The following is a 72089-nucleotide window of genomic DNA, read 5'->3' on the forward strand; positions in this document are numbered from 1 at the left end:
CTCAGTCCTAAGCTCGCTAAGCTCACTCTCCAATTTCATTTTCTCCATCTTCATTTCCTTATGCTGCTTCTCCAACTGAACAGCATCGAGGGTGCTTGCGTGCTCCATCAAGTATTGCAAGCGAAATATTTCCATCCTCAAGTATTCTCCCTCCTTATTCCTGGCAGTTTCTCCACGTTTGAGCTTGTTAAGCATCGCTTTACTATGCTGGGAATACTCTTCATCATACCAATGGAAATAGGAACATTGGTTGCCCTACAATTAAATACAGCCAGAGCCACCAATTAGTACCAATCCAGGAAACGTAAATCAAATCAAAAAAATTTGAAATTAAAACAAAAATTTACCCAATTGCATACATAAACGAAAAACCCAGAAATCGTTCAAACCCTAATAGCTGGAGTCAAGAAAAGTCCATAAATCGTTCAAAACCTAACCCTAACATCGTTCAAACTCTAACCCAGAAATCGTTCAAACCCTAACCCAGAAATCGTTCAAACCCTAACCCTAAAATCGTTCAAACTCCATAACACAGTTAATGAGAAACCCTAAAATTCGAGTAAGAAGGACAACTAACCTCACAGCGAAAAAATCTTCGTCCTGGGTTCTTCTCTGACCATGAGAGTAACACCCTTGCCTTCTTGCCGCACTTACAGTTGCGGATTTCTCCAGCAGGAATGACACCATCGTAGTCAGTTTCATCTTCCATTGTTGAGACAAACAAAATACAGAGCGGCACTGGCTATTTGAGAAGAAGAGTGAAAGTAAAAAAAGGTAAGAAATGAAATGAGAAATATGTTCTATTTTATACCTAATATTTGTAACCCTAATTCCAAGTCACACCAACCTCTTTATTCCATGTCAGCTGCATAGTGACAGCGTGGAATTCATTTTTCCCTGTTTAATTACGTGTAAAACCATCTCCGTCAGTTAACAGCGTTTGAAACGAACGCGCAGGCTTCCGTCCATGTAAGGGCACAAAAACGACAAAATAGAAGTTCAAGGGACCCAAATACGTCAAATGGAAGTAAGAGGACCAAATGAAAAAAAGATGAAGAGTAGAGGGACCTGAGGATGGGTTTGGCCTAAAATAAAATATAAATCCTGATTTGAAAGTCCGCGAGATATTTTGTAGTATCTATGGTAGAAGTTTCGAGTCGATCGAAGACCTTTCAAAATTTGGACGCGGATGCGTTTTTGACTAAATTGCAACTTTTGAAAAGTTGCAAGGATCAAAGTGTAAATTAGCCAATTAAGCCTCGAGAATAGTAATTTGAAGATTATTGACGAAAAATACTAGTTTTGGGCTAGTATTATTTATTTGGATATAATAATACGTATGCAATCGAGTTAAAGCAGTAATTAACCATTTGGTTAAAATATAAAGTTTGAAAGAGAAACAGTTCAAATAAAAGAAATGAGGGATCAAAAGCATCAATTAGCCTTCATATATATATAAGAAATATATGAATCATGATTCAAGAATAAGAAAGAAGCCTCCAGAGAATAAAAACGAACAAGATGGCGATCGACTTCGGTTCGACGCGGTTTCGCCGTTTCTCGTCCAAATCGTGTGTTCTTTATATCGATTTTCTCGGAATTAAATTCTATATCATCCTATGGCTTGTGACCAAGGTAAGGGTTTGATTTTTATATTAAAAATTGGAGGTTAAGGGCTGTTTTAAATTTATGTTTATAACATTCGAATCAAAGTATCGAAACCTAGTTGTTTCTAGCGTTTTTAAGGTGATTTTTGATGGAGTATGAGTTAAAATTAATTGGGTACATGTCGGAATGAGTTATACGTATGTATTAATGTCGGAATAGGTCTCCGACCTGCTTAAATTGCGCCCAGCGAAGAGGGCGCGACGTGCTGAAGGCCAAAAATGGCATGTGCATGACGTGCAGCCCTTGTGCACGACGTGCCCCCTTTATTTTTAGGGGGGGGCACGACGTGCATAGAGGGGAGCACGACGTGCCCCTCCCAAAACAGCTTGGGCATGACGTGCCCTGCCCCAACGGCGACTTCCAGGAGTTTCGGTGAATGAAAATTGGTTCCCCTGAAATGAATATGATGCGTTGATGGAACGTATTTGAATTCAATAAAAAGGTATGGATGTGGTCATGAGTGGTCAGATAAGTAAACAACAAAGTAATCAGGCTAACGTTTTAGAGATTGAATAAAGGAGTCACGTTTTGAAGTTAAGTATAAAAGTAAGAAGTCAATCGAAGAAAGAAACTTGGAATTTTATTTAGCGATTTAAGCCAAACGTTTAGAAACGTTACGAAACAAAACCAAACGTTTATAGTTTTAGCAATTTATGCCAAATGTTTACAAACGTTATGAAACAAAACCAAACCTTTCACCTTTTTAACGATTTAAGCCAAACGTTTACAAACGTTACGAAACAAATCCAAGTGTTTCACCTTTTTAGTGATTTAAGCCAAACGTTTACAAATGTTACGAAACAAATCCATAATGTTTCACCTTTTTAGCAATTTAAACCAAACGTTTACAAACGCTACGAAACAAATCCAAACGTTTCACCTTTTTCGCGATTTTAGCCAAACGTTTATAAACGTTATAAAACAAATCCAAACGTTTCCCCTTTTTAGCGATTTAAGCCAAACGTTTGCAAACGTTATGAAACAAATCCAAAAATTTCACTTTTTTAGCGATTGAAGCCAATCGTATACAAACGTTACGAAACAAATCCAAACATTTCTCCTTTTTAGAAATTTAAGCCAAATGTTTACAAACGGTACAGAACAAAACCAAACGTTTCACATTTTTAGCGACTTAAGCCAAACCTATACAAACACTACGAAAAAAACCAAACATTTCACCATTTTAGCGATTTAAGCAAAACATTTACAAACGTTACGAAACAAATCCAAACATTTCACATTTTTAGCGATTTAAGCCAAACGTTTAAAAATGTTACGAAACAAAACGAAACGTTTATAGTTTTAGCAATTTATGCCAAACGTTTACAAACGTTACGAAACAAAACCAAACCTTTCACCTTTTTAACGATTTAAGCCAAATGTTTACAAACGTTACGAAACAAATCCAAACGTTTCACCGTTTTAGCGAATTAAGCCAAAAGTTTACAAACGCTATGGAACAAAACCAAACGTTTCACATTTTTAGCAATTTAAGCCAAACGTTTAAAATCAGTTTAATAACCTTATTAAATATAGTAAAGAATCGGAGAGCAGCTGACTCGCTCATATCATAACCCTGGAAAATTTGGGAAAACAACAGGGTCAGATATACTGAGATGACTTCATACCACTATTTACATTTATCAAGTGGAAAACCTTTAAAACCCTTTTAAAACATTTAATATGAACATTACGTATAATAGTTGGAACCCTAATCCACAATACTAATATAATCGTAATCCATTAGGCCTGGTCCCGAGAGATGAGCTACACCGAGTTACCACCGACCACTCTTAATTCATAGCCAGAGTCCCCAGAGCTCAGCTACACCGAGTTACTCTACTGGGTCCCAAGAGCTAGGCTACCACCGAGTTACCCCCACATATCACATACCTTATCTAGATTAATACCGGTGCGCACGCAGTCCTAATGATGCCCATTAGGTAGCATGTTCCAACTAAAAGCCATAATGGAAAAACAGTTCAAAATATATATACAGTATATATTTATATATTAAAATAACAATTTACTTAATAAAGCGGTAAATAGTAAGTACAAACTCACTGCATGCAAATCCACGTGAAAACCTGACAAGCAACTAAACGTGATCCGACTCCGAAGCATGAGCAGTCGACGGGTCTAAGAAAATATAAATAATAATTAGTATCATTCCCTAACTCTAGAGAGTACTGGACACCACATACGACTAGCACCGATATCAATCAAGCCAAAGTACAAACTATCATAACGCCATTATACATATATAGTCAAAATGCCAAAGCACAAGCCATCGTGGAGTAATCATACTTACTCGGACTGTCACCAAAGTCACATAACCAATTAAGTCAAATTGAGTTCCCACTTTGAAAACATGATCCGAAAATCCATCTCAGATAACTTAGTTAAATCCATAAACCAAGTTTAAACCAACATGGTGAGCCAGCCAAGTTACAACAATTACAAGGCATCTTCTCACAAATCGGGCGACCCAAGTCTAACCCGAACCAAAATCCAACCAGAGTACAACTAGAGATTAATATTTAGAATATCTTTTGATAAACTATGAAATCCATTTTAAAAACAAGGAACTCAATAAGAACTCAATAACCAAAATATCATAATGCTCATAAGGTTCTCGACAAAAGTCCTCAATGGACAAACATGCTCAAACGGCCAACATAAAATATACAATCACCTTAGCATGCCCTCTAACATTAAACATGCCCAAGCAAGATTAACAATAATTTATACATCATACTAACATGCTAACAACAATCCAACATTAACCAATACTATTAAACAACCAAACTAACTTGTTTAAACAATCAAAACATTACATGGCAACAAATTCAACATTTAGCCAAAATCGGCAAAACAAGCCAACCTCAAAACAACCATGCCATGACACTTTAATGAATCCAATTCATCTCAAAAGCTTAAACCAATTACATTTTCAGTTTTAAAACCGCTAACCAAAACATACCAATTGATCATGATTATCAAGCCAAATAACAAACAATTTGATACGCTCAAACCAAACTAATCCAACTCTGTAAATTGGATTTTTAATCACCAAACACATGTTAATTCAATTATTTACAGCCCTATAACAAAATCAAACTAAAACAATTTATAGCAATCTAATTCTTTAAACAACAACATCATGGCAATGAAATTATGGGAAGCCCTAGCATTCCACTTTTTTGAAATACATACAACGCATGAACGAATCGAATTCAATAGAGCATAAACGACTACAACAACTGTCCAACAAGTATTGACATTGAATTTGATACACTAATAAGAAAACCAAATCAAAACAGCCCATATAATTACATGCCATAACAACTAACATTCAAAATTGAAATCTAACAACAACCATCACACCAACGATTCGAATTAAAAGGGTAAAGGAAGGATTAATTACCTTAGCAATCCAGAAGAGCAAGGAAAACTCTGAAAAATAGTGGAATAATGGCTACAACAATAAAAAACCAAAGGACCAATGAATACCCAAACAATTTGATTACATAAACTATGAATTGAATGATGGAATGGATGTTAGAACACTTACCAAGTGTCTTAAGGCACCAAAATGTGATTGGGAATCGTCTATAAATATTTAGAAATCAGTTTAGGGTTTGTGGGAACGAGTGGGGGCTGATTTGGTCGACAAACGAAGTTTTTATAAGCAAACCCGTAATGAACCGGTTCTACGGCCGGTTATACCCAGCAGAACCGGTTATAGAACCGGTTGACTCACTGCCAATGCAGAAATTAGAGTGGACCGGACCTACGGCCGGTTCTACCCATCAGGTCCGGTTGACCCGAAAAGGTTTCAAACAACGATCCGAACGGTCGAATGAAAGATAATCCTCTTAGGTACTACATATCCAAAGGGCAGCCCGATCCGACGGTTAAATTGGGTGATATGGACGTTTTACTAGAGCATGGCAGATTTGAAAAACATGCAAACATTGTTTCGATAACAATCTTGAAATAAATCAATTCAACATCAAATATTTAAAAGTTCAAGGGGTACACATAAGTCATTCAACATGACACAACCAAGGTACCACATATGCTAATTCGCACATAAATCAATCCGAAAACAAGTCGAAAGCATAACGAGAACATGTCGAAGTGAAAACAAAACCAAAGTCTATCACAAACCAAACTTTAAACAGACAACCAACCACCAAAACAAGTTATAAAAATACGGGTTATTACATTCTCCCCAACTTAAAAACAAAATTGTCCTCGATTTTAACACAAAAACAACCGACGTAAAGCATAGCATAAAACTACATAGCAAGCCATACGAAACGTACATGACCAACGTAAGAACACATAATCATGATACCCAAAGGAATTAAGGAAAGTAAAATAACAAATTTGCATAACAAACTCTGTCTCTCAAGAACATTCCTCAACCAAGTAACCAACTGAAACTGTAATCATAGGAATTCTGTTATTCAGCAACCTACGCACTTGCGTAACCCCAAACGTAACAAGTTGCTCCTCGAATGATAATTCAAAACTACAACTCATACAAATCAATAAACTCAAATGGTCACAACACACATATGCACAAATTTCTATTCTATCAACTTAGTGCTCTAACAATCACTCGATCAACACAATGTGAAAAATCAACAATTATTCAACTGACAGTCACAATTACTCTATATCGAAGTGGCTTCCAGAACCAGCTCGAAATTCATCTATTATAAAATCCTCAATGTCAAATACAAGATTAAGTGCTAAGCTCAACTATAATTCTATAATTCCAAAATCTTTTGCCTCAGACAAAACAATAACACTGTAATCATAGCTGATAAAATCTATCGTTCTAAAACACTTACTTACTTCAACTTATAGCATGTTTACATCAAAATTATCGATAACAAAACCCAATAAACTTCTCATAATATTTCGGTTCCAAAATCAACATTATAATAATCATTTAATCCTAACGATTTAGTACCAACTCGATAATACAATTAACTTGTGAATCATAAAACACAAAAACTCATATCACAATTCAAAGAAAAGCGGACCTCTCTTATGATAAGAAAAATTTCTATATCAGTGATAAACAATATCCATCAAAATGATTCTCTCAATCACTCAGAAACATAATGCCACGACTACACTGAACATTGACTGCATCAGACAACTTAAAAAATTTGTCTCTTACAACAAGTGTTCAACCATGCTCAAAACGATATACAAACATTACAATAATACCGTAAATTAATAAAATCGATTAACCAATCATGGTTGTGGAAACCTATTAACCGCGATTCCCGATTTTGAATCAACTGTCTTATATAACCAAATCGAACTCAAATTCTCAAAATTATTCAATCAATTGACTATAACCTCGTATACAACGAAAGATCAATACGACCAGTTTACTACGACCACATTGTCAGCTATGGTCAAAACCAACCCCTGTGGGTATAAAATCTGAATGTTTCACCTATTTAGCAATTTAAGCCAAACGTTTACAAAACAAATCTGAATGTTTCACCTATTTAGCAATTTAAGCCAAACGTTAACAAAGGTTACGAAACAAATCCAAAGGTTTCACCTTTTTAGGAATTTAAGCCAAACGTTTACAAACATTATGAAACAAAACCAAACGTTTCACCTTTTTATCGATTTAAGCCAAACGTTTAGAAACGTTACAAAACAAATCCAAACGTTTCCCCATTTTAGCAATTTAAGCCAAACATTTACAAACGTTACGAAACAAATCCAAACATTTTGCATTTTTAGAAATTAAAGCCAAAATTTACAAACGTTAAAAAACAAAACAAAACGTTTACAAACGTTACGAAACAAAACCAAAAAATTTCACCATTTTAGCGATTTAAGCCAAAAAAATTCACCTTTTTAGCGATTTACAAAGGTAACGATACAAATCCAAAGGTTTCACCTTTTTAGGTATTTAAGCCAAACGTTTACAAACGTTATGAAATAAATTAGCGATTTAAGCCAAACGTTTATAAACGTTACGAAACAAATCCAAACATTTCACCTTTTTAGCAATTTAAGCCAAACTTTTACAAACGTTCTGAAACAAATCAAAACGTTTAAAACGTTACAAAAAAATCCAAACGTTTCATCTTTTTAGCGATTTAAGCCAAACGTTTACAAACGTTAAGAAACAAATCCAAACGTTTCCCCTTTTTAGGGGCTTAAACGTTACGAAAGAAATATAAATATTTCACATTTTTAGCGATTTAATCCAAACGTTTACAAATGTGAAGAAACAAATCCAAACTTTTACAAACGTTACGAAATAAATCCAAACGTTTCACCTTTTTAGCGATTTAAGCCAAACGTTTAGAAACGTTACGAAACAAATCCAAATATTTCACCTTTTTAGCGATTTAAGCCAAACGTTTACAAACGATACGAAACAAATCCAAATGTTTCCCCATTTTAGCGATATAAGCCAAACGTTTACAAACATTACGAACCAAATTCAAAGGTTTCCCCCTTTTAGTGATTTAAGTCAAACGTTTACAAACGTTACGAAAAAAATCCAAATGTTTCACATTCTTAGCGATTTAATCCAAACATTTACAAATGTTACGAAACAAATCCAAACGGTTCACCCTTTTAGCGATTTAAGCCAAACGTTTACAAACGTTACGAAACAAATCCAAACGTTTCACCTTTTAAGCGATTTCAGCCAAACATTTAGAAACGTTACGAAACAAATCCAAGTATTTTACCTTTATAACAATTTAAGCCGAACGTTTAGAAACGTTTCAAAACAAATCCACTTGTTTAAAACGTTACGAAACAAAACGAAAATTTTCACTTTTTTAGCGATTTAAGCCAATCGTTTATAAGCGTTACGAAACAAATCCAAACGTTTCACTTCTTTTAGCGATTTAAGCCAAACATTTACAAACGTTACGAAACAAATCCAAACATTTCATCTTTTTAGCGATTTAAGCCAAACGTTTAGAAACGTTACGAGAGAAATCCAAGCGTTTCACCTTTTTAGCAATTTAAGATGAACGTTTACAAACGTTACCAAAACAAATCCAAACGTTTCATATTTTTAGCGATTTAAGCCAAACATTTACAAACATTATGAAATAAATCCAATTGTTTCCCCATTTTAGCGATTTAAGCCAAATTTTACAAACGTTACAATCAAATCCAAACGTTTCACCTTTTTTGCGATTTAAGCCTAACGTTTACAAACGTTACAAAACAAATCTAATCGTTTCCCTTTTTTATCGATTTATGCCAAATGTTTACAAACGTTACGAAACAAAATCCAAATGTTTCACATTTTTAGCGATTTAATCCAAATGTTTACAAACGTTACGAAAAAAAATCCAAACGTTTCCCCTTATTAGCGATTTAAGCCAAACGTTACGAAACAAATCCAAGCGTTTCACCTTTTTAGCAAATTAAGCCAAATGTTTACAAATGTTTCAAAACAAATCCAAATGTTTCATCTTTTTAGCAATCTAAGCCAAACATTTACAAACGTTATGAAACAAATCCAAACGTGTCACCTTTTTAGCGATTTAAGACGAACGTTTACAAAAGCTATGAAACAAAACCAAACATTTCGCCTTTAGCGATTTAAGCCAAATGTTTACAAACGTTACGAAACAAATCCAAACGTTTAAAATGTTACGAATCAAAACCAAACGTTTCACCTTTTCATCAATTTAACCCAAACGTTTACAAACGTTACAAACCGAAGCCAAACGTTTAGATACGCTACGAAACAAATCCAAGTGTTTCACCTTTTTAGCAATTTAAACGAAACGTTTATAAACGTTATGAAAAAAATCCAAACGTTTCACCTTTTTAGCGATTTAAGCCAAACATTTACAAAGGTTAGGAAATAAAACCAAACGTTACACATTTTCAGCGATTTAAGCCAAACGTTTACAAACGTTACGAAACAAAGCCAAACGTTTCCCCTTTTTAGCGAATTAAGCCAAATGTTTACAAACGTTACGAAACAAATCCAAGCATTTCCCCTTTTTAGCAATTTAAGCCAAACTTTTACAAACATTACGAAACAAATCCCAACGTTTCACCTTTTTAGCTATTTAAGCAATTCGTTTACAAACGTTATGAAACAAATCAAAACGTTTTACCTTTTTAGTGATTTAAACCAAACGTTTGTAAATGTTTGGCTTGGATCGTTAAAAAGGTAAAACGTTTGGTTTTGTTTTGTAACGTTTGTATACGTTGAGATTAAATTGCTAAAAAGGTGAAACGCTTGGATTTGTTCATAACGTTTTAAACGTTTGGATTTGTTTTGTAACATTTGTAAACGTTTCGCTTAAATCGCTAAAAAGGTGAAACGTTTGGGTTTGTTTCGTAACGTTTGTAAACGTTCGGCTTAAATTGCTAAAATGGTTAAACGTACATTTAGATTTGTTTCATAACATTTGTAAACGTTCAGATTAAATTTCTAAAAAGGTGAAACGCTTGGATTTGTTTCATAACACTTGTAAACGTCTGGCTTAAATCGCTAAAAAGGTGAAACGTTTGGATTTTTTTCGTAATGTTTGTAAACTTTTGGCTTAAATTGCTAAAAAAGGTAAAACGTTTTGATTTATTTCTCAACATTTGTAAACGTTTGGCTCCAATCACTAAAAAGGTGAAATGTTTGGATATGTTTTGTAATGTATACAAACGTTTGGCTTCAATCACTAAAAAGGTGAAACATTTGGTTTTGTTTCGTAATGTTTTTAAACGTTCGGCTTCAATCACTAATAAGGTGAAACGTTTGTTTTTGTTTCGTAACGTTTGTAAACATTTGGCTTGGATTTGTTTCGTAACGTTTTGAAACGTTTAGCCTAATTTGTAAGAATGGGAAAACGTTTAAATTTGATTCGTAACATTTGTAAACGTTAGGATTTGATTCGTAACATTTGTAAACGTTTGGCTTAAATCGCTAAAAAGGTGAAACGTTTGGATTTGTTTCGTTACCTTTGTAAAGGTTCTGCTTAAATCGCTAAAAAGGGGAAACGTTTGGATTTGTTTCGTAATATTTGTAAACGTTTGGCTTAAATTGCTAAAAAGGGCAAACGCTTGGATTTGTTTCGTAAAGTTTGAAAACGTTTGGCTTAAATCGCTATAAAGGTGAAACATTTGGTTTTGTTTCGTAACATTTGTAAACGTTCGGCTTGAATCGCTAAAAATATGAAACTTTTGGTTTTGTTTCATAACCTTTGTAAATGTTTGGCTTAAATCGCTAAAAAGGTGAAACATTAGGATTTGTTTCATAACGTTTATAATCGTTTGGTTTAAATTGCTAAAAAGGTGAAACACTTGGATTTGTTTCGTATCGTTTCTAAACGTTTGGCTTTGTTTTGTAACGTTTGTAAACGTTTGACTTAAATCGCAGAAGAGGTGAAATGTGTGGTTTTGATTCGAAATGTTTTAAAAGTTTCGATTTGTTACTTAACGTTTGTAAACGTTTGGCTTAAATCGCTAAAAAGGTGAAACGTTTGGATTTCTTTCGTAACGTTTTGTACGTTTGACATAAATCGCTAAAATGTGGAAACGTTTGGATTTTTTTTCGTATCTCTTGGATTTGTTTCGTAACGTTTTAAACTTTTGGCTTAAATCGCTCGGTTTATAAACGTTTACAAAACAAATCCAAATGTTTCCCCATTTTAGCGTTTGAAGCCGAACGTTTACAAACATTACGAAAAAAAGTCCAAGCGTGTCACCTTTTTCGCGATTTAAGCCTAACGTTTACAAACGTTACGAAACAAAACCAAACGTTCCACGTTAGTGTTTTTCGTGTTTGGTGTATCGATTTGCCAAAAGTGTGAAGTTGGTTACTAATATTGCCAAGTTTCAAAGTTTATATTGTAATTGCAAATTACGGTAACGTTTACAAATGTTACGAAATAAATCCAAACGTTTCCCCTTTTCAGCGATTTAAGCCGAACGTTTAGAAATGTTCTGAAACAAAATTACGAAACAAATCCAAACGTTTCACCTTTTAGCGATTTAAGCCATGTTTACAAACGTTACAAAACAAATCCAAACGTTTTGTATAAATCGCTAAAAAGGGGAAACATTTGGATTTGTTTCGTAACGTTTGTAATTGTTTGGCTTAAATCGCTAATAAGATGAAACGTTTTGTTTTGTTTCGTAACGTTTGTAAATGTTTGGCTTAAATCGCTAAAAAGGTGAAACGTTTGGATTTATTTCGTAACGTTTGTAAACGTTTGGCTTAAATCGCTAAAAAAATGAAACGTTTCGATTTGTTTCATAACGTTTTAAACGTTTGGCTTAAATCGCTAAAATGGGGAAACGTTTGGATTTGTTTCGTAACGTTTTAAACGTTTGGCTTAAATCGCTAAAAAGGAGAAACGTGTGTATTTGTTTTGTAACGTTTGGCTTAAATCGCTAAAAAGGAGAAACGTTTGCTTTGGTTTCGTAACGTTTTAAACGTTTGGATTTATTTTGTAACATTTATAAATGTATGGCTTAAATTCCTAAAACGTGAAACGTTTGGATTTGTTTCGTGACGTTCTAAACGTTTGCTATTGTTTGGCTTAATTTGCTAAAAAGGGAAACGTTTGGATTTGTTTCGTAACGTTTGTAAACGTTTGGCTTAATTTGCTAAAAAGGGAAACGTTTGGATTTGTTTCATAACGTTTGGCTTAAATCGCTAAAAAGGGAAAACTTTTGGAAATTTTTCGTTACGTTTGTAAACATTTGGATTAAATCGCTAAAAATGTGAAACATTTGGATTTGTTTCGTAATGTTTGTAAACGTTTGGCATAAATCGATAAAAAGGGGAAACGCTTGGATTTGTTTTGTAACGTTTGTAAACGTTTGGCTTAAATCGCAAAAAAGGAGAAACATTTGGTTTTGTTTCGTAACTTTCGTAAACGTTTGGCCTAAATAACTTAAAAGGTGAAACGTTTGGATTTGTTTTGTAACGTTTGTAAACGTTTGGCTTAAATAGCTACAAAAGGTGGAACATTTGGATTTGTTTCGTAACGTTTATAAACGTTTGGTTTAAATTGCTAAAAAGGTGAAACACTTAGAATTGTTTCGTAACGTTTGTAGATGTTTGGCTTAATCGTTAAAAAGGTGAAACGTTTGGTTTTGTTTTGTAATGTTTTAATACGTTCAGATTAAATTGCTAAAAAGGTGAAACGCTTGGATTTGTTATATAACGTTTTAAACGTTTGGATTTGTTTCGTAACATTTGTAAACGTTTGGCTTAAATCGCTAAAAAGGTGAAACGTTTGAGTTTGTTTCGTAACGTTTGTAAACGTTCGACTTAAATTTCTAAAATGGTTAAACGTTTGGCATAAATCTCTAAAAAGGTGACACGTTTGGATTTGTTTCGTAACATTTGTAAACGTTCGGATTAAATTGCTAAAAAGGTGAAATGCTTGGATTTGTAAACGTTTGGCTTAAATTGCTAAAAAGGTGAAACGGTTGGATTTGTTTCATAACGTTTGTAAACGTATGTCTTAAATCGCTAAAAGGTGAAACGTTTGGATTTTTTTCGTAATGTTTGTAAACGTTTGGCTTAAATTGCTAAAAAGGGGAAACGTTTCGATTTGTTTTGTAACGTTTGTAAACGTTTCGCTTCAATCACTAAAAAGGTGAAACATTTGGATTTGTTTCACAACGTTTGTAAACCATTTGGCTTATATGGCTAAAAAGGTGAAACATTTGGTTTTGTTTCGTAATGTTTGTAAACGCTTGGCTTTAACCACTAATAAGGGAAAACGTTTGGTTTTGTTTCGTAATTTTTGTAAACGTTTGGCTTGGATTTGTTTCGTAACGTTTGTAAACGCTTAGCTTATATTGCTAAAATGGGGAAACGTTTGGATTTGTTTCGTAACATTTGTAAACGTTTGGCTTAAATCGCTGACAAGGTGAAACGTTTGGATTTGTTTCGTAACGTTTGTAAACGTTTTTGCTTAAATCGCTAAAAAGGTGAAACGTTTGGATTTCTTTCGTAGTGTTTGTAAACGTTGGGCTTAAATTGCTAAAAAGGGAAAACGCCTGGATTTGTTTCGTAACTTTTGTAAACGTTTGACTTATATCGCTAAAAAGGTGAAACGTTTGGTTTTGTTTCGTAACGTTCATAAACGTTTTGTTTAAATTGCTAAAAAGGTGAGACACTTGGATTTGTTTCGTAACGTTTCTAAACGTTTGGCTTTGTTTTGTAACGTTTGTAAACGTTTGGCTTAAATCGCTGAAAAGCTGAAACGTTTGGTTTTGATTCGTAACTGTATAAACGTTTGGATTTGTTTCGTAACGTTTGTAAATGTTTGGCTTATATTGCTAAAAAGGCAAAACTATTGGATTTGTTTTGTAACGTTAGTAAATGTTTGGCTTAAATCGCTAAAAAGGTGAAAGGTTTGGTTTTGTTTCGTAAAGTTTTAAACGTTTGGCTTAAATCACTAAAATGGGGAAACGTTTGGATTTGTTTCGTAGCGTTTGTAGACGTTTGGCTTAAATCACTAAAAAAGTGAAATGTTTGGATTTGTTTCGTAGCGTTTGTAAACGTTTGGCTTAAATTGCTAAAAAGGAGATACATTTGGTTTTGTTTCGTATCTTTTGTAAACGTTTGGCTTAAATCAATAAAAAGGTGAAACGTTTGGATTTGTTTCATAACGTTTGTAAATGTTTGGCTTAAATCGCTAAAAAGGTGAAACGTTTGGATTGTTTCGTAACGTTTGTCATAAATCGCTAAAATCTCTAAAAAGGTGGAACGTTTGGATTTGTTTCGTAATGTTTGTAAACGTTTGGTTTAAATTGCTAAAAAGGTGAAACACTTCTATTTATTTCATAACGTTTGTAAATGTTTGGCTTAAATTGTTAAAAAGGGGAAACGTTTGGTTTTGTTTCGTAACGTTTGTTTGAGTTCGGATTATATTGCTAAAAAGGTGAAACGTTTGGATTTGTTTCGTATCATTTTAAACGTTTGGATTTGTTTCATAACATTTGTAAACGTTTGGCTTAAATCGCTAAAACGGGGAAACGTTTGGTTTTCGTAACGTTTGTAAGCGTTCGGCTTAAATCGCTAAAAATGTTAAACGTTTGGCTTAAATCGCTAAAAAGGTGACATGTTTGGATTTGTTTTGTAACATTTGTAAATGTTCGGATTAAATTGCTAAAAAGGTGAAACGTTTGGATTTGTAAACGCTTGGATTTGTAAACGCTTGGATTTGTAAACGCTTGGATTTGTAAATGTTCGAATTAAATCCCTTAAAAGTTGAAACGTTTGGATTTATTTCGTAGCGTTTGTAAACGTTTGGCTTAAGTTATTAAAAAGATGAAACATTTCGATTTGTTTCGTAACGTTTGTAAACGTTTGGTTTTCGTAACGTTTGTAAGCGTTCGGCTTAAATCGCTAAAAATGTTAAACGTTGGGCTTAAATCGCTAAAAAGGTGACATATTTGGATTTGTTTTGTAACATTTGTAAATGTTCGGATTAAATTGCTAAAAAGGTGAAACGTTTGGATTTGTAAACGCGTGGATTTGTAAACGCTTGGTTTTGTAAACGCTTGGATTTGTAAATGTTCGAATTAAATCCCTTAAAAGTTGAAACATTTGGATTTATTTCGTAACGTTTGTAAACGTTTGGCTTAAATTATTAAACGTTTGGCTTAAATTATTAAAAAGATGAAACATTTCGATTTGTTTCGTAACGTTTGTAAACGTTTGGCTTCAATCACTAAAAAGGTGAAACATTTGGATTTGTTTCGTAAAGTTTACAAACGTTTGGCTTCAATCACTAAAAAGGTGAAACGTTTGGATTTGTTTCGTAACGTTTGTAAACCATTTGTCTTAAATCGCTAAAAAGGTGAAACGTTTGGTTTTGTTTCGTAATGTTTGTAAACGTTCGGCTTCAATCACTAATAAGGTGAAACGTTTGGTTTTGTTTCGTAACGTTTATAAACGTTTAGCTTAAACTGCTAAAATGGGGAAACGTTTGGATTTGTTTCGTAACATTTGTAAACGTTTGGCTTAAGTCTCTAAAAAGGTTAAACCTTTGGATTTGTTTCGTAACGTTTGTAAACGTTTTGCTTAAATCACTAAAAAGGGAAACGTTTGGATTTGTTTCGTAATGTTTGTAAACGTTTGGCTTAAATTGCTTAAAAGGGGAAACGCTTGGATTTCTTTCGTAGCGTTTGTAAATGTTTGGCTTAAATCGCTAAAAAGGTGAAACATTTGGTTTTGTTTCATCTTTTTAGCGATTTAAGCCAAACGTTTACAAATGATACGAAACAAATCCAAATGTTTCACCTTTTCAGCGATTTAAGGCTAACGTTTATAAATTTTACGAAACAAAATTACGAAACAAATCCAAGTATTTACAAACGTTAAGAAACATATCCAAAAGTTTTGCATAAATCGCTAAAAAGGTGAAACGTTAAGAAACATATCCAAAAGTTTTGCATAAATCGCTAAAAAGGTGAAACGTTGCAAAACTTTTGGATATGTTTCTTAATGTTTATAAACACTTGGATTTGTTTCGTAATTTTGTTTCGTAACGTTTGTAAACGTTTGGCTTAAATCGCTAAAAAGATGAAACGTTTGGTTTTGTTTCGTAACATTTGTAAACGTTTGGCTTAAATCGCTAAAAAAAGAAACGTTTGGATTTGTTTCGTAATGTTTGTATACGTTTTCCTTAAATCGCTAAAAATGTGAAACATTTGGATTTGTTTCGTAACGTTTCAAATGTTTGGCTAAAATCGCTAAAATGGGAAAACGTTTGGATTTCTTTCGTAACGTTTTAAACATTTGGCTTAAATCGCTAAAATGGGGAAACGTATGTATTTGTTTTGTAACGTTTCTTAACATTTTTCTTAAATCGCTAAAAAGGTGAAACGTTTAGTTTTGTTTCGTAACGTTTTAACCGTTTGGATTTATTTTGTAACGTTTGTAAACGTATGCCTTAAATTGCTAAAACGTGAAACGTTTGGATTTGTTTCGTAACGTTTTAAACGTTTGGTTTTGTTTCGTAACGTTTATAAACGTTCCGCTTACATCGCTAAAAAGATCAAACCTTTGGATTTGTTTCGTAACATTTGTAAACATTTGGCTTAATTTGCTAAAAAGGTGAAACGTTTGGATTTGTTTCGTAACGTTTGTAAACGTTTGGATTAAATCGCTAAAAAGGGGAAATGTTTGGATTTTCTTGCAACGTTTGTAAACGTTTGGATTAAATCGCTAAAAATGGGAAACATTTAGATTTGTTTCGTAATGTTTGTAAATGTTTGGCATAAATCTCTAAAAAGGGAAAACGCTTGGATTTGTTTTGTAACGTTTCTAAACGTTAGACTTAAATCGCAAAAAAGGTGAAACGTTTGGATTTGTTTGTAACGTTTGTAAAATTTGGCTTAAATCGCTAAAATAGGGAAACATTTGGATTTGTTTCGTAACGTTTGTAAACATTTGGCTTAAATCGCTAAAAAGGTGAAACGTTTGGATTTGTTTCGTAACGTTTGTAAGCGTTCATCTTAAATTGCTAAAAAGGTGAAACGCTTGGATTTGTCTCGTACCGTTTCTAAACTTTTGGCTTAAATTGCTAAAAAGGTGAAACGCTTGGATTTGTTTCGTAACGTTTGTAAATGTTTAACTTAAATCCCTAAAAAGGGGAAACATTTGGCTTTGTTTTGCAACGTTTGTAAATGTTTGTCTTAAATCGCTAAAAAGGTGAAACGTTTGGTTTTGTTTCGTAACGTTGTAAACGTTTGGCTTAAATTGCTAAAATGGGGAAACGTTTGGATTTGTTTCGTAGCGTTTGTAAACATTTGGCTTAAATCGCTAAAGAGGTGAAACGTTTGGATTTGTTTCGCAACGTTTGTAAACGGTTGGCTTAAATTGCTAAAAAGGTGAAACACTTGGATTTGTTTCGTAACGTTTGTAAACGTTTGGCTTAAATGCTAAAAAGGAGAAACATTTGGTTTTGTTTCGTAACTTTGGTAAACATTTGGATTAAATCGCTAAAAAGGTTAAACGTTTGGATTTGTTACGTAACGTTTGAAAATGTTTGGCTTAAATCGCTAAAAAGGTGAAACGTTTGGATTTGTTTGGTAACATTTGTAAACGTTTGGCTTAAATAGCTACAAAAAGTGGAATGTTTGTAAACGTTTGATTTAAATTGATAAAAAGTTGAAACACTTAGATTTGTTTCGTAACGTTTGTAAATGTTTGGCTTAAATTGTTAAAAAGGTGAAACGTTTGGTTTTGTTTCGTAACGTTTGTATACGTTCGGATTAAATTGCTAAAAAGGTGAAACTCTTAGATTTGTGTCATAACGTTTTAAACGTTTGGATTTGTTTCGTAACATTTGAAAACGTTTGGCTTAAATTGCTAAAAAGGTGAAACGTTTGGTTTTGTTTCGTAACGTTTATAAACGTTAGGCTTAAATTGGTAAAATGGTTAAACGTTTGGCTTAAATCGCTAAAAAGGTGACACGTTTGGATTTGTTTCGAAACATTTGTAAACGTTCAGATTAAATTGCTAAAAAGGTGAAACGCTTGGATTTGTAAACATTTGGCTTAAATTGCTAAAAAGGCGAAACGCTTGGATTTGTTTCATAACGTTTGTAAATGTTTGGCTTAAATCGCTAAAAAGGGGAAACATTTGGATTTTTTTGTAAGGTTTGTAAACGTTTGGCTGAAATTGCTAAAAAGGTGAAACGTTTCGATTTGTTTCGTAACGTTTGTAAACGTTTGGCTTCAATCACTAAAAAGGTTAAACATTTGGATTTTTTTCATAATGTATACAAACGTTTGGCTTCAATCACTAAAAAGGTGAAACGTTTCGATTTGTTTCGTAACGTTTGTAACCCATTTGGCCTAAATCGCTAAAATGGTGAAACGTTTGACTTTGTTTCGTAATGTTTGTATAGGTTCGGCTTCAATCACCAATAAGGTGAAACGTTTGGTTTTGTTTTGTAACGTTTGTAAACATTTGGCTTGGATTTATTTCATAACGTTTGTAAACGTTTAGATTAAATTGCTAAAATGGGAAAACATTTGTATTTGTTTCGTAACATTTATAAACATTTGGCTTAAATCGCTAAAAAGGTGAAACGTTTGGATTTGTTTCGTAAAGTTTGTAAACGTTTTGCTGAAATCGCTAAAAAGGTGACACGTTTGGATTTGTTTCGTAATATTTATAAACGTTTGGCTTAAATTGCTAAAAAGAGGAAACGCTTCGATTTGTTTCGTAACGTTTGTAAACGTTTGGCTTAAATCTCTAAATAGGCGAAACGTTTGGTTTTGTTTCTTAACGTTTGTAAACGTTCGGCCTAAATCGCTAAAAATGTGAAACGTTTGGTTTTGTTTCATAACCTTTGTAAATGTTTGGCTTAAATCGCTAAAAAGGTGAAACGTTTGGATTTGTTTCATGACGTTTATAAACGTTTGGTTCAAATTGCTAAAAAGGTGAAACACTAGGATTCGTTTTCTAAACGTTTGGCTTTGTTTTGTAATGTTTGTAAACGTTTAGCTTAAATCGCTTAAAAGGTGAAACGTTTGGTTTTGATTCGTAACGTTTTAAACGTTTGGATTTTTTTCGCAACGTTTGTAAACATTTGGCTTAAATTACTAAAAAGGTGAAACGTTTGGTTTTGTTTCATAGCCTTTGTAAACGTTCGGTATAAATCGCCAAAAATGTGAAACGTTTGGATTTGTTTCGTAACATTTTGTACGTTTGGCTTAAATCACTAAAATGGGGAAACGTTTGGATTTTTTTCGTAACGCTTGGATTTGTTTCGTAACGTTTTAAACGTTTGGCTTAAATCGCTTGGTTTATAAACGTTTACAAAACAAATCCAAACGTTTAGCGATTGAAGCCAAACGTTTACAAACGTTACGAAAAAAATCCAAGCGTGTCACCTTTTTAGCGATTTAAGTCAAACGTTTACAAATGTTACGAAACAAAATCAAACGTTCCACGTTAGTGTTTTTCGTGTTTGGTGTATTGATTTGCCAAAAGTGTAAAGTTGGTTACTAACATTGCCAAGTTTCAAAGATTATGTTGTAATTTTAAATTAGGGTAAAGTTCGTGTATAAATTTGCAATTAACCCTTTAATTAAACATTTATACCAAATGTTTAAAAAGGAGAAACGTTTGGGTTTGTTTCGTAATGTTTGGCTTAAATCACTAAAATGGCGAAACATTTGGTCTTGTTTCGTAACATTTGTAAATGTTTGGCTTAAATCACTAAAAAGGTGAAACATTTGGATTGGTTTCTTAATGCTTTTAAACGTTTAGTTTGTAAACGTTTCATATTTATAGCCATTTAGGCCAAACGTTTACAAATGTCACGAAATAAATCCAAACGTTTCCCCTTTTCAGCGATTTAAGCCGAACATTTACAAATGTTGCGAAAACAAATTACGAAACAAATCCAAACGTTTCACCTTTTTAGCGATTTAAGCCATGTTTACGAACGTTACGAAACAAATCAAAACGTTTCGCATAAATCGCTAAAAAGGTGAAACGTTTGGATTTGTTTCGTAAAATTTGTAAACGTTTGACTTAAATCACTAAAAAGATGAAACGTTTGGTTTTATTTCATAACGTTTGTAAACGTTCGCTTAATTTGCTAAAACGGGGAAAAGTTTGGATTTATTTTCACCTTTTTAGCAATTTAAACCAAACGTTTACAAACGTTACGAAAAAAATCCAAACATTCCACCTATTGTAGCTATTTAAGCCAAACGTTTACAAACGTTACAAAATAAATCCAAACGTTCCACCTATTAAGCGATTTAAGCCAAACCTTTACGAAAGTTACGAATACAAAACAAATCCAAGCGTTTCCCCTTTTTACCGATTTACGCCAAACGTTTACAAACGTTACGAAACAAATCTAAATGTTTCAAATTTTTAGCGATTTAATCCAAACGTTTACAGATTACAAAAAAAATCCAAACGTTTCCCCTTTTTAGCGATTTAAGCCAAACGTTTACAAACGTTACGAAACAAATCCAAACGTTTCCCCTTTTTAGAAAATTAAGCCAAACGTGTACAAATAATACGAAACAAATCCAAAGGTTTCATCTTTTTAGCGATGTAAGCCGAACGTTTATAAACGTTCGAAACAAAACCAAACGTTTCACCTTTTTAGCGATTTAAGCCAAATATTTATAAACGTTACAAAACAAAGCCATTACACCTTTTTAGCGATTTAAGATAAGCGTAACAAACGTTACGAAACAAATCCAAGCGTTTCACCTTTTTAGCAATTTAAGCCAAACGTTTAGAAACGGTACAAGACAAATCGAAGTGTTTCACCTTTTTAGCAATTTAAGCTGAACGTTTACAAACGTTACGAAACAAATCAAAGTCTAACGTTTACAAACGTTATGAAACAAAACCAAACGTTTCACCTTATTAGTGATTGAAGCCGAACGTTTACAAACATTACGAAATAAAACCAAACATTTCACCTTTTTAGCGATTTAGTGGTTGAAGCCGAATGTTTCGTAATTTTGTTTCGTAACATTGGTACACGTTCGGCCGAAATTGCTAAAAAGGTGAAACATTTGGATTTGTTTCGCAACATTTATAAACGTTTGGCTTAAATTGCTATAAATGTGAAACGTTTACAAACCAAACGATTAAAATCGTTACGAAACCAATACAAATGTTTCACCTTTTTAGCGATTTAAGCCAAACATTGACAAATGTTACGAAACAAAACGAAGTGTTTCACCTTTTGAGCGATTTAAGCCAAACGTTTACAAACATTACGAAGCAAATCCAAACGTTTCACCTTTTAAGCAATTTAATCCGAATGTATACAAACGTTACGAAACAAAACCGAACGTTTCACCTTTTTGACGATTTAAGCCAAACATTTACAAACGTTACGAAACAAATCTAAGTGTTTCACCTATTTAGCAATTTAAACCAAACGTTTACAAACGTTACGAAACAAATCCAAACGTTCCACCTTTTGTAGCTATTGAAGCCAAACGTTTACAACCGTTACAAAACAAATCCAAACCTTTCACCTTTTTAGCAATTTAAGCCAAACGTTTACATACGTTACGAAACAAATCCAAAAGTTTCACCTTTTTAGCAATTTAAGCCAAACATTTACAATAATTACGAAACAAATCCAAACATTTCACATTTTTAGCGATTTAAGCCAAACGTTTACAAAAGTTACAAAACAAAACCAAATGTTTCTCCTTTTTTGCGATTTAAGCCAAACGTTTACAAACATTACGAAACAAATCCAAACGTTTCACCTTTATAGCAATTTAAGCGAAATGTTTACAAACGCTACGAAACAAATCCACACGTTTCACCTTTTTAGGGACTTAACCCAAACGTTTGCAAATGCTACGAAACAAATCCAAACGTTTCCCCATTTTAGCGATTTAAGCCAAACGTTTAAAAGTTTACGAAACAAAACCAAACCTTTCACCTTTTTAGCAATTTAAGCCAAACATTTACAAACGTTACAAAACAAATCCAAACGTTTCAACTTTTTATCGATTTAAGCTTAACGTTTACAAACGTTACTAAACAAATCCCAGCTTTTCACCTTTTTAGAAATATAAGCCAAACGTTTACAAACGTTACGAAACAAATCCAAACGTTTCACCTTTTTTGCGATTTAAGCAAAACTTTTACAAACATTACAAAAAAACCCAAATGTTTCACTTTTTTAGCGATTTAAGCCAAATGTTTACAAATATTACGAAATGAATCCAAATGTTTCACCTTTTTTGATATTTAAGCCAAACATTTACCAATATTACGAAACAAATTCAAACGTTTAACCTTTTTAGCGATTTAAGCCAAACTTTTATAAACGTTACGAAACAAAACCAAGCGTTTCACATTTTTAGAGATTTATGCCAAACATTTAATACGTTACGAAACAAATCCAAACGTTTAAAACGTTACGAATCAAAACCAAACGTTTCAACTTTTCAGTGATTTAAGCCAAATGTTTACAAACGTTACAAAACAAAGCCAAACGTTTAGAAATGTTACGAAACAAATCCAAGTGTTTCACCTTTTTAGCAAATAAAACCAAACGTTTATAAACGTTACAAAACAAATCCAAACGTTTCACCTTCTTAGCGATTTAAGCCAAACATTAACAAAGGTTACGAAGCAAAACAAAACGTTTCACATTTTTAGCGATTTAAGCCGAACGTTTACAAACGTTGCGAAACAAAACCAAACGTTTCCCCTTTTTAGCGATTTAAGCCAAACGTTTACATACGTTACAAAACAAATCCAAGTGTTTCCCTTTTTTAGCAATTTAAGCCAAACGTATACAACCATTACGAAACAAATCCAAACGTTTCACCTTTTTAGCAATTTAAGCAAAACGTTTACAAATGTTACGAAACAAATCCAAACTTTTCACCTTTTTAGCGATTTAAAACAAATGTTTACAAATGTTACGAAACAAATCCAAACGGATCCCCATTTTAGCAATATAAGCTAAACGTTTACAAACGTTACGAAACAAATCAAAGCCAAACGTTTGCACACGTTACGAAACAAAACCAAACGTTTCCCCTTATTAGTGATTGAAGCCAAACGTTTACAAAAATTACGAAACAAAACCAAACGTTTCACCTTTTTTGCGATTTAAGCCAAATGGTTTACCAACGTTATGAAACAAATCCAAATGTTTCACCTTTTTAGTGATTGAAGCAATACATTTGTAAACATCACGAAACAAATCCAAACGTTTCCCCTTTTTATTGATTGAAGCCAAACGTTTACAAACGTTACGAAACAAATCGAAACGTTTCCTCTTTTTAGCAATTTAAGCCAAACGTTTACAAACGTTACGAAACAAATCCAAACGTTTCACCTTTTTAGCGATTTAAGGCAAACATTTACAAACGTTATGAAAGAAATCCAAACGTTTCCCCTTTTTGTCAATTTAAGCCAAACGTTTACAAATCCAAGCGTTTCACCTTTTTAGCAACATAATCTGAACGTTTACAATTGTTATGAAACAAATCCAAACGTGTCACTTTTTTAGCGATTTAAGCCAAACGTTTAACTTTTTTAGCGATGTAAGCCGAATGTTTACAAATATTACGAAACAAAACCAAACGTTTTGACTTTTTTGCGATTCAAGTCAAACATTTAAAAATGTTACGAAACAAATCCAAACGTTTAACATGTTACAAAACAAATCCAAAGGTTTCACTTTTTTAGCAATTTATGCCAAACGTTTACAAACGTTACGAAACAAATCCAAACATTTCACCTTTTTAGCGATTTAAGCCAAACGTTTACAAACGTTACGAAACAATTCCAAGCGTTTCACCTTTTTAGCAATTTAAGCCAAACGTTTACAAATCCAAGCTTTTCACCTTTTTAGCAATTTAAGCCAAACGTTTACAAATGTTACGAAACAAACCCAAACGTTTCACCTTTTTATCAATTTAAGCCAAACATTTACAAAGTTACGAAACAAATCCAAACGTTTCCCCGTTTTAGCGATTTAGGCCAAACGTTTAGAAATGTTACGAAACAAATACAAACGTTTTACCTTTTTAGCAATTTAATCTGAACGTTTACAAATGTTACGAAACAATTCCAAACGTGTCACCTTCTGAGCGAGTTAAGCCAAACGTTTAACCTTTTTAGCTATTTAAGCCGAACATTTACAAATGTAACGAAACAAAACGAAACGTTTCACCTTTTTAGCAATTTAAGCCAAACGTTTACAATCGTTACGAAAGAAATATAAGTATTTTACCTTTTTAGCAATTTACGTCAGACGTTTATAAACGTTACAAAACAAATCCAAACGTTTCCCCTTTTGAAGCGATTTAAGCCAAATGTGTACAAACATTACAAAACAAATCAAAACCTTTCATCTTTTTATCGATTTAAGACAAACGTTTACAAACGTTACGAAACAAATCCAAACGTTTCACCTTTTTAGCAATTTAAGCCAAACGTTTACAAAAGTTACGAAACAAATCCAAACGTTTCCCTATTTTAGCGATTTAAGCCAAACGTTTACAAACGTTACGAAACAAATCCAAATGTTTCACCTTTATTGTGATTTAAGCCAAACGTTTACAAACGTTACAAAACAAATCCAAACGTTTCACCTTTTTAGCGATTTAAGCCAAACGTTTACAAAGGTTACGAAACAAATCCAAGCATTTCACCTTTTTAGCAATATACGCCAAACGGTTATAAACGTTACGAAACAAATCCAAACGTTTCACCTTTTTAGTGATTGAAGCCAAACGTTTACAAACGTTACCAAACAAATCTAAATGTTTACAAACGTTACGAAACAAATCCAAACGTTTCACATTTTTGGCGATTTAAGTCGTTTACAAACGCTAGGAAACAAAACCAAACGTTTCGCCTTTTTAGATATTTAAGCCAAACGTTTGCAAACGTTACGAAGAAAATCCAAACGTTTCTCTATTTTAGCGATTTAATCCAAACATTTAAAACGATACGAAACGAATCCAAACATTTCACCTTCTTAGCGATTTAAGCCAAACATTTACAAACGTTACGAAATAAATCCAAGACAAATGTTTATAAACGATACGAAACAAATCCAAATGTTTACAAACGTTACGATATCAATCCAAACGTTTCACCATTTTAGCGATATAAGCCAAACGGATATTCAAAGTACTTTAAATAGGATCTGATTATAGAGAAAAGACGTACAAGAAACAGCTGCAACAGGACGCGAAGGATGTGTGATAGTCGACGTGATAAGTTTACGCTCCATTGTGATGATGAAGTAAACGGCATAAGAAAAATGATAAGATCTTTACAAGAATAAAATGACTAAGTTATAAGAAAATTCGAGGACGAATTTTTATAAGGGGGGAAGAATGTAATACCCCGTATCTCTGACGTTGCCAAAGTAGGCAGCGTATCTAAATTTAAACAGTTAAAACGGTCAAAAAGGGAATTATCGGGAAATAATTAAATAAAAGAAAACTCAAGTAGGTCGATATTGAGATTTTAATATGAAAATCTCAATATCAAGAATTCCATAAAGGAAATGGAATTAACTTAAAAAGAAAAGTATGGAAAAGTGGATAAAGTGCACTTAAACTCGAAAATTGGAAAATAAACGTTTAATTCCTGGAAAATATAAATGATATAGATTATTTGATGGGAATTAGTATTTTTAAAAAAAAAATATCGATATATTGGTTATCGATAATTATTAAAATGAGAATTGGACGAAAAAGTTGGAAAAAGTGCATTTTAGCTCAAATTGGAATTTGAGCGTTTTTAGCCGAAAATTTCTAAATTATATTATTAGAATAAAATAATGACATATCGAGGTGGTATTATTTATTTGGATATAAATAATACACAATTTATCGAGATCAAATGACTAAGTGATTAATGGACTAAATTGGACGAAAGAAAAGTTATAAATTAAAGTGTAAGGAGGTGGCAAATTCAAGGATTTAAGTGGAGCTTTTGCCATAAATATAAAAGGCCACTATTTGACTCTCAAAATCAGAATATACATAAACCATTTCCAGCAAAGGTAAAGAGAGGAAGAACTTCATCTTCTCAAAAGTTCCATAATCTTTCAAGTGCCATAACTTGTTCGTTTTTACTCCGATTCGAGTGATTTTTGCGGCCACGGAAAGAGGAGGACGATAGCTACGGATTGACCTAAGAAAATCAAGGTAATAATCAGTATTTTGGTTAGGGTTTAGCACGAAAATATTCTGTTTTGTTGAGCTTTGATGGTGTTTAATGGTGATGATGAATTTGATAGTTAGAAATGATGTTCATGGTGTTTGAATGGTTAGTTATAGGCTGAATTATTGTTTTGTTGTGAGATATGAGGATTGTCATATGTATGGGTATGGTGTATGTTAGGGTTTCATGTAGGTTGAAGATGAATTGGTGGTTGTTTTGGGGTTTTGATGGCCGGAAGTAATGAACCACCGTGCTTCGCACGGTGGGGCTGCGTTTCAGCAGCCATGGTGCGTTGCACCATGGCTGGAGCAGCCCCTCCTTGGCCAAAACAGGGGAGGGCTGAGAGATAGTGAAGTGGGGGCTGATGCCACCCTTCCCCGATGGTTGTATCGCTTAAAAATCGACGCAAATGCTAAGTGTTACGTAACTAGTTTCGAGCGTAACATAAAAACTGTTTTGAATTAAATTTTGAACTAAGATTTTAATGTGTTTAAGTTGGTGATAATGACATAATTAGAGGCTTTATTAATTGGTGTATTATTGAATATATAGGCTGTTTTAATCGACCGAAACGTTAAAGAGATAACTTGAAAAAAACGATGTTGCTGGAATTTTTGCGCTGCGAAACAGCCATATTGCGAGGGCAATATCGCAAGTTATATAGCTCCAAATTAAATTCCGTTTGTTGGTACGGAAACTTAAGGATGTTGTCTATAAATGTCTAAGTTTAAGTTTCTGCTAGTTTGGCCTCTAAATGGCTCAAATAGTTTAGAACATTATGTTGCGTATAGCAGCTCTGAAATTTGGACAGCCCCAAGCTATTAACTTCAGAACCAAATTCCGACACCTTCGGGTGCTAATCTCAGTCCGAGACCTAAACAAAAGTTGTAGGCGACGTTCTGAACATTAAGAATGTCAATTTTGTTTAGGAGTCGGATTGTTTTAAGTAAACGGTTTCAATAGCTGAAGTTGGCTAGAAACCTAGTTTTGGATTAATTAATTATAGTTAGTTTGTAATTAATTCGAGTTACTATCGAATTTGTGTAGACTTGACGAGGCGACTACCAATGGAACCCAGAACTTACAAAACGCGATATTGCTTAGCTGTTATCGAAGGATATGGATAGCAAGCGGTGAGTATATTTTACTCACTCTTATTATCGTATTAAAAACTATTTTATATATACTATATATATTATTATTACTGTTAAATGCATCGCATAAATTATATAGCTTGATTTTATTGGGCTGTTCTTATTGGATTGAATTATATTTGAATTGTTTGTTTATGGAGTAAATTACATTGTATTGGATTGACTTGTTTGATATACGAATTGTATTACTTTGCTTATGACTTGTCGATTATTTGTCAATGTGAATTTGTATATGATCCGAAGAAACGAGCTACCTATTGGGCGTCAAAAGGCCGTGTGATCACCGGTGTTTATAAGAGTCTAGATATTCGTACATTGAAACGTTTGATATGAGCTCATTAAATGTTGGTTATATTTATAATTATGAAATGGAATATGTTTGGGTATCGGAAAGGAGAATTATAATTGTGACAGATACGAGGTAACTCGGTCGAACTATCTCGGGACCCGTATCTGGTGGGTAACTCGGTCGAACTATCTCGGGACCCACAACTTGGGATTAAGTAGTGGCATGATGTAACTCGGTTGAACTATCTCGGGACTATGCCACGTGGTAGCGGGTAACTCGGTCGAACTATCTCGGGACCCGGCCACTCGGACGATATGATTCGAATATGATACGGATTAGGAGAGGTTAAGTAGTTTAAGATTAAGGTTTCGATCGGATCAAATACTTGTCTTAAGTGAATTGTTTGCAATCTCTGTGATTGTATATGTTGGAATTGTTTGAAAAATGTGATTGTATATATATATTTTAAAAAATGTTTTAAATACGATGCTTATTTTGATAATATGGTAAGTAAAGTATAACTCACTCAGCTTAATAGCTGACCCCCCAATAGTGTGTTTTTCAGGTACCTAGATTCTGAACTTGGCTAGAAGTCTGTCTTTGACCGGAAGTCCCTTTGGCTATGTACAGTCCCGACTTCCATAATTGCTGCAGTAGTGTAATGTTTGCCCAGTGTCGTAGCCTAGTAAATTAATATGTTTTTTCCTTGTTTACAGTTGACAATGTGTTTATGTTTGTTTTGGCTACGATTGTCATATTTATTCCACGGAGGTAAACTCCTGTGAGGTGTATGTAACACTAGTATTGTACGCCGGGTTAGTACGTACAAGGTACAGAAACGATAGGCCCGAGCAAGTTGTAATGTTTTGCTAGTGTATATAAATGCTTCCGTTTGTAAAGTCTTTGTATGATTGTTATTTGCGAAAAAGTTTTAGCGATTTTCAGGCTTGCTACGGGTTTTGGAACTACAATTCCCATTCCCTAGCGCCGGTCGCGGCTCGAGATTTCGGGTCGTGACAAAGGTGGTATCAGAGCGGTTGGTCCAGTTACCACTGCCAGTCTATGAAAACTGTCTGTTTGACCTTAAGTACCTAGGAACTACTGCAGCGTATAGAGTCGAGCCTTATTGACTATATATGTTTGATTGAATTTTGTTAGATGGTATAAGCTGGATATTGCCGAGTAGAACGTGTGTGTGTGTGAGATTGCTTACGTGTTTAAGTGACTGTGATATGCTTAGATAGTTAGCCAAGTTTTAAGTTAGATAGTGCATATCATATATTATAAAAAGTGATTTGGACAGTATCACATGATTAAGAATTGTTCCTGTTCAGCATATCTGGGCAAAATGGAGCTCAGCTACTTGCTGTATCAGAAGAGGAGGAAGCGTCTCCTATTTATCAAATGGATTTCATGTAAATACTGACAGACTATCGGAGATACACCAGAACAAGTGCTTATCAGACATTGAAGGATCTTTTGTAACTCGAAGTGGGACCATTTTCCCAGAGATGGAAGTTAGTAAGGAGAGTGAGGAAAACCCATCTGAAGAGGAAGCATCAGAAGAGGTTAATTGTCGGTACATTAGGAGTTTAGGACCCGACTTTGTTGAGCTATACAACGATGCACCTGAGTATTTTGGAATGTTATTCGCTAGAGCTCGTCAGATAGCCAGCGATCATGAGTGGAATGACGATTCCATTCCACCTTTCTTCTTTCGACGTGAGAGACCGACATTCCCTTTTCGTAGGAGTACTGCTCCTAGTATTTGGCATTACCCTGCAATTATGCATAGAGGTAGAGGCAGTGCTAGACACGCTAGAGGACGCGGATGTGGCATTGCGACCCGAGAAGGGTGAGTCCAGTGAGACGCCCTCAAGTACGAAATGCTTTCTATGCTTATGTGCCAAACATGTTTATGTGATTGAAATGTTTGTATTGCTTTGTTTATTTTGTGATCGATTGATATGGCATGCATTGATAGAATTGTGTATTGTTAGGATAATGCCTATAGAGATAGATTGAGAAACCCGCGCATATAGACTTTATTCTAAAGATATACGATACTTGAAAATTAAGAATGCATAAAATACATAATATACATAATATATATAGCGTGAAATGTAATCCCCTATATTACGTTTCCATTACCACAAGGATGGTAAACGATTTTAAAGAAAGTACGCTATGAAAGATTGACACGTGAGCCTAAGGACTACGTGAGATAAGAATATGATTGAGATGGCGAAGATGGATGAGTATCGAAGACGGGGAAACAAAATATTTGTTTAGCAATGCTAAAAGAGGATGGCATTGACATAAAACACTTAGATAAGTGTTAAAGGATGACGAAAATTCCAATAATCGAAAATCATAATAAACCCCAATAAATAATAATGAAAAGCCATTTATGTCGCAGAGTGTGTAATCTGAAGGGACTTACGATTTTTCAAAAAGATACAAAAATCTTATGATTTTAATAGTGCAATTGTGCTCAGACATCGCATATGGCATATCATGATCACGTTAGGAATGCATAAAAAAAATGATTTTCAAAAATATAGATCATGCATCATATTTGTATAAACATCAAAGAAAACGTGATTTTATCGAGCAACTCTTTAGTGATGAGAGGTGTCATCACTCTGAGCTACAATTGTACCAATGTTTTCAAACAATTTAAAGTAAAAGTATTTGAATCGAAAGAAAAGTTTGAAAGACTGGTCGACCAGCAATGTTTGAAATGTATTTGTTTTTGTGAGAAACTCGGATGTAAAGCCCTGCGACAATGATATAAAAGATTCTTGATAAACAAGAATGAACATATATGATAAAATGCACCCCAATATAAGAATGAAGCCCTAATGATAATTATTATTATTGATATTTATCGATGCGAGACATGGAAGATATCAATAAGGTACCTATGATTGGTACTTACCCAGGAATAAGATGGGATAGACATAGAAGGTGTATAGTGAAAAGAAAAGGAAACATAAAAGACCCGAAAAACATACGGGCCATGGGAAAGACCATGTAAGGATGAGAAGAATCAAACAATACGTGCATAACTCCTAGTACTCGATAAGAACAAACGTGGAAGGAGCAGATCGTAGTAAGGTAGTCTGACAGAAAGACACCTAATGAAGAGTAAAGAAGTAAGATGAGAGGATATGAATTCGGAATAGCCGCAAACAAAAAGAGTCAAATGTAAGAGTTCGACATAAGCCTAAGGTCGACTTTACTGATAGATTAGATGTCAGTAAGAGTCTGATATAAAGATATACGCACGATCAAGGGTGCAATACAGAAACGGATGCGAGAAGGGAGTAGGTTTACCTCCTATCAACAGACGATATTGGAGATATCGAAACAAGAAGTACAAGAAGATTGAAAAATACGATAAGACAAAGATAATACTTCAACGGACGATGATAAAAGGATCAATAGTCATATGTTTGTAAGAACCAAAACATATCATGTACAACATGTATATTGGAATGAGATGGATAAAGTGATTGAGAAGTATTATAATAGGAATGATGAAATAAACAAGAAACATAATAAGGAAAGGAAAATATTACATCGAACAATGGTAAAGGTATTACCAGTCAGATGTGGGCGATTGAGAAATAAGAGTTGCGCCATAAAAGATGAACGCGACACATGTTAAAGGATGTATTGAGAGCATTCAACTTCATGAGATTCAACACTATAGGACCATGAAGTAGATATTGATATAAAAGGAAAGATTTCCTATATACCATCAGGTCTTAATAAGGATATCAGATATAAGATCGTACAAGTTTAACTGTGAAGTCAACAGTTAATAAATGGTTAAGTCAGAATATCACAGCGAAAGTGTAAAAGGAAAAATATAAATATATACACGACCGAATACGGGAAAGACACGAGGAACATCAAGGAAAGATGACATCAGACTCCGATTAACTCGGAAGTTTATGTGATGCGAAACAAAGGTAGAGACTATCAAGAATAATACAGACTAACAAGAAAATGTTAAGATTAAGATTAAGATTTGAGAAACGATCGAAAGGAAACCGATAGAATTATTATGGAATAATAATTCATCGTGAATGTCAAAGAACGCAAACAACTAAAGGATAAGGAAAAACATTAATTTGGAATAAGAAGTGCATGGTGGTCAAGACATATCGAGAAATAGATCGAGATAAAGAAGGAAAAGTAAAGGAATGACGTTAATCGAATATAAGATAAGTGTTACGAGTTGTTTGGATCAGACGAACACGGTAACCTGAACATCGAGAGGAAACACCTTAAGATAAGGCGAAGGATTCAACCTTATACGTAGTTAGAAAATTTAATTAAACATTAAGTATATGCCTCAAAAGGATCGTCAGGACGAGATAGATTAAAATTTGCGATTATAGGACGCAGTTAAAGATCAGCTCACGAGGCTATATCTCAGACAAAGTTCAAATCCCGAGATTTGATTACTTTTAATCGAAGTCAGTAGACATAAGTAGATGATATTGTATGGATTAAATTTGCATAATTTAATCATGGTATTAATTAATTAAGTTAATTGTTTTTCAAGCTCAAAGACGAGCGAAAAACATGAATTAATTAAAAGATAAAAAGTATGGCTAGTAGCCAACTTCAAGGACGATTTCAGAAATCAAAGAGACGTTGGAATGAATTTGACTCTTCACGAAAGATGTAGAGGAGGTATCAAAATATAAAAATACTGAACTTAATTCAGCTTAAGACATTATTAGACGCTTGGTTTATAGGCTTTAACAGCTAGCCTATAAGAGATGTTAAGGGCAGCCCCAAAGTTAAATCAGGAAAGCGACTTCAGCGCTAGTTTTAGGCATCATCGAGAACTATTTTGAACCCGATATTCAAACGAAAGTTGAAGATAGCGTTGCGGACTATAAGACTGTCAACTTTGTTTGACAAACGAGCTACTCGGCATAAACAATTTTAAGGACCGAAGTTGACTAGAAGAGCAATTTTGGACAAGTTCAAATAACTTAAATTATTAAGTTATTCAAATAAATTGTTCTAAATTAATCAAATTAAGATTTTGATTAATAGCTAAAGGTATTTAAAAGACATTTTAAGATAGTATCAAATATGATACGCTACAAATACGACTCGCAACGGAAAAATGACAAATAAACGTTGAAGAATATCAACGCTAAAAATAAAATAAAATAAGAGGATGCAAGAAATTGGCCAACGACAGAACGGATATTCAAAGTACGTTAAATAGGATCTGATTATAGAGAAAAGACGTACAAGAAACAGCTGCAACAGGACGCGAAGGATGTGTGATAGTCGACGTGATAAGTTTACGCGCCATTGTGATGATGAAGTAAACGGCATAAGAAAAATGATAAGATCTTTACAAGAATAAAATGACTAAGTTATAAGAAAATTCGAGGACGAATTTTTATAAGGGGGAAAGAATGTAATACCCCGTATCTCTGACGTTGCCAAAGTAGGCAGCGTATCTAAATTTAAACAGTTAAAACGGTCAAAAAGGGAATTATCGGGAAATAATTAAATAAAAGAAAACTCAAGTAGGTCGATATTGAGATTTTAATATGAAAATCTCAATATCAAGAATTCCATAAAGGAAATGGAATTAACTTAAAAAGAAAAGTATGGAAAAGTGGATAAAGTGCACTTAAACTCGAAAATTGGAAAATAAGCGTTTAATTCCTGGAAAATATAAATGATATAGATTATTTGATGGGAATTAGTATTTTTAAAAAAAATAATATCGATATATTGGTTATCGATAATTATTAAAATGAGAATTGGACGAAAAAGTTGGAAAAAGTGCATTTTAGCTCAAATTGGAATTTGAGCGTTTTTAGCCGAAAATTTCTAAATTATATTATTAGAATAAAATAATGACATATCGAGGTGGTATTATTTATTTGGATATAAATAATACACAATTTATCGAGATCAAATGACTAAGTGATTAATGGACTAAATTGGACGAAAGAAAAGTTATAAATTAAAGTGTAAGGAGGTGGCAAATTCAAGGATTTAAGTGGAGCTTTTGCCATAAATATAAAAGGCCACTATTTGACTCTCAAAATCAGAATATACATAAACCATTTCCAGCAAAGGTAAAGAGAGGAAGAACTTCATCTTCTCAAAAGTTCCATAATCTTTCAAGTGCCATAACTTGTTCGTTTTTACTCCGATTCGAGTGATTTTTGCGGCCACGGAAAGAGGAGGACGATAGCTACGGATTGACCTAAGAAAATCAAGGTAATAATCAGTATTTTGGTTAGGGTTTAGCACGAAAATATTCTGTTTTGTTGAGCTTTGATGGTGTTTAATGGTGATGATGAATTTGATAGTTAGAAATGATGTTCATGGTGTTTGAATGGTTAGTTATAGGCTGAATTATTGTTTTGTTGTGAGATATGAGGATTGTCATATGTATGGGTATGGTGTATGTTAGGGTTTCATGTAGGTTGAAGATGAATTGGTGGTTGTTTTGGGGTTTTGATGGCCGGAAGTAATGAACCACCGTGCTTCGCACGGTGGGGCTGCGTTTCAGCAGCCATGGTGCGTTGCACCATGGCTGGAGCAGCCCCTCCCTGGCCAAAACAGGGGAGGGCTGAGAGATAGTGAAGTGGGGGCTGATGCCACCCTTCCCCGATGGTTGTATCGCTTAAAAATCGACGCAAATGCTAAGTGTTACGTAACTAGTTTCGAGCGTAACATAAAAACTGTTTTGAATTAAATTTTGAACTAAGATTTTAATGTGTTTAAGTTGGTGATAATGACATAATTAGAGGCTATATTAATTGGTTTATTATTGAATATATAGGCTGTTTTAATCGACCGAAACGTTACAGAGATAACTTGAAAAAAACGATGTTGCTGGAATTTTTGCGCTGCGAAACAGCCATATTGCGAGGGCAATATCCCAAGTTATATAGCTCCAAATTAAGTTCCGTTTGTTGGTACGGAAACTTAAGGATGTTGTCTATAAATGTCTAAGTTTAAGTTTCTGCTAGTTTGGCCTCTAAATGGCTCAAATAATTTAGAACATTATGTTGCGTATAGCAGCTCTGAAATTTGGACAGCCCCAAGCTATTAACTTCAGAACCAAATTCCGACACCTTCGGGTGCTAATCTCAGTCCGAGACCTAAACAAAAGTTGTAGGCGACGTTCTGAAAATTAAGAATGTCAATTTTGTTTAGGAGTCGGATTGTTTTAAGTAAACGGTTTCAATAGCCGAAGTTGGCTAGAAACCTAGTTTTGGATTAATTAATTATAGTTAGTTTGTAATTAATTCGAGTTACTATCGAATTTGTGTAGACTTGACGAGGCGACTACCAATGGAACCCAGAACTTACAAAACGCGATATTGCTTAGCTGTTATCGAAGGATATGGATAGCAAGCGGTGAGTATATTTTACTCACTCTTATTATCGTATTAAAAACTATTTTATATATACTATATATATTATTATTACTGTTAAATGCATCGCATAAATTATATAGCTTGATTTTATTGGGCTGTTCTTATTGGATTGAATTATATTTGAATTGTTTGTTTATGGAGTAAATTACATTGTATTGGATTGACTTGTTTGATATATGAATTGTATTACTTTGCTTATGACTTGTCGATTATTTGTCAATGTGAATTTGTATATGATCCGAAGAAACGAGCTACCTATTGGGCGTCAATAGGCCGTGTGATCACCGGTGTTTATAAGAGTCTAGATATTCGTACATTGAAACGTTTGATATGAGCTCATTAAATGTTGGTTATATTTATAATTATGAAATGGAATATGTTTGGGTATCGGAAAGGAGAATTATAATTGTGACAGATACGAGGTAACTCGGTCGATATGATTCGAATATGATACGGATTAGGAGAGGTTAAGTAGTTTAAGATTAAGGTTTCGATCGGATCAAATACTTGTCTTAAGTGAATTGTTTGCAATCTCTGTGATTGTATATGTTGGAATTGTTTGAAAAATGTGATTGTATATATATATTTTAAAAAATGTTTTAAATACGATGCTTATTTTGATAATATGGTAAGTAAAGTATAACTCACTCAGCTTAATAGCTGACCCCCCAATAGTGTGTTTTTCAGGTACCTAGATTGTGAACTTGGCTAGAAGTCTGTCTTTGACCGGAAGTCCCTTTGGCTATGTACAGTCCCGACTTCCATAATTGCTGCAGTAGTGTAATGTTTGACCAGTGTCGTAGCCTAGTAAATTAATATGTTTTTTCCTTGTTTACAGTTGACAATGTGTTTATGTTTGTTTTGGCTACGATTGTCATATTTATTCCACGGAGGTAAACTCCTGTGAGGTGTATGTAACACTAGTATTGTACGCCGGGTTAGTACGTACAAGGTACAGAAACGATAGGCCCGAGCAAGTTGTAATGTTTTGCTAGTGTATATAAATGCTTCCGTTTGTAAAGTCTTTGTATGATTGTTATTTGCGAAAAAGTTTTAGCGATTTTCAGGCTTGCTACGGGTTTTGGAACTACAATTCCCATTCCCTAGCGCCGGTCGCGGCTCGAGATTTCGGGTCGTGACACAAAACCAAACATGTCACTTTTTTTTAGCAATTTAAGCCAAACGTTTACAAACGTTACAAAACAAATCGAAACGTTTCACCTTTTTAGAAATTTAAGCCAAATGTTTACAAACGTTACGAAACAAATCCAAACGTTACAGCTTTTTAGCTATTTTAGCCAAACGTTTACAAACGTTAAAAACAAAATTACGAAACAAATCAAAATGTTTCATCTTTTTAGCAATTTAAGCTAAACGTTTACAAATGTTACGAAACAAAACAAAACGTTTCACCTTTTTTGCAATTTAAGCCAAACATTTACAAACGTTACAAAACAAATCCAAACGTTTCGCCTTTATAGCGATTTAAGCCAAACGTTTACAAACGTTATGTTATAAATCCAAATGTTTAACCTTTTTAGCAATTTAAGCCAAACGTTTAAATTGAAGCCAAATTTTTACCTTTTTAGTGATTTAAGCCAAACGTTTATGAATTTACGAAACAAAACAAAACGTGTCAAACGTTGCGAAACAAATTCAAACGTTTCGATTTGTTTCACTTATTTTTTAAGTCATTAGTAACGTTTGGTTTTGTTTCGTAAACGAAACAAAAACAAAAGTTTCACATTTTTAGTGATTTAAGTCAAACGTATAGAAACGTTACAAAACAAATACATACGTTTTCCCATTTTAGCGATTTAAGCCAAACGTTTAAAACATTAAGAAACAAATCCAAATATTTCCCCATTTTAGCGATTTAAGCCAAATGTTTAAAACGTTACGTAATAAATACAAACGTTTCACATTTTTAGCGATATAAGCTAAACGTTTACAAACGTTACGAAACAAATCCAAACGTTTCACCTTTTTAGCGATTTAAGCCAAACTTTTACAAACATTACGAAACAAATCCAAATGTTTCCCCTTTTTAACAATTTATGCAAACGTTTGGATTTGTTTCGAAACGTTTTAAACATGGCATAAATCGCTAAAAAGGTGAAACATTTGGATTCTTTTCGTAATTGTATTTCGTAACATTTGTAAACATTTGGCTTAAATCGCGGAAAATTTGAAACGTTTGGATTTATTTCGTAACGTTTGTAAACGTTTGGCTTAAATCGCAATAAATGTGAAACGTTTACAACCCAAACGTTTAAAAAGGTTACGAAACCAATCCAAATGTTTCACCTTTTTAATGATTTAAGCCAAACATTTACAAACGTTACGAAACAAAACCAAATGTTTCACCACTTTAGCGAATTAAACCAAACGTTTACAAACATTACGAAACAAACACAAATGTTTCACCTTTTTAAACGTTTGGTTTAAATGTTTAATTAAAGGGTTAATTGCGAATTTAAACACGAACTTAACCCCAATTTGCAATTACAACATAAACTTTGAAACTTGGCAATGTTAGTAACCAACTTTACACTTTTGGCAAATCGATACACCAAACACGAAAAACACTAACGTGGAAAGTTCGGCTTAAATCGCTTAAAAGGTGACACGCTGGGATTTTTTTCGTAGCGTTTGTAAACGTTTGGCTTCAATCGCTAAAATTGCGAAACGTTTGGATTTGTTTCGTTAACGTTTATAAACCGAGCAATTTAAGCCAAACGTTTAAAACGTTACGAAAGAAATCCAAGCGTTACGAAAAAAAATCCAAACGTTTCAACATTTTAGCAATTTAAGCCAAACGTACGAAACATTGCGAAACAAATCCAAACGTTTCACCTTTTTAGCAATGTAAGCCAAACGTTTACAAAAGTTACGAAACAAATCCAAACGTTTCCCCATTTTAGCGATATAAGCCAAACATTTACAAATGTTACGAAACAAATCCAAATGTTTCACCTTTATAGGAATTTAAGCCAAACGTTTACAAAGGTTACGAAACAAGTCCAAGCATTTCACCTTTTTAGAAATATAAGCCAAACGTTTATAAACGTTACGAAACAAATCCAAACGTTTCACCTTATTAGTGACTGAAGCCAAACATTTACAAACGTTACGAAACAAATCTAAACGTTTACAAACGTTACAAAACAAATCCAAACGTTACACATTTTTAGCGATTTAAGTCGTTTACAAACGCTAGGAAACAAAACCAAATGTTTACCCTTTTTAGAGATTTAAGCCAAACGTTTGCAAACGTTACGAAACAAATCCAAACGTTTCTCTATATTAGCGATTTAATCCAAACGTTTAAAACGATACGAAACGAATCCAAATGTTTCACCTTCTTAGCGATTTAAGCAAAACGTTTACAAACGTTACGAAATAAGTCCAAGACAAACGTTTATAAACGTTAGGAAACAAATCCAAACGTTTACAAACGCTACGATACCAATCCAAACGTTTCACCATTTTAGCGATATAAGCCAAACATTTACAAACGTTACGAAACCAATCCAAACATTTCACCATTTTAGCAATTTAAGCCAAACGTTTACAAACGTTGCGAAACAAATCCAAACGTTTAACCTTTTTAGCAATTTAAGCCAAATTTTTACCTTTTTAGTGATTTAAGCCAAATGTTTAAAAATTTACGAAACAAAACCAAACGTTTCCAAGGTTACGAAACAAATCCAAACATTTCGATTTGTTTCACTTATTTTTTAAATCTTTCGTAATGTTTGCTTTTGTTTCGTAACGTTTGTAAACGAAACAAAAACAAAGGTTTCACATTTTTAGCGATTTAAGCAGAACGTTTACAAACGTTACGAAACAAAACTAAACATGTCACTTTTTTAGCAATTTAAGCCAAACGTTTACAAACGTTACAAAACAAATCGAAACGTTTCACCTTTTTAGAAATTGAAGCCAAATGTTTACAAACGTTACGAAACAAATCCAAACGTTACATCTTTTTAGCTATTTTAGCAAAACGTTTACAAACGTTACAAACGTTATGTTACAAATCCAAACGTTTGGATTTGTTTCGTAACATTTTAAACATGGCTTAAATCGCTAAAAAGGTGAAACATTTGGAATTGTTTCGTAATTTGGTTTCGTAAAATTTGTAAACGTTTGGCTTAAATCGCTGAAAAGGTGAAACGTTTGGATTTATTTCGTAACATTTGTAAACGTTTGGCTTAAATCGCTATAAATGGGAAACGTTTACAACCCAAACGTTTAAAAACGTTACGACCAATCCAAATGTTTCACCTTTTTAATGGTTTAAGCCAAACATTTACAAATGTTACGAAACAAAACCAAATGTTTCACCATTTTAGTGATTTAAGCCAAACGTTTACAAACATTACGAAACAAACCCAAACCTTTCACCTTTTTAAACGTTTTGTTTAAATGTTTAATAAAAGGGTTAATTGCAAATTTAAACACGAATTTCACCCCAATTTGCAATTACAACATAAACTTTGAAACTTGGCAATGTTAGTAACCAACTATGCACTTTTGGCAAATCGATACACTAAACACGAAAAACACTAACGTGGAACGTTTGGCTTAAATCGCTAAAAAGGTGACAAGCTTGGATTTTTTTCGTAACGTTTGTAAATACGGCTTCAATCGCTAAAATGGGGAAACGTTTTGATTTGTTTCGTAAATATTTATAAACCGAGCGATTTAAGCCAAACGTTTAGAACGTTACGAAACAAATCCAAGCATTACGAAAAAAAATCCAAACATTTCCACATTTTAGCGATTTAACCCAAACGTACAAAACGTTACGAAACAAATCCAAACGTTACACCTTTTTAGCGATTTAAGCCGAACGTTTACAAAGGCTATCAAACAAAACAAAATGTTTCACCTTTTTAGTGATTTAAGCCAAACGTTTACAAACGTTACGAAACAAATCCAAACGTTTCAAACGTTACGAATAAAAATCCAAACGTTTCACCTTTTTAGCGATTTAAGCCTAACGTTTACAAATGTCATGAAACAAATCCAATTGCTAAAAAGGTGAAACGCTTGGATTTGTTTCGTAACGTTTGTAAACGTGTGGGTTAAATTGCTAAATAGGTGAAACACTTGGATTTGTTTGGTAATGTTTGTAAACGTTTTGTTTAAATTGCTAAATAGGTGAAACGCTTGGATTTGTTTCGTAACGTTTGTAAAGGGTTGGCTTAAATTGCTAAAAAGGTGAAACGCTTGGATTTGTTTCACAATGTTTGTAAACGTTTTGGTTAAATTGCTAAAAACGTGAAACGTTTGAATTTGTTTCGTAACGTTTTAAACGTTTGGTTTTGTTTCGTAAAGTTTGTAAACATTTGGCTTACCTCGCTAAAAAGGTGAAACGTTTGGATTTGTTTCGTAACGTTTGTAAACTTTTGGCTTAAATTGCTAAAAATGTGAAACACTTGGATTTGTTTTGTAACGTTTGTAAACGTTTGTCTTAAATTGCTAAAAAGGTGAAACGCTTGGATTTATTCCGTAACGTTTGTAAACGTTTGGCTTAAATCGTTAAAAAGGCAAAACATTTGGATTTGTTTCGTAACGTTTGTGAACCTTTAGCTTAAATCCTTAGCAAGGCGAAACTCTTGGATTTGTTTCGTAACGTTTGTAAACGTTTGGCTTAAATCGCTAAAAAGGTAAAACGTTTGAATTTGTTTATTAGCGTTTGAAAATATTTGACTTAAATCGCTAAAAAGGTGAAACGATTGGATTTGTTTCGTAACGTTTTTAAACGTTTGGCTTAAATCGCTAAAAAGGTTCAACATTTGGATTTGTTTTGTAGCGTTTCTAAACGTTTGGCTTAACTCGCTAAAAAGGTGAAACGTTTGGATTTATTTCGTAACGTTTGTAAATGTTTGGCTTAAATCGCTAAAAAGGTGAACCGTTCGGATTTGTTTCGTAACGTTTGTAAAGGGTTGGCTTAAATTGCTAAAAAGGTGAAACGTTTGGATTTGTTTCATAACCTTTGTAAACGTTTGGCTTAAATCGCTAAAAAGGTGAAACGTCTGGATTTCTTTCGTAGCGTTTGTAAACGTTTGGCTTAAATCAATTAAAAGGGGAAACGTTTGGATTTGGTTCGTAATGTTTGTAAACGTTTGGCTTAAATTGCTAAAAAGGTGAATCGTCTGGATTTCTTTTGTAGCGTTTGTAAACGTTTGGCTTAAATTGCTAAATAGGTGAAACACTTGGATTTGTTTGGTTATGTTTGTAAACGTTTTGTTTAAATTGCTAAAAAGGTGAAACACTTGGTTTTCTTTCGTAACGTTTATAAATGTTTGCCTTAAATCGCTAAAAATGTGGTACGTTTGAATTTGTTTCGTTACGTTTTAAACGTTTGGTTTTGTTATGTAACGTTTGTAAACGTTTGGCTTACCTCACTAAAAAGGTGAAACGTTTGGATTTGTTTCGTAACGTTTGTAAACTGGTGGCTTAAATTTCTAAAAATGTGAAACGCTTGGATTTGTTTCGTAACGTTTGTAAACGCATGGTTTAAATTGCAAAAAGGTGAAACGCTTGGATTTATTTTGTTATGTTTGTAAACGTTTGGCTTAAATCGCTAAAAAGGCGAAACATTTTGGATTTGTTTCGTAACGTTTGTGAACCTTTGGCTTAAATCGCTAACAAGGCGAAACTCTTGGATTAGTTTCGTAACGTTTGTAACGTTTGGCTTAAATCGCTAAAAAGGTGAAACGTTTGAATTTGTTTATTAGCGTTTGTAAACATTTGGCTTAAATCGCTAAAAAGGTGAAACTTTTGGATTTGTTTCGTAACGTTTTTAAACGTTTGGCTTAAATCGCTAAAAAGATTCAACATTTGGATTTGTTTTGCAACGTTTCTAAACGTTTGGCTTAAATCGCTAAAAAAGTGAAACGTTTGGATTTATTTCGTAATGTTTGTAAACGTTTGGCCTAAATCGCTAAAAAGGGTAAACGGTTGGATTTGTTTCGTAACGTTTTTAAAGGGTTGGCTTAAATTGCTAAAAAGGTGAAACGCTTGGATTTGTTTCGCAACGTTTATAAACGTTTTGCTTAAATTGCTAAAAACGTGAAACGCTTGGATTTTTTTCGAAACGTTTGTAAACGTTTGGCTTAAATTGCTAAAAAGGTGAAACATTTTGATTTGTTTAATAACCTTTGTAAATGTTTGGCTTAAATCGCTAAAAAGGTGAAACGTTTGAATTTGTTTATTATCGTTGCCTTAATTCGCTAAAAAGGTGAACGTTTGGATTTGTTTCGTAACTTTTTTAAACGTTTGGCTTAAATCGCTAAAAAGGTTCAACAACTGGATTTGTTTTGTAACGTTTCTAAACGTTTGGCTTAAATCGCTAAAAAGATGAAACGTTTGGATTTATTTCGTAACGTGTGTAAACGTTTGGCTTAAATCGCTAAAAAGGGGAAACGTTTGGATTTGTTTCGTAACATTTGTAAAGGGTTGGCTTAAATTGCTAAAAAGTTGAAACGCTTGGATTTGTTTCGCAACATTTACAAACGTTTTGCTTAAATTGCTAAAAACGTGAAACGCTTGGATTTGTTTTAAAACCTTTGTTAACGTTTGGCTTAAATTGCTAAAAAGGTGAAACATTTGGATTTGTTTCATAACCTTTGTAAATGTTTGGCTTAAATCGCTAAAAAGGCGAAACGTTTGGATTTATTTCCAATCGTCTGTAAACATTTGGCTTAAATCAATAAAAAGAGGAAACTTTTGGATTTGGTTCGTAATGTTTGTAAACGTTTGGCTTAAATTGCTAAAAAGGCGAAACGCTTGGATTTGTTTGGTAATGTTTATAAACGTTTTGTTTAAATTGCTAAAAAGGTGAAACACTTGGTTTTCTTTCGTAACGTTTGTAAATGTCTGCCTTAAATCGCTAAAAATGTGATACGTTTGAATTTGTTTCGTTACATTTTAAACGTTTGGTTTTGTTACGTAACGTTTGTAAACGTTTGGCTTACCTCACTAAAAAGGTGAAACGTTTGGATTTGTTTCGTAACGTTTGTAAACTGGTGGCATAAATTTCTAAAAATGTAAAACGCTTGGATTTGTTTCGTAACGTTTGTAAACGCTAGGTTTAAATTGCTAAAAAGGTGAAACGCTTGGATTTATTTTGTAATGTTTGTAAAAGTTTGGCTTAAATCGCTAAAAAGGCGAAACATTTGGATTTGTTTCGTAACGTTTGTGAACCTTTGGCTTAAATCGCTAACAAGGCGAAACTCTTGGATTTGTTTCGTAACGTTTGCAACGTTTGGCTTAAATCGCTAAAAAGGTGAAATGTTTGAATTTGTTTATTAGCGTTTGTAAACATTTGGCTTAAATCGCTAAAAAGGTGAAACGTTAGGATTTGTTTCGTAACGTTTTTAAACGTTTGGCTTAAATCGCTAAAAAGATTCAACATTTGGATTTGTTTTGTAGCGTTTCTAAACGTTTGGCTTAACTCGCTAAAAAGGTGAAACGTTTGGATTTATTTCGTAACGTTTGTAAACGTTTGGCTTAAATCACTAAAAAGGTGAACCGTTTGGATTTGTTTCGTAACGTTTGTAAAGGGTTGGCTTAAATTGCTAAAAAGGTGAAACGTTTGGATTTGTTTCATAACCTTTGTAAACGTTTGGCTTAAATCGCTAAAAAGGTGAAACGTCTGGATTTCTTTCGTAGCGTTTGTAAACGTTTGGCTTAAATCAATTAAAAGGGGAAACGTTTGGATTTGGTTCGTAATGTTTGTAAACGTTTGGCTTAAATTGCTAAAAAGGTGAATTGTCTGGATTTCTTTCGTAGCGTTTGTAAACGTTTGGCTTAAATTGCTAAATAGGTGAAACACTTGGATTTGTTTGGTTATGTTTGTAAACGTTTTGTTTAAATTGCTAAAAAGGTGAAACACTTGGTTTTCTTTCGTAACGTTAATAAATGTTTGCCTTAAATCGCTAAAAATGTGGTACGTTTGAATTTGTTTCGTTACGTTTTAAACGTTTGGTTTTGTTATGTAACGTTTGTAAACGTTTGGCTTACCTCACTAAAAAGGTGAAACGTTTGGATTTGTTTCGTAACGTTTGTAAACTGGTGGCTTAAATTTCTAAAAATGTGAAACGCTTGGATTTGTTTCGTAACGTTTGTAAACGCATGGTTTAAATTGCAAAAAGGTGAAACGCTTGGATTTATTTTGTTATGTTTGTAAACGTTTGGCTTAAATCGCTAAAAAGGCGAAACATTTTGGATTTGTTTCGTAACGTTTGTGAACCTTTGGCTTAAATCGCTAACAAGGCGAAACTCTTGGATTAGTTTCGTAACGTTTGTAACGTTTGGCTTAAATCGCTAAAAAGGTGAAACGTTTGAATTTGTTTATTAGCGTTTGTAAACATTTGGCTTAAATCGCTAAAAAGATTCAACATTTGGATTTGTTTTGCAACGTTTCTAAACGTTTGGCTTAAATCGCTAAAAAAGTGAAACGTTTGGATTTATTTCGTAATGTTTGTAAACGTTTGGCCTAAATCGCTAAAAAGGGTAAACGGTTGGATTTGTTTCGTAACGTTTTTAAAGGGTTGGCTTAAATTGCTAAAAAGGTGAAACGCTTGGATTTGTTTCGCAACGTTTATAAACGTTTTGCTTAAATTGCTAAAAACGTGAAACGCTTGGATTTTTTTCGAAACGTTTGTAAACGTTTGGCTTAAATTGCTAAAAAGGTGAAACATTTTGATTTGTTTAATAACCTTTGTAAATGTTTGGCTTAAATCGCTAAAAAGGTGAAACGTTTGAATTTGTTTATTAGCGTTGCCTTAATTCGCTAAAAAGGTGAACGTTTGGATTTGTTTCGTAACTTTTTTAAACGTTTGGCTTAAATCGCTAAAAAGGTTCAACAACTGGATTTGTTTTGTAACGTTTCTAAACGTTTGGCTTAAATCGCTAAAAAGATGAAACGTTTGGATTTATTTCGTAACGTGTGTAAACGTTTGGCTTAAATCGCTAAAAAGGGGAAACGTTTGGATTTGTTTCGTAACATTTGTAAAGGGTTGGCTTAAATTGCTAAAAAGTTGAAACGCTTGGATTTGTTTCGCAACATTTATAAACGTTTTGCTTAAATTGCTAAAAACGTGAAACGCTTGGATTTGTTTTGAAACCTTTGTTAACGTTTGGCTTAAATTGCTAAAAAGGTGAAACATTTGGATTTGTTTCATAACCTTTGTAAATGTTTGGCTTAAATCGCTAAAAAGGCGAAACGTTTGGATTTATTTCCAATCGTCTGTAAACATTTGGCTTAAATCAATAAAAAGAGGAAACTTTTGGATTTGGTTCGTAATGTTTGTAAACGTTTGGCTTAAATTGCTAAAAAGGTGAAACGCTTGGATTTGTTTGGTAATGTTTATAAACGTTTTGTTTAAATTGCTAAAAAGGTGAAACACTTGGTTTTCTTTCGTAACGTTTGTAAATGTCTGCCTTAAATCGCTAAAAATGTGATACGTTTGAATTTGTTTCGTTACATTTTAAACGTTTGGTTTTGTTACGTAACGTTTGTAACAGTTTGGCTTACCTCACTAAAAAGGTGAAACGTTTGGATTTGTTTCGTAACGTTTGTAAACTGGTGGCATAAATTTCTAAAAATGTAAAACGCGTGGATTTGTTTCGAAACGTTTGTAAACGCTTGGTTTAAATTGCTAAAAAGGTGAAACGCTTGGATTTATTTTGTAATGTTTGTAAAAGTTTGGCTTAAATCGCTAAAAAGGCGAAACATTTGGATTTGTTTCGTAACGTTTGTGAACCTTTGGCTTAAATCGCTAACAAGGCGAAACTCTTGGATTTGTTTCGTAACGTTTGTAACGTTTGGCTTAAATCGCTAAAAAGGTGAAACGTTTGAATTTGTTTATTAGCGTTTGTAAACATTTGGCTTAAATCGCTAAAAAGGTGAAACGTTAGGATTTGTTTCGTAACGTTTTTAAACGTTTGGCTTAAATCGCTAAAAAGATTCAACATTTGGATTTGTTTTGCAACGTTTCTAAACGTTTGGCTTAAATCGCTAAAAAGTGAAACGTTTGGATTTATTTCGTAATGTTTGTAAACGTTTGGCTTAAATCGCTAAAAAGGGTAAATGTTTGGATTTGATTCGTAACGTTTTTAAAGGGTTGGCTTAAATTGCTAAAAAGGTGTAACGCTTGGATTTGTTTCGCAACGTTTATAAACGTTTTGCTTAAATTGCTAAAAACGTGAAACGCTTGGATTTGTTTCGAAACGTTTGTAAACGTTTGGCTTAAATTGCTAAAAAGGTGAAACATTTGGATTTGTTTAATAACCTTTGTAAATGTTTGGCTTAAATCGTTAAAAAGGTGAAACGTTTGGATTTATTTCGTATCGTCTGTAAGCGTTTGCCTTAAATTAATTAAAAGAGGAAACATTTGGATTTGGTTCCTAATGTTTGTAAACGTTTGGCTTACCTCGCTAAAAAGGTGAAACGTTTGGATTTGTTTCGTAACGTTTGTAAACTTTTGGCTTAAACTGCTAAAAATGTGAAACGCTTGGATTTGTTTCGTAATGTTTGTAAACGTTTGGCTTAAATTGCTAAAAAGGGGAAACACCTGGATTTATTTCGTAACGTTTGTAACCGTTTGGCTTAAATCGCTATAAAGGCGAAACATTTGGATTTGTTTCGTAACGTTTGTGAACCTTTGGCTTAAATCGCTAACAAGGCGAAACTCTTGGATTTCATTCGTAACGTTTGTAAACGTTTGGCTTAAATTGCTAAAAAGGTGAAACGTTTGAATTTGTTTATTAGCGTTTCCATAATTCGCTAAAAAGGTGAAACGTTTGGATTTGTTTCGTAACTTTTTTAAACGTTTGGCTTAAATCGCTAAAAAGGTTCAACAACTGGATTTGTTTTGTAACGTTTCTAAACGTTTGGCTTAAATCGCTAAAAAGGTGAAACGTTTGGATTTATTTCGTAACGTTTGTAAACGTTTGGCTTAAATCGCTAAAAAGGTGAAACGTTTGGATTTGTTTCGTAACGTTTGTAAAGGGTTGGCTTAAATTGCTAAAAAGTTGAAACGCTTGGATTTATTTCGCAACATTTATAAACGTTTTGCTTAAATTGCTAAAAACGTGAAACGCTTGGATTTGTTTTGAAACCTTTGTAAACATTTGGCTAAAATTGCTAAAAAGGTGAAACATTTGGATTTGTTTCATAACCTTTGTAAATGTTTGGCTTAAATCGCTAAAAAGGCGAAACGTTTGGATTTATTTCGTATCGTCTGTAAACATTTGGCTTAAATCAATAAAAAGAGGAAAGGTTTGGATTTGGTTCGTAATGTTTGTAAACGTTTGGCTTAATTTGCTAAAAAGGTGAAACGCTTGGATTTGTTTCGTAACGTTTGTAAACGTCTAGCTTAAATTGCTAAATAGGTGAAACACTTGGATTTGTTTGGTAATGTTTGTAAACGTTTTGTTTAAATTGCTAAAAAGGTGAAACACTTGGTTTTCTTTCATAACGTTTGTAAATGTTTGCCTTAAATCGCTAAAAATGTGATACGTTTGAATTTGTTTCGTTACATTTTAAACGTTTGGTTTTGTTACGTAACGTTTTTAAAAGTTTGGGTTACCTCACTAAAAAGGTGAAACGTTTGGATTTGTTTCGTAACGTTTGTAAACTGGTGGCTTAAATTTCTAAAAATGTGAAACGCTTGGATTTGTTTCGTAACGTTTGTAAACGCTTCGTTTAAATTGCTAAAAAGGTGAAACGCTTGGATTTATTTTGTAATGTTTGTAAACGTTTGGCCTAAATCGCTAAAAAGGCGAAACATTTGGATTTGTTTCGTAACGTTTGTGAACCTTTGGCTTAAATCGCTAACAAGGCGAAACTCTTGGATTTGTTTCGTAACGTTTGTATCGTTTGGCTTAAATCGCTAAAAAGGTGAAACGTTTGAATTTGTTTATTAGCGTTTGTAAACATTTGGCTTAAATCGCTAAAAAGGTGAAACGTTTGGATTTGTTTCGTAACGTTTTTAAACGTTTGGCTTAAATCGCTAAAAAGATTCAACATTTGGATTTGTTTTGCAACGTTTCTAAACGTTTGGCTTAAATCGCTATAAAAGGGAAACGTTTGGATTTATTTCGTAATGTTTGTAAACGTTTGGCCTAAATCGCAAAAAAGGGTAAACGTTTGGATTTGTTTCGTAACGTTTTTAAAGGGTTGGCTTAAATTTCTAAAAAGGTGAAACGCTTGGATTTGTTTCGCAACGTTTATAAACGTTTTGCTTAAATTGCTAAAAACGTGAAACGCTTGGATTTGTTTCGAAACGTTTGTAAACGTTTGGCTTAAATTGCTAAAAAGGTGAAACATTTGGATTTGTTTAATAACCTTTGTAAATGTTTCGCTTAAATCGCTAAAAAGGTGAAACGTTTGGATTTATTTCGTATCGTCTGTAAACGTTTGGCTTAAATCAATTAAAAGAGGAAACGTTTGGAATTGGTTCGTAATATCTGTAAACGTTTGGCTTACCTCGCTAAAAAGGTGAAACGTTTGGATTTCTTTCGTAACGTTTGTAAACTTTTGGCTTAAATTGCTAAAATTGTGAAACGCTTGGATTTGTTTCGTAACGTTTGTAAACGTTTGGCTTAAATTGCTAAAAAGGGGAAACACCTGGATTTATTTCGTAACGTTTGTAACCGTTTGGCTTAAATCGCTAAAAAGGCGAAACATTTGGATTTGTTTCGTAACGTTTGTGAACCTTTGGCTTAAATCGCTAACAAGGCGAAACTCTTGGATTTGTTTCGTAAAGTTTGTATACGTTTGGCTTAAATCGCTAAAAAGGTGAAACGTTTGAATTTGTTTATTAGCGTTGCCTTAATTCGCTAAAAAGGTGAAACGTTTGGATTTGTTTCATAACCTTTGTAAATGTTTGGCTTAAATCGCTAAAAAGGCGAAATGTTTGGATTTCTTTCGTATCGTTTGTAAACATTTGGCTTAAATCAATAAAAAGAGGAAACGTTTGGATTTGGTTCGTAATGTTTGTAAACGTTTGGCTTAAATTGATAAAAAGGTGAAACGCTTGGATTTGTTTCGTAACGTTTGTAAACGTCTGGCTTAAATTGCTAAATAGGTGAAACACTTGGATTTGTTTGGTAATGTTTGTAAACGTTTTGTTTAAATTGCTAAAAAGTTGAAACGCTTGGTTTTCTTTCGTAGCGTTTGTAAATGTTTGGCTTAAATCGCTAAAAATTTGAAACGTTTGAATTTGTTTGGCAACGTTTTAAACGTTTGGTTTTGTTTCGTAACGTTTGTAAACGTTTGCCTTACCTTGCTAAAAAGGTGAAACGTTTGGATTTGTTTTGTAACGTTTGTAAACTTTTGGCGTAAATTGCTAAAAATGTGAAACGCTTGGATTTGTTTCATAACGTTTGTAAATGTTTGGCTTAAATTGCTAAAAAGGTGAAACGCTTGGATTTATTTCGCAACGTTTGTAAACGTTTGGCTTAAATCGCTAAAAAGGCGAAACATTTGGATTTGTTTCGTATCGTTTGTGAACCTTTTGGCTTAAATCGCTAACAAGGTGAAACTCTTGGATTTGTTTCGTAACGTTTGTAAACGTTTGGCTTAAATCGCTAAAAAGGTGAAACGTTTGAATTTGTTTATTAGCGTTTGTAAACTTTTGGCTTAAATCGCTAAATAGGTGAAACGTTTGGATTTGTTTGGTAACGTTTCTAAACGTTTGGCTTAAATCGCTAAAAAGGTGAAACGTTTGGATTTATTTCGTAACGTTTGTAAACGTTTGGCTTAAATCGCTAAAAAGGTGAAACGTTTGGATTTGTTTCGTAACGTTTGTAAAAGGTTGGCTTAAATTGCTAAAAAGGTAAAACGCTTGGATTTGTTTCACAACGTTTGTAAACGTTTTGCTTAAATTGCTAAAAACGTGAAACGCTTGGATTTGTTTCGAAACGTTTGTAAACGTTTGGCTTAAATTGCTAAAAAGGTGAAACATTTGGATTTGTTTCATAACCTTTGTAAATGCTTGGCTTAAATCGCTAAAAAGGTGAAACGTTTGGATTTCTTTCGAATCGTTTGTAAACGTTTGGCTGAAATCAATAAAAAGGGGAAACGTTTGGATTTGGTTCGTAATGTTTGTAAACGTTTGGCTTAAATTGCTAAAAAGGTGAAATCCTTGGATTTGTTTTGTAACGTTTGTAAACGTCTGGCTTAAATATCTAAATAGGTGAAACACTTGGATTTGTTTGGCAATGTTTGTAATCGTTTTGTTTAAATTACTTATAAGGTGAAACGCTTGGTTTTCTTTCGTAGCGTTTGCAAAATGTTTGCCTTAAATCGCTAAAAATGTGAAACGTTTTAATTTGTTTCGTAATGTTTTAAACGTTTGGTTTTGTTACGTAACTTTTGTAAACGTTTGGCTTACCTTGCTAAAAAGATGAAACGCTTGGATTTGTTTCATAACGTTTGTAAACTTTTGGCTTAAATTGCTAAAAATGTGAAACGCTTGGATTTGTTTCGTAACGTTTGTAAACGTTTGGCTTAAATTACTTAAAAGGTGAAACGCTTGGATTTATTTCGTAGCGTTTGTAAACGTTTGGCTTAAATTGCTAAAAAGGCGAAACATATGGATTTGTTTCGTAACGTTTGTGATCCTTTGGCTTAAATCGCTAACAAGGCGAAAGTATTGGATTTGTTTCGTAACGTTTGTAAACGTTTGGCTTAAATCGCTAAAAAGGTGAAACATTTGAATTTGTTTATTAGCGTTTGTAAACATTTGGCTTAAATCGCTAAAAAGGGGAAACGTTTGGATTTATTTCGTAACGTTTTTAAACGTTTGGCTTAAATCGCTAAAAAGGTTCAACATTTGGATTTGTTTTGCAACGTTTCTAAACGTTTGGCTTAAATCGCTAAAAAGGTTCAACATTTGAATTTGTTTTGCAACGTTTCTAAACGTTTGGCTTAAATCGCTAAAAAGGTGAAACATTTGGATTTATTTCGTAACGTTTGTAAACATTTGGCTTACATCGCTAAAAAGGTGAAACGTTTGGATTTGTTTCGTAACGTTTGTAAAGGGTTGGCTTAAATTTCTAAAAAGGTGAAACGCTTGGATTTGTTTCGCAACATTTATAAACGTTTTGCTTACATTGCTAAAAACGTGAAACGCTTGGATTTGTTTTGAAACCTTTGTAAACGTTTGGCTTAAATTGCTAAAAAGGTGAAACATTTGGATTTGTTTCATAACCTTTGTAAATGTTTGGCTTAAATCGCTAAAAAGGCGAAATGTTTGGATTTATTTCGTATCGTCTGTAAACGTTTGGCTTAAATCAATAAAAAGAGGAAACGTTTGGATTTGGTTAGTAATGTTTGTAAACATTTGGCTTAAATTGCTAAAAAGGTTAAACGCTTGGATTTGTTTCGTAACGTTTGTAAACGTCTGGCTTAAATTGCTAAATAGGTGAAACACTTGGATTTGTTTGGTAATGTTTGTAAACGTTTTATTTAAATTACTAAAAAGGTGAAACGCTTGATTTTCTTTCGTAACCTTTGTAAATGTTTGGCTTAAATCGCTAAAAATGTGAAACGTTTGAATTTGTTTCGTAACGTTTTAAACGTTTGATTTTGTTTCGTAACGTTTGTAAACGTTTGGCTTACCTCGCTAAAAAGGTGAAACATTTGTATTTGTTTCGTAACGTTTGTAAACTTTTGGCTTAAATTGCTAAAAATGTGAAACGCTTGGATTTGTTTCGTAATGTTTGTAAACGTTTGGCTTAAATTGCTAAAAAGGTGAAACACTTGGATTTATTTCGTAACGTTTGTAAACGTTTGGCTTAAATCGCTAAAAAGGCGAAACATTTTAAGTCTTAACAAGGAGCAACAAGAACTATTAAGAAGTGTAATACTTGAGGGATAAGAGTATTACTATAATTATGACAATTTGAGGACGAATTTTTATAAGGGGGGAAGAATGTAATACCCCGTACTTTTAAAAGGACCAAGTAAGATGCCACGAGGCATAAGTGCGATAATTTAATCAAGGACATCAGAATAATGTTCGAGTAATAAAAAATTTAGATCGAAGCGGGTCAATTAAAAGTTATTGTAAATAATAACTTAAGTTGAGATTATCAATTGATAAATTGGATTTTAGCGGGACTAAAGGAAAGTCAATAAATTAAAATAAAATAAATGGTAATTCCCGAGCTAATAAATTTTACGATAAAATTCGTAAAATAAAATTAAGCAGCTAAGAGTAAATTTTATAAATTTAGACGAAAGTATTTTAATTAAACGGAATTTGATTATCGGAAAATGAAAAGGATATATATAAATTATTTGGACCCGGATAAATAAATAATGTGAAGTCCATTATGTAACGATAAATGAAATCGTCAAGCATCCGTTTAATTATAAAAGGAATTGAGATGCAATTGAAAGAATTGAAAGCCTAAGGATTTAGTGGGAAGAGGTGCCAAATCTAAGCATTTATATGGACTTATTTCCCACAAAACCAATAGAAAAAGGGCACATCATACCTCCACCTCTTCAACATTTCTCTAGCATGATTAAAAGATCAAGACCAAATAAAAATCAAAACCCCAAGCCTTCTTCTTCTTCAATTCACCGAAGCATCAACACCATCACCATCAACCTTGCACATACTCCACGGCGGCAAGGAAAACTCAACGATCCGACAACCGTTTTCGATGATTTAAGCTCGGTTGGAGAGCTAACACACACACGGACAAGGTAGCATCTTTAACTTTGGATTTCATTGTGTTTTTGACGGTGTTTATTAAGATTGAAATCTGGAAATTTTCTGCTATGGTATTTTGTTGGAAATTTCAGTTTTTAATTGATGGTTTGAGTGAGGTTTTGAGGGTTGTGTTAATTAATGTTTTAGGAATTGATTACCCGTCACGTAAGCTTGTCGGAATGAGTACCGACAAGCGTTATTCTGCTCAAAAGAGCAGAACAAATTCTGCTCAAAGAAGAGCAGAATTAGTTCTGCTCCAACGAGCAGAATGAACTCTGCTAACACGAGCAGAGTTCGGTTCTTGATGGGGACTGCTTGAGCAGTCCTCGACCAGCACAGGGAGACGTGTTTGAGTGCAAGATCGAGTCTAGTTATTGATGTAATTTATTTGAAAGTGAAACAGTAAGTTATCGTTAAAATTGACTTGAGGACTGCACAAGTGCAGCCCCAAAAAAGTCCATGATGCTAGGTTTAGGCCACAATACGGACGACTTTGAACGATGATTTTCGAGAAGGCTTGAGCAGTATATCATAAGGGATATATGGAGAATATGTCGTAATAGTCAGATTAGGATTTAAATGATTAATTAGGGCTGAGATGATTGAAATAGATGGTGAGTTGAAAATGCCAGAAATCTGGAAATGACATAATCAAGCCACGAAGGCTACTTCGCCTATAAAAGCAGACCTCAAACCTTAGTAATCTTAACCCGAAAGTCAATGAGATATATAGATGGCATTACATAGATGAGTTTTAAGAAAAATAATAGCATGGTTGCTAAGATTAATTAAAAGTTATCGAGGTTCGAAGTTGAGTGAAAAATCAGTTAAAGATTTTCAGATTTATGCCTAATGAGAGGCTGTCTTTGAGGAAAGATTTGAGGATGATAAACATGTCGGATTAAGTTTGAGTCTTAATGAAAAACGTACGCGATGATACAGAGAACATGAATATCAATTTTGTTTTGGGTTTCGACGATGATACGTGCTCTGTTTCTGACCTTGAAGCAGCAGTTGTTTTGATATTCCTATAGTTCGGAATGTCGTCTAAAATTTTGTTTAGACCTCGGACTGAAACTAGTACCCGAAGGTGTCGAATATACGTCCTAAAGTTTCCTCCCTCAGTTGGCTGTTAAGGGCTACCAAAACAGCCTATCGTGGCTGCTGTTTTGGCCTCGAAACAGAGTACGTACAGCAGTTATGTTCCGAAACAAATTGAACATTCATAAACTTCGTACTCTTGTGAACAACTTTTGTGAAGACTCCAACTCTAATACCACCTTTGTCACGACCCGAAATTTTGAGCCGCGACCGGCGCTGGGGAATGGGAGTGGTAGCTCCGAAACCCGTAGCAAGCCTAAAAATCACTATTAATTTTTCGCGAAACATTCTCAAAATGTTTTTACAAAACTTCTTTAAACGATACAAGATGATCTTTAAAAATCAGGGTCTTACAAAGCGATATCTGATAAACAATGCCCTGTCTCTCACATATATACAAGCGCAGTTTAAAACCTTTTGTACATATCAGAGTTTAGGTAAATTATATAAAACCGTTTGTCAAACTATCAACACACTAAGACTTGACTACTGCAGCACTATTGATTGACTCCTTCGTTCTGCACTAATAGACTTCTGGATTAATGATAAAAGTCTGTCATACTATACCCCTGAAAGAAAGCACTGTTGGGGGGTCAGACAACACTGCGTGAGTTCGCATTTACTTAAGATATTATGAATATAAATTGCATAAACATATATTAAAACAAACAATAATATTTGATCTGATGAAACCCTAATCTTAAATTCATACTATTTCCTATTCGTATCCTACTCATATTGTATCCATTAATATTATATCAAATCATTTTAATCCGAGTGGTACGGTCCCGAGATAGTTCAACCGAGTTAGCGCTACCACGTGGCATAGTCCCGAGATAGTTCAACCGAGTTACTCATGCCACACTTAGTCCCAAGTTGTGAGTCCCGAGACAGTTCAACCGAGTTACTCACCAGATACAGGTCCCGAGATAGTTCAACCGAGTTACCTTGTATCTGCTAAATATAATCCTCCTTCGATTCCATCATCAAACCGTACGAGTAAGGATCAAATTAAATTACATGTAGGCACATCTACCGAGACTCGACCGACACCGGTGATCACACAGTCCTATTGACGCCCAATAGGTAACTCGTTTCTTCGGATCATTAAAGTAGACATCACAATTTACAAATAACAACAATATGTCAAATGATGCATCCAAGCGATATTATGAACAAAGCATTCACATGAATTACCCAAGTAATAATTTATATGCAATGCAATTAATGTATTACCACACAATTAACAACTTATAATAATAATATACGAAAGTAAATTGTAAAACTCACAAATTTCTATCCAAAGACTTCGGTCCTAGCAAAGCGATGTCGCGTTCTTTACATTCCGCATAGCCTTGATAATCGCCTCGTCGAGTCAATCAAAATACGATAATAAATCGTAATTAAAATGGATCCTAATCCAAAGGTGTTCTAGCTATATAATACTTAGCGAATAAATCAATTTATTTTGCCTCGGAATAAATTGATAACGTGTTAAAATTATAATCTCATTTAATAAATAACATTATTCCAAATGTTATTTATTAGCTATTCAATTTAGCTAAACTAAATTAATTATCGAGTCAAATCGATAATTAATTTAATAAGTCACTTTTCCATAATTTATAATTGATCTTAGCTGAAAAAGTCAATTTATAACTTAATTAATTAACGACTTTACGTTTCGTTAATTAAAACTAGTCTTTCCAAAACTAGTTAACTAGCCGACTTTGGCTATTAAAAATATTTATTTAAAACGGTCCGACTCCCAAACAAATTTAACATCCTTATAGTTCGTAACCCCGTCTATAACGTTTGTTTAAATTCTAACTGAAATTATCGCCCTAAGGTATCGGAAATGGGCCTTGAAGTTGATATCTCAAATCTGAGTATAAAAGATGTCAAAACAGCCTATCATCGCTGCTGTTTCGAGCTGTGAAACAAGGCCCATAAATTGGTCAAAATCCAAAACAATTTTGACATTCTTATACTCCGTAGTCCCACCTACAACTTCCGTGGAGACATCGAATTGTTTCGACTTATAGTTTGCTCACAATAAATTCCTAAAGTTGAGTCTTTAATATGTTTGAATTATTTTCCTTAACTTGTTGTTTTTGACTAAACTTTAAACCTCGATAACTTTTAATCTATCTTAACAACAATACTATCATTTTGCTTAAAACTCATCTATGCAATACCGTCTATATACTCCACTCATTTTCGGGTTAAAATGGTTCGGGGTTCGTTCTTATAGGCGAAGTAGCCTTCATGGCTTGATCCATTTATTTCTAGAATTTCGTACTTCCAACACCCCATCTATTTCAATTATCCCAGCCATATTTAATTGGTCAAATCCTAATCCGATTATCACAATGTACTCTACGTATATCCCTTACGATATACTACTCAAGCCTTTTTAGAAAACATCGCACAAAGTCTTTCGTTTCTTGGTCTAAACTTAGTGTCTTAGACTGTTTTGGGGCTGCAATTCTGCAGTCCCTTAAATGAGTTTTAAACCCCATAAAATGCTATGATATAACCTCAAGACAATTACGTATTAACTTAAACCCTAGGTACGTTCAAAAACGCCATTTCTGGATGGTCGGGGACTGCTCAAATAGTCCCCTTTGGGGGCTGAACTCTGCTCGTTGTGAGTAGAGTTCATATGCTCTTTGTGAGCAGAATAGATTCTGCTCACACGAGCAGAGTGGGTTCTGCTCCTTTATAGCAGAACCGAGCTCCTCGGTTCATCTTGCTACTCATACCTCGACATCCAAACAAACACCTAGCATGTCCATTAACCACAACACTCAAACCTCACTCAAACACATCACAAATCCTTTAATTTCTGCAATTTCCAGCAATTACACACAAAAAAAATTCATACACTTTAACCGTAGCAAACAGCCCCAATTCATAATTAAATACAAAGATTAAGAGCTTACCTTAAGCCTTTAGGTGTTAGCTTCACAATCGAGCTGAAATCACAGCAATTGGTGGCCGGATGGTTGAGTTCTTGATGCAGCCGTGATGATCGCTCATGGTGAAGACAAAGGAGATGAAGCTTCGGCATGCTTAGGAAATAAGGGTTTGGTTTGATTAATTTCCATATCTGCTTCTTGTTTTTGCTAGATATAAAGGATAAGTAGTGGGTCATGTGTCTTTTGCTTATTGATTTTGTAGGGAAATAAGGCCATATAAGTGCTTGAGTTTTACACCTCTTATAGCTTAACTCCTCAACTTTCTACTTCTCCAATTTCTTTCCAAATTATTTTTATAATTAAAAAGGAACTTTGACAATTTTTCATTTATCGATAAATAATGGACTCCGTCGCATTATTTATTTATTCGGGTCCAAATAATTATTTATATTATTTTCATTATTTTGATAATAAAATTTTGTTTAATTAAACACTTTTGTCCAAATTAATAAAATATAATCTTAGCTCCTTGTTTTTATTTTACGAACTTTATCGTAAAATTTATTAGCTCGAGACTTACCATTTATTTTATTTTAATTTATTTATTTTTCTTAGTCCTGCTAAATTTCAATTTATCAAATAATAAATTCACTTAATTTATAATTTTACGATAATTTTAATAGACATACTTCGGTCTAAATTCTTATTTCCCGATCCTAATTCTGATGTCCTTGATTAAATTCTCGCACTTATGCCTCATGGCATCTTAGTTGGTACTTTAAAAGTACAGGGTATTACATTCTTCCCCCCTTATAAAAATTCGTCCTCGAATTTTCATAATTAAAGTAATCCTCTTATCCATCAAGTATTACACTTCTTAGCAATTCTTATTGCCCCTTATAACGACCTAAAGTCTTACTTCTTATACTATCGTTACCTAGATCATAAAGTTCTGACAACTTCGCTTTTGTAATCCATGGTGCTCTTTAAAGTTTCTTATATCGTCATTTCTTGACGATTTTCTAGTTACCTGTCTTTCTTATCAAGTCTTCGATTTATCTTACGATAATTGCTGACATTCTTAAACATAGTTAATCTTGTTCTTCCGTCCATTTGTATCCTGCTTAATCATATGGCAATGCTTAATGTCTGTTATAAAAGAGATGATTAATCTCTTTAAGAACTTTCTTAGTTCGCACGTAGCTGTAGACGATTTTCGTAATGGTGGAATAACAACTAATAGGACAATAATTGTTATCCCGTTGGGATTTTAATCCCGTCGTCTATTAACTCCTTGCCTTGTTGGGCTCGTATTCTTTTACTTCTTAGTGTTGGTACTCGTCAATCTTTATTCGTCATTCACTTCCTTGTATTATAAGGGTAGTGTCATCCTGAACACTAACTTCGAACTTTTCTTTTTAAACACTTTTGGTATTTATCAAACTATATTTGATTAATTTACCCAATCCAATTGGATAACTTATGGTTTCAAGTTACTTTACACTTGTCCAAAATTTACTCTTCTAGCTCACTTTGGTTGTCCTAATTGGTTATTCATAAGCGTTTGTTTACTAAGCAAAACTTGTATTCATACATTTCACTATTTCTTTTAGCACTTCCCATTATACTTCAGGTTGAAATTGAAACCCGAAAGCGTCGAAAATTGGCCCGGAAGTCACTTCCAGGTGCTATCGTTCATTACTTGTATAGGCTGTGGTTTGAGCCTGTGAACTAAGCAACCAATCAATCTTTTTGTTTTAAAATACATTTAGTATTCCTATACCTTATAATTCTGTCAACATTTTGCGTTTAGAGTCGAACTTCTTTCGATATTTTCTTGATCCCTTTAAGTGTTCACCTATACTTTCCTTTTGTTGTTGAGTATAAGGTTAATCCTTCACCTTATCTCAAAGCCCATTCTTCCGTAGATTTCTTATTTTGTAACGTGTTGTTTCTTAATGCATGTTCTTTATTCCGAATTAGAGTCTTTTCTTGTCTTATGTCCTTTAGTACTTTGCCTCTCTCAATATTTATCATGAACTATCATTCCATAATGACACTATCGATTCTCTTTCGCTTTTTCCTCAAGACCTTAACTTTAGTCTTAGCTTTTATTCATTAAGTTGTACTATTCCTTAATGATTTTCTATTCCATTCCCGCTTCTTATGAACTTTCGAGCTTATCGACATCCGACGTCGTCTTTTTTGGCATTTCCTTCGTCCTTGTATTTAATCACGTACATGTTTACCTTCTCCTCTTTCGCTTCCGTTGTGATACTCCTGATTATTCATTTACTAACTATTGTCTTTATAGTTAGATTTATACAGCCTTTCGTCCAACAGTCTTATTCGTGTCTGATGGTAGTTAGGAATTTCTTTTTCTTTACCACTAATCATGCACTTCCTAACTTCATGAATCTTATGAAGTGGAACGCCTGCCTGGCATTACTCAATATGTATTCTTATCCACAATATATCTTAGCTCTCGATACTTCATTTTAACTATATGTATAAGACTGGTAGTATCCTTTACCAGTATCTGATAAAATCCTTACCTTTCCTTACTATGTTTCTTAATCACTTTATACCTTCCGTCTCAATGTACATGTTACTTATTGGTCCTAGTAAATATAGGGCTGTTAACTTCTTTACCATTATCCAATGAGGTTCTTATCGTTGTCTTAACTTATCTCTCGATCCTCTTATACTTCTTGTTTCACGTTTCCAATATCAACGATCGATAGGAGGTTGGGGGGTTACTTTTCGTACTTGTCGATGTGTTGCAATTTGGGCCGTTTACATATCCATCTATCGCGTTTTTATTGATATATTGTCTATTAGTATGGTTGATCTTTTTCCTAGATCAACTTTATTCTTCTTGACTCCATGTGTTTATAACTACATAGAGTTTGATCATTCTTGTTTTCTTATTACTTCCCAAGTAATGTCTTTAATTCTTTTCCTTGACTACCTTTATCGAGTGTCCCACGATATACGTAGGTTGTTTAAACCTTATCTATATCGATTATCTTAATCGATCTCTTCATATCCGTCCAGTTTTAATTTGTCACGACCTAAATTTATGAGTCGCGACCGGCGCTAGGGAATGGGAGTGGTAGCTCTGAAACCCATAGCAAGCCTAAAAACCTGTGTAAATTTTTCGCAAATCAAATCATATTTCACATATCAAAATACATGTGACCCCATTTTACAAAAGCATCAGAGTGAAAATGCGTTATATAAATACATAGACAAAAACATCTAGACTACTACGGACCGCTAGAATGAAAACCTTCTTTAACTTCTTGTGCATATGACTTCCGAGAATTAAAACTTCGGAAGCTTGACTCTTCAAATCATATCATACTATCCCTGAAAAATGGGAGGAGCAACGGGGTCAGTATATAACTGAGTGAGTTCACCAAAATTACACGCAATATCACATAAAGGGTTAAAACCGTTAGAAACCCATTTTATATATAGAAAATACTCTTTTGAAATCATATTGCATACTCCGTTTACTTTCGTTCATAACTCTTTGTTTATTTCATAAACTTATAGTTTATACGTATTTGACATCTTTGATTTCTTATTATGGTATTGATATTTTTCTTTCTCGTTTTGTTGCAATAGTTTTCGATCGAATCTTAAATCTTAGGTTATATTATCATGATTGTAAATCGAATTAAATCATTGGCAATTCTATTGTGACTTGATCCTTATGGTTGGGTCCCGAGATAGTTCAACCGAGTTACCTTCAACCATGTGACACAGTCCCGAGATAGTTCGACCGAGTTACTCATGCCACTACTTAATCCCAAGTTGTGAGTCCCTAGATAGTTCAACCGAGTTACTCACCAGACACAGGTCCTGAGATAGTTCAACCGAGTTACCTTCGTGTCTGCATTCGGACTCTGCACCCTGCAAGTCTTTTGAACTTAACTGTCGATTCATATAATTCCTATTGACATTTAATAGGAGTGTTTGTTCCCATTATGTCTCGATCTTGTTTCGTATTGATTCTCGATGTATCGCACTTACTTTTTATTTCGTATGAGTTCCGAGGACTATCATCGAGAATGGATAAGATACAGGTCCCGGGATAATTCTACCGAGTTCCACCTTGTATCTCAGTTCTTATTATTGAATATGTCAGAGTACACTTTTCTTATCTCATGTATTTATCATTTTGATGATTTATGTTGGGCTTTCTTGATCCTTTATGGAACATGACATGCACATTACCATCTACAAGCATACATCTATAACACACGCACGTATGGGTATTCATTATAATTAAAAGTACGTATAGGAACGTACTATGTTTCTTTATAAATATATGAATAATAGTACATATAGAAATGTACTATATTTTTCTTATTTGTATTTGGTTCGATTCATGTCATTTTACTTTACCCATCCCCGGTGCCTTAACATTTATGTTATTATCAAAATAACACATTACGATAAACATCATTTTCAAAGCATACATACGTAGACATTTTAAAAACAAACATTTCAAATATATAAATATTCATATAGCTTTTCGTATTAAAATACGTAGTTTTATGAATATTAACGAGTAATTTAAAGTGTACTCACCACTTGATATCCAAATTCTTCAAATAAGCATGACGATATCTCGATCCGTTTGCCTCAAGCCTTGTCAATAGTCGCTCTTCCGATCTACGCAAATATAATAATAGCAAGAATTAATAAAATTCTAGCTATTATTAACTTAACCAAAATTATGTTTCTAGCCGACTTCGGCTATTGAAAACGCTTACTTAAAATAGTCCTACCCCTAAAAATAATTGACATTCTTAAAGTTTATAACGTCGCCTACAACTTTTATTTAGGTCTCAGACCATGAAACGCAGCCGAAGGTGTCGAAAATCAGCTCGGAAGTTATTTCCTTAGAGCTGTTTACAAGTGCAGGGCAGATTGCACGACAAAATGTTCTATCTAAAATGAACATCTTAGATTCCGATTCAACAGATACTCAAACTTAGAAAGTTATATTAAACATCCTAAAGTTTTTGTACCAACAAACGGAACTTGATTTGGACTTATACAGCCCGAGATATTGCCTTTGCAATATCGCAGTTTCGCATGACATTTTCTGCAAAACGTCAATTTTTTTTACATCGACTAAATCGTAACTTATTACGCAATAAGACTAACCTATCGATACCACATTCTAACAACAACATAATCCATCCCCTATACACCTCCTAATTATATACAATTCAAGACTTAAACATCGCCAAATTCGTTTGAGTTTAAATTCGAGGACGAATTTATTATAAGGGGGGTGAATGTAATATCCCGTAAATTGTTAAGATACTTTTCAGATACTAGGACATGCCACTTGTCAGAAATTAAGAAAGTTAAGATATGAAGGTCGGGAATGATAATCAAAATGACAAATATTTTCGGAATAAGTATATTAATTGGATCGCGGAATAATAATTTTTAAGCGAAAATGTATTATTCGGAGTGATTATTAGCGGGACTAAAGGAAGTCAGAGTAATTAAAATAAAATAAAGTATATGTCCCGAGCTAATAATTTTCACGTCAAGTTTCGTGAAATATTTATAAGAAATTATGGAAGAATTTTCATAATCTTTGGATATCGTTTAGATAAGCACGATGGTTAATTGAGAAGTTGAGTTAATGTGTAAATTAGCCACTTTTAAGGACTAAAGTGGACTTTTAACCACAAACTTTCGAAGCAAGTTGTGTTTTAATCTATTTTCTTAAGATAAGAAAAATAATATCGATAAAATAATTATTGATAATCATTAAAATGAAATATTGGACGAAAAAGTGCAAGTTAGCTCAAAATGGAAACTTGAGCGTTTTTGGCTAAAAAATTGCCAAAATAAAATTATTGAAAAATGAAATTATAAGATATGAGATTAATATTATTTATTTGAAAATAAATAATATGGAGTTAGTCGGAGCTAAAAGATTCGACGGACTAAATTGGACGAAAGAAAAGTTATGGATTGAAAAGTAAGGAGGTGGTAACTTCTGGATTTAAAATGGACATTACTCCAAAACTTACTAAAGAAGATGTTGACTTGCTGATATCTCATATCTCATATTCTTTCATTATCCATTATTCATTGAAAGAAAAAGAAAGAAAAAGAAAGGAAAAGATGGAGAAGAGAAGCAGAGATGGGGTTTGGAGTGTTTTTGGCAAAATCGAGCTACGGAGCTCGTTTTTCGACCAAATTGGACGATTTTGGTGGCTATGGATTCAGGACTCAATCCTCTACTCATGGTAAGCATCAATTAAAGTTTTTGTTGGCTGAAGCTTGGACGAATTTGATGAGTAAAGGGCTGTTTGTTTCGGCAATTTCATGAATTCATGGTTGAATGTGTGTTTGATGATTCTTGATGTTTAGAAGCTTTGAATTAGGTGGTTTAATGATTGAATGGTGATTAATTAAGACTGGGATATAATAGAAAGGTCATGGCCGAAATATATTGAGCTTTTAATGGTTAAAGTTGATGAAATATTGATACAATGCATAGGTAAATTGTGGTATAAAAGTGTATTGATGTTTGAATGTTTGTTGTATGATGATGATGAGTTTGGATTGTGAGTTTTATGGAGAAATTTTGGCTGAGTTAAGATTAAGATAAATTGATGAAAATTGGATAGAATTTGGTAATAGGAGTGTTCGAATTGATTGACGAATTGTGACGTGTTTGGAAAATGTAAATGGAGAGTCGTAGTGATAAAACGTTGTGCGTTTGTTTCCTAGGCTCGGAAAGGATTCCGGACAGCCATGCCCTGCCCCTACTAGGCAGAAAAATGCATAAGAGCTGAATGGGCAGTCCTCACGCGTTGAGAACAGAAGCATTCGTCATTGGTTAAACTCGACGAGTAACGGGTCGAGGTAAGAATATAGTTCGACGTTTTTAAAATAAGTATTGATTGAAGTTTGGTATGGTTAATGTTCAAGGCATTTGGCCCTAGGCTAGTACAATAATTTATGATATAAATGCTAAGGTATTAGGTTCCGGTAAATTATAAGTTACGAGATAAGTTACGCAAACTAGTAGGACGTTTTGCAGAAAACTATTCCGCAAAACAGCCCTGTTGCGAAGGCCGTATCTCAAGCTATATAACTCCACATTAAGTTCCGTTTGTTGGTACGGAAACTTAAGGATGTTATCTAAATATGTCTAAGTAGAAGTTTCTGAAAAATAAGAACCTAAGATGTTCATTTTTGACTGAACATTTGATTGTGCAGTCTGCCCTGCACTTATAATCAGCTTTAAGGAAATGACTTCGGAGCTAATTTCCGACACCTTCGGGTGCTAATCTCAGTCCGAGACCTAAACAAATGTTTTAGGAGACATTCTAAACTTTAAGAATGTTAAGTTTGTTTAGAGGTCGGACTTTTTTAAATGAGCAATTTTGATAGCCGAAGTTGGCTAGAAATTATGTTTTAGATATTTAGCATATAGTTAGAATGTTAATAATTTAGGTTAGTATCGAATTCTTATAGACTCGCCGAGGCGACTACTAACAAGACACGGAACGTGACGAACGATATTGCGTTGTTTGTTCTAGAAGATTTTGGATAGCAAGTGGTGAGTTTACAGTCTACTTTTGCGTGTTAATAAAAGCTATTTATTTTGTTTATTATTATAAATTCATCGCATAAAGTACTATTATTTATAATGATTATTATTTTTTATTAAATGTTTAATCTTTATGAAATAAAACAAGTATAGTGATCCGAGGAAACGAGCTACCTATTGGGCGTCAATAGGCTGTGTGATCACCAGTGTCCGGGTCAGTCATAGAATTAGTATCGATAGATGTTTGAATTTAAAAATGTTTGATATGATCTCGTTACATGATGAATATGTTTGGGAATCGAAAGGAGGATTATGATTTCGGTAGATACGAGATTAACTCGGTTGAACTATCTCGGGACCTGTATCTAGTGAGTAAATCGGTTGAACTATCTCGGGACTATGCCACGTGGTAGCGAGTAACTCGGTTGAACTATCTCGGGACCGTACCACTTGGATTAAATTGATTTGATATAATATTGATGGATACAATATGAGTAGGATACGGATAGGAAATAGTATGACTTTAAGATTAAGGTTTCAATCAGATCTAATACTTGATATGTACTATGTTCATATATGTATATGTTTTGTTTTAAATGCGATGTTATTTTACATAACACCATTAGTAAACGTAAACTCACTCGGTATTTCGAAAAATACTGACCCCCTCACAGTGTTTCATTTCAGGGTGATAGCAAAGGATGTGACGAACTTCTATCCTTGTTCCAGAAGTTCGGAGTTTGTACAGAATCAGTAGTGCTGCAGTAGTCGAGTCCTAGTGAGCTTGTAATGGTTTGTCAAACAGTTTTGAATTTATAAACTATACTCTGATATGTATGATAAATTTTGAAACTGCGCTTTTAAACTGTTTGTTAAAGGTGGAACGGGCTGTGCTGGATGTGAGACATCGCACTATAAGACTCAGGTTCTTATGTAATGTTTTCAGGTTTTGAGGTAGACGTTTGTATACGTCAAGAATGGAAAGACTTTTATGAAAATGATTTTGTATATGATTATGATTTTTGTTTTATCAATTTATTCGCGAAAAATTTATACTCGTTTTAGGCTTGCTACGTGAGCACATTTGTCACGACCCAAAATCGAGGGCCGCGACCGGCGCTAGAGAATGGGAATTTTGGTTCCGAAACCCGTAGCAAGCCTAAATTTACCTAAAACTTTTTCGCGTCTGAAAATCGTTATAATACTTAGTAAAATCATTTTCGAAAAATCGGCAATATAATGCCTGAAAACTTAATAAAACACACCTGTGAAAACACACAAATCACTCTGTATAAAATACCAATTAACCATATATTAAATTCCTGGATAATTCAATTTTCCCAAAATACATCATTATGTCATGGCATAAAATAAACATAAATTGTTTGCTACTAGCTAACTCTACTATCTTGACTACTGCAGCTTTAAAAAGGATAGAACTTTCCATGAATGAGACTTCCGGAACAATGAATAGAAGCTCGACCACCTCGTCTTATGTTAATCCTGAAAGAAAACACTGTTAGGAGGTCAGACAACACTGAGTGAGTTCACAATTTACTAACGGTATTATAATTAAAATAAGGTCGCATTAACGATCAAATATACTTTGCTTTACGATCAATCAATAACTTATAATTAAACATAATTTGATAATAAACGATAAATTACACATACTTCAATAGTAAATGATAAGTTAAACATACTTCGATAATAAATGATTATTAAATAAAAATAAAAATAAAATGTAATATAATAGTTTCCAATATCGGATCCGTTCGAAACCCTAAACCCAAGTGCTACGGACTTATTAGATATAATCGACGATAACTGTTTTTCGAATCATATCGTCCGAGTGGCCGGGTCCCGAGATAGTTCGACCGAGTTACACGCTACCACGTGGCATAATCCCGAGATAGTTCAACCGAGTTACATCATGCCACTACTTAATCCCAAGTTGTGGGTACCGAGATAGTTTTACCGAGTTACCCACTAGACACAGATCCCGAGATAGTTCAACCGAGTTACCTTGTGTCTATCACATTTCTTTTTATCCTCCTTATTCCATTAATCGATCGATAATCATAATTTATCATTTCAAATCATTGACCATAGACGCCTAGACAAACGAATATAAATTCGTATATTAGACGTATGCATAGCGAAGCTAATAAAATAACAACTACTTTAATTAACATCTCAAATTATCTATGCCAACATACATGCTTTAAGGCATAAAAATATAAAAAGCATCAAACTAACTATTATATATTCTCTACAATATTCAACAATATTTTAATGGAGATCTCGCGATCTAACCATAGTCAACGCTAAATTACATTACTCTTAATAAATGCAAATTATAATGTTAAACATTTTCAATATATCTCAAATTCATTATATGCGACCTTCCATAAAATATTACTTAAATCGTAAAAATAACTTATTAATAGAAAACATAAGTTTGCTATTTAAAATATTTTTAATAAAGCTCCAACACTATTAATTGTTCTACACATAAATATATTAGCTTAAATTGAAATATCCTATCAAATACATATATTTATTTTTATATATAAAATAATAATACACGAAAGTAAACCGCGAACTCACCTCGATCGCTTAATCAAATTTTTAAAAGCAAATATAAAATATCAGGTTGCTTAACCCTCCAAATCCTCCACTTCTCCATTCCAATAGCATGTAAGATCTATAATATAAACAAATACTAAATTAACATCAAAATTTATAAACTACTTTACTTTTAAAATTTCGCATTTAAATTCAAACGTTCAAGCTTGAATAGTTCTAAGTCCATTTCTTTTACTTTTGCTTTCTTAACAACTTATTTAACCAATTCGACTTTCCATTTAACAAATCCCTTAAACCAACTATTTTAACTCCGAAATTTCAACACTTAAACTAAATTTCAAACTTAACTTTAAATTATACTTCAAATAATCTATATCATTTTCAAACCATTCGTTCAACCCATAAACAATTTTAATCCAACTCAAACACACTTTAAAGTTTATGTTCAAGCAACTTAAGCTTGAATTTAATCATGCCTTAATCTATTTTAACTTCTATCTAAAAAATCTATTTGTTAAACTTTCTAAACCCATTTTTAGCTTTAATTTTGCATTTTATTTAATTTATTTAAACTTCCAAAAATAATTCCAACATCAAAGCGTATCGGCCGCGGGGACTCGGGGTGACCGGCTGGTCGTCCCGTCAAAGCAGACCAGCAGGTCTGCTCTGTTTGAGCAGACCGTCTGCTCAAACTGAGCAGACTGATCAGGCCTTCGGGCCTGATCGGTCCTCCCCCGTCCGCCGTGCTCCGTTAATCCCCAAACTTCATTCTCTCTCAACTCAAAACACTTTAACTCCAAAATTTCCAGCTTTATTCATAATCCTTTTTGTTGAGAAATTGATTTGAAAACACATCAATCATCAAGCATACTAAATAATCCATGAACAAACAATCTAAACCTCATACAAACACCTAGAGATTAAGAATGGACCTTTAATTAAATGAATTTTAGAATTCATACCAAAAACTCTAACAATTAAACTTCTAAAATCAGCCATAAATTGAATTACTAACCTTAAATTGAAGTCTTAGGATGATAGAGGATCGAATTCTTAAAAAAATTGGTGAAAGAATCATAAAAATGAGTATAAGATGAGCAAACTCCAAATTGCCAATAAGTTGAAAATGTTCTTTTGCTTCTGCTTATTAATTTTGCTATCAAATGTTGTATAGCATTTGGACAAATTGCTTCATTGGTCCCTTGTTTAAACCATTCACCCTTTTCATTCCTTTTAATTTTGTCTTCTTATCATGATTTAATATACAACTTAATCCTTCCCTTTTTCTTAATAATTTAGCCATCCTTCTTATTTGGGCTTGTAGATTGTAGTGTTAATTAGGCCCATTATAATTTGGCTGTACACAATTTATTTTGGCTATTTAGAATTCCTATTAATTTATTTATTCATTAATTTATTAATTAAGCACGTCGATAAATATCTCGGGCTAAATCTAAACTTTAATCGATTATAAATTATACGGACTACTTTTCTTATTCCAAAGTATTAATTGTTGCATTATCCTTAAAATTTATTATTTATTCGTATAATTTATCTATCGCACTTAAACACGTATTAAAATCTAATACTCTAATTATTTTTAGATTTTCTTAAAATAAATCCCAATCAACCAAAACTCGCGGATATTATTTAATTGTCCATTATAAAATCATTTATTTTATTAAATGGAAATTTCTCCAATTTTTCCATTAAATTCCGACATGTTTATCTCGATATCCAAATGCGAGATAAATTTTAATTCCGATTAATTTAATCAAATAACATAATCCAACTTTACTAAAATTCATTCCTCGTCAAAATTCTATTTTCCGTCTCATTTACGGAAATTTCCTTATTTTTAGCTTTAATTGGCTAAAATAATATAATTAATCCAATAAATACTTTTACCAAAAATACGGGGTATTACATTCTTCCCCGCTTAAAAAAATTTCATCCTCGAATTTTCTTATTATATTTATTCTCCAATTATTCAATATCACCTTTTTCTTTGCTAGTGCTAATTACTTTCGCTACTCCTTAAAGGCATAATCTCATAAAATACTTTATTCTATAATTCTTTGAAACATGTACTCATTTTCATTTTGTGTTATCCAAGTATCACATAATTAGTTTCCCAAACTAACTAAAAATTGATTTTTCTCAATTTTGTAAATTTAGGTTTTTAGCCCACTTCAGGCCATAAAACCAACGTCCAAAATCTGTCCAAATTTTAGTTTATCACTTGAAACATGTCTTATGCTACATCGCCTACAACTTTCATTTTGGTCCTAGGTCCAAAGTAACATTTCTTGGGATCAGAAATTGATCCAAAAGTAGCCTTCTTAGATTCGCTTTAAAATATACTTAACCTTTAATTTATAGGCTTACTTAAGTGTGTATGTTTACCTGCTTGCCTAAGGCAGGTCTTGCTTTACGGGATTGATTCGGGCTTGTCGTTATCCTTTCTGACATACTCTTTCCACATGTCACTAAGAATAATTGCAAAAAGTTTTCGCGAACACGTCCAAAATTACCTCCAAAATAGCTATCTTAATCACTTATTTTGATTTTTTCCTTCACATCCTAAGTCCAATAAACTCTCTTAACCTTAACCAATTTCAATATAAAATTGTGTTCCAAACATGAACGAACTAACTCTTCAACCACAAATGAATTTGTGGTACTCTAATTGTTGAAATTGTGATATTATACCTTCTATCAAAATCAATGTATTCCAAAATGTTAATGATTTAATGGTAACTTTAAACCATTAAATGAATAACTTAAAATCGTCCAATTGTTTAAAAATTTCTTTAAATGCAATCCCTGCAACTCTCGCTACAATTTTGAAGCGACTTTGACAAGCGTAAGGGGTCGGAAAGTTTGTCAAAACTACCTACCCCGGGCATCTAAACTTTTCTTAATTTGACATGTAGTTTCTTTAGTTGAATTCTTTGAATTTATCCGAAATTAACTACTAGTCCAAATGTAGTGAAAAGTTTTGGATTATCCCACTTGATATATAAACAAAGTCCATAAGAAATGTTCGTAGTTAAGTTCGCCTTGACCTCACATTGCCATTAAATAATCCGTCAAAATCACTTTGTTTAGTGTTTGCATCCATTATGCGGACGCCTGAACCTTATATTATAACGTCAATAATAATTTAACGTCAACAGCTAACATGCTTATGCGCTTCTCCATGTTATCGATAGTGATTAAAATGAAAATTGGACGAAAAAGTAAGAAAAAGTGCAAGTTAGCTCAAAATGAAAATTTGAGCGTTTTTGGCCAAAATTGCCAAAATAAATTATTGGAAAGTGATATTATAAGATATGAGACTAATGTTATTTATTTGAGAAATAAATAATACGGAATTTATCGAGAATTGAATGATTAAACGATTAATGGACTAAATCGGACGAAAGGAAAGTTAGAAAGTGAAGGTTAAGGAGGTGGCAACTTCAATTTGTCACGGCCCAAAATCTCGAGCCGCGACCGGCGCTAGGAAATGAGAATTTTTGCTTCCAAAACCCGTAGCAAGCATAAAACGAGTATAAATTTTTCGCGAATAAATTGATAAAACAAAAATCATAATCATATACAAAGTCATTTTCATAAAAGTCTTTCCATTCTTGACGTATACAAACGTCTAGCTCAAAACCTGAAAACATTACATAGGAACCTGGGTCTTATAGTGCGATGTCTCACATCCAGCACAGCCCGTTCCACCTTTAACAAACAGTTTAAAAATGCAGTTTCAAAATTTATCATACATATCAGAGTATAGTTTATATATTCAAAACCGTTTGACAAACCATTACAAGCTCACTAGGACTCGACTACTGCAGCACTACTGATTCTGTACAAACTCCGAACTTCTGGAACAAGGATAGAAGTTCGTCACATCCTTTACTATCACCCTGAAATGAAACACTGTGAGGGGGTAAGTATTTTTAGAAATACTGAGTGAGTTTACGTTTACTAATGGTGTTATGTAAAATAACATCGCATTTAAAACAAAACATATATTTATGAACGTAGTATATATCAAGTATTAGATCCGATTGAAACCTTAATCTTAAACTCGTACTATTTTCTATCCGTATCCTACTCATATTGTATCCATCAATATTATATCAAATCAATTTAATCCAAGTGGTACGCTCTCAAAATAGTTCAACTGAGTTACTCGCTACCACGTGGCATAGTCCCGAGATAGTTCAACCGAGTTACTCATGCCACTGCTTAATTTCAAGGTGTGAGTCCCGAGATAGTTCAACCGAGTTACTCACTAGATACGGGTCCCGAGATAGTTCAATCGAGTTAACCTCGTATCTACCGAAATCATAATCCCCCTTTCGATTCCCAAACATATTCATCATGTAACGAGATCATATCAAACATTTTTAAATTCAAACATCTATCGATACTAATTCTATGACTGACCCGGACACTGGTGATCACACAGCCTATTGACGCCCAATAGGTAGCTCGTTTCCTCGGATCACAATACTAGTTTTATTTCATAAAGATTAAACATTTAATAAAAAATAATAATCATTATAAATAATACTACTTTATGCGATGCATTTATAATAATAAACAAAATAAATAGCTTTAATTAACACGCAAAAGTAGACTGTAAACTCACCACTTGCTATCCAAAATCTTCTAGAACAAACAACGCATTATCGTTCATCACGTTCTGTGTCCTGTTAGTAGTCGCCTCGGCGAGTCTACAAGAATTCGATAATAACCTAAATTATTAACATTCTAACTATATGCTAAATATCCAAAACATAATTTCTAGCCAACTTCGGCTATCGAAATATCTCATTTAAAACAGTCCGACCTCTA

At 33.4% G+C, this 72089-nt stretch overlaps 2 long non-coding RNA genes across 2 annotated transcripts; both read left to right on the forward strand.

The window, feature by feature from the left end:
* The first annotated feature begins 26203 nt into the window (after positions 1-26203).
* LOC126671601 (uncharacterized) lies at positions 26204-28719 on the forward strand. The gene is made up of 3 exons (XR_007639060.2): positions 26204-26361; positions 27425-27510; positions 28374-28719. It is a non-coding gene; the product is annotated as an uncharacterized LOC126671601 (long non-coding RNA).
* Positions 28720-33938: 5219 nt separating this feature from the next.
* On the forward strand, positions 33939-36286 carry LOC126671602 (uncharacterized). Its single transcript, XR_007639061.2, has 3 exons — positions 33939-34096; positions 35160-35245; positions 35941-36286. It is a non-coding gene; the product is annotated as an uncharacterized LOC126671602 (long non-coding RNA).
* Positions 36287-72089: the final 35803 nt, after the last annotated feature.

This window comes from Mercurialis annua, linkage group LG3 (genome assembly GCF_937616625.2).
Source record: "Mercurialis annua linkage group LG3, ddMerAnnu1.2, whole genome shotgun sequence".
Taxonomy (NCBI): domain Eukaryota; kingdom Viridiplantae; phylum Streptophyta; class Magnoliopsida; order Malpighiales; family Euphorbiaceae; genus Mercurialis; species Mercurialis annua.